Here is a 72,089-nt window from a genome sequence, read left to right on the forward strand (position 1 = left end):
CCTACGCAGATTCCAACTAGGGGCGAGGTCATAACTTGTAAAATTCAAATCCGGACGGTACCCCCTATATAAAATATGAGTGTTAATACAAATCCAATTAAAACATGAAAAAAAAATTGCTAAAATGTAGTAAAATTGAAGTTTACCAGTCGTCTTGTTGATTATATAAAGTGGAAACATTATTTTCTGGCTGCTCATTCGCCTGTGGTGACAAGTTTAAATCAAGGCAAGCTCTTTCATCTCCAATCTGTCCGGCAAACGCTGCTCCAGAATAACCACCCGATGACTGGGGGTTATCCCTGCTATGCACGCCCTCATTACTAGGAACGTCTTCCACCTTGACGTACATTTCCAATAATTTTATTACAATAAATTCCCTGTATTCATCCGGAATCCGCAAAAAATCTCTAAGAGTTTCATCATCCTCGATGTTAAACTCAGAAGCAAACCCCTGCGGAGTCACTGAATAAGGAAATTACCGGTTACTTCAAGGCTAACCGAACGCCTTCGCTCACTCATTTTTTTACGTAGCAACGATACTAATGTATCGTACTCCATATTAAGCGGCAATTTAACATGACACTGTGGAGGTGAGCTATACCTCACAGAGTTATTCTCCACCACAATATCAACCCCCCCCCCCCTAATACAGTGAAACCCTTATTTTTGGCACTTCAGACATTGTAAAAAATTGATTGATAAGGAGAAGAGAGAATAAACGTATGTTTGAAGTTTAAGTGTTGAATGAATTTTTATAAAATTGAAGCGCCTATAAATAAGGCAAGTCCGACCTTGGGGTGTACAATTTTTCAAAGTAATTCGCAGTATTATACTGCGTTTTATGTATTTGAATTATTGTTATGTCAGTTAATTATTGGTGGGGCCTAAAATCAGCCTATTTCGCAGTACTGTACTACGAAATGTCATAAAAAATTATTTTTTTAACATTTTGCAGTTTTATACTGCGAAATGCCTTAACGGCAGAAAATCCGTTAAGCCAATCGCAGTATAAAACTGCGAAATACCCATTATTGTATCTTTTTTTTTTAACATCAAAAATGTATTTTATGTTCAAAAAATTACTAATTAAGTTTTGGACTCTCGTTCGTTCTGAGTGTTATAGCCCCATTTCCCCCATCTATGCTTATTTATGCGTTGTTCATCTATGTTGAGTTGTATTGAGTTGGTAGGTTTGGGTTTGGAGTAGTTTTGGAGTGAAATGAACACTTAGTCTCTTAGTTAGAAAGCTAAGTTAGAAAAGTCAACCGGAAGTTGACTTATGAGTAAACGAATTCAGATTTGGATTCTTATGATTCGATTAGATTCGTTGGGTGATTTTAGACTTAGGAGTGTGTCCAGAATGTAATTTGGAGGTCCGTGGTAGAATTAGGCTTGAATTGGCGATAGCTGGAAGTTTAGAAGTTCTTAGGCTTGAATTCGAGGTTGATTTGGTGTTTTGGTGTTGTTTTGGGTGTTTCGGAGGTTCGACTAAGTTCAGGTAGTGATATATGACGTTGAAATTATTGGTTGAGGTCCTGAGGGCCTCGGGTGAGTTTCGGATGGGTTTGGGTTGTGTTGCGCTCGTTTTTCTTATGTTTCGACACCGTTTCTTCAAGCATAAATGATATCATATTGAACAAATGAGCTCCAATTTTTTATTTTGATTGAAGCATTAGATCCATATCGTAATTACGGACCCGTAGCAAAAAGAATCATCGAATTTGGACATCGTATGAGGATTTTATGGTCATTTTAGTAAGAATTAGGTTGCCAAATTTTTCAGATTAATTACGAAATTGCCACTGACGGCGTATTTAAAAATTTGCACTATTTGCAAATATTAAAACCTGCATATCTCATTCATTATAAGGTCAAATTGAGTGATTTAAAAGCCTAACTTAACTAGAATTTCACAAGAAATTCATTGGAGGCATAAAATACGAGTTTCGGGATCGTTTGGCATGAGAAACGAGGCAGAATAGCTGGCAGAAAAATATATAAAACTAGGGTTTGTTCATTCGGTCATATTTTGAGTTGGGGAGCTCGGATTTGGGAGATTTTAGAGGCGATTTGCACCATAGTGATTGGGATAAGTGCTCTTTACTCAGTTTTGGTTATATTTCATGATTCCATCTTCGTTTTTGGGATTTGATTGATGATTTCAAAGTGAAATTAAAGGATTTAGGGTTAGAGTTTTGGAGAGTTTTAAGTGAGGATTTGAGGGGCCAAACGGAGTCCGATTTTGACAAATTTTATATGGTTAGACTCGGGAGAGGACGAGGATCATTATGATGCTGTTTTTGACTGGTTTCTAGGCGTGAGCTCGGGGGCCAGGTTTTGACCGATTTCGAATTTTTGGCATATTTTGTAATTTTTATTGTGGAATTCGATTCTTTAGCACATGATGATGGTATTAATATGATTATGGTTAGATTTGGAGCTTTTGGAGACCGAGTCCATAGACGAGGGCATCCCAGAGTAGAATTTTACGCTGTTAAGGTAAGTAACAGTTTTAACTCTGGCTTTGAGGGTATAAACCCGGAGAAATTGATATCCTGTGATTGTTTGATGGTGATACCCACGCTAGGTGACGGGCGTGTGGGTGTGCACCGCGAGGGATTGAGACTTGGTCCGTCCCGTGAGGCTGTGAAGCCTAATGGCTATTATCTGTGGTTATGTGTTCACTTGTTGTTGAACTTGTTTGCCTTCATGTTAGAGCTAATGTTTAGGCTATATTCATGCTCACATTATTTGTACTCAGTCATAGAAATTATTGTACATGTTTACCTCAGTCTCTATTATTTGCTAAAATGTTGTGATACTTGATGTGGACTGGGTTCCCTTATTTGTTGATGATGGTGAGGTACATGATTAAGTGAGGCCGGGGGCCTGGTTGTGAGGATATTAATACCATAGCGCGTGAGTTGTCCGCGTAGCACGTGAGTTGACCGTGCGGGTCCAGGTATTGATACCATAGCGCGTGAGTTGTCCGCGTAGCATGTGAGTTGACCGTGCGAATCCAGGTATTGATATGATGGCACGTGAGTTGTCTGTGCGGTACATGATTGAGTGAGGCCGAGGGCGTGGTTGTGAGGATATTAATACCATAGCGCGTGAGTTGTCCGTGTAGCACGTGAGTTGACCGTGCGGGTCCAGGTATTGATACCATAGCGCGTGAGTTGTCCGCGTAGCACGTGAGTTGACCGTACGGTTCCAGGTATTGATATGATGGCACATGAGTTGTCCGTGCTTAGCGCTTGGGCTTTGGGAGCCCCTCCGGAGTCTGTACCCGAAGTGCGCGCAGAGTGTTGAGTGTATTGAGTGTTGAGTGTTGAGTGCTGAGTGCGAATGTTGAGTGATGGAGTGAGACACTGCTATGAGGTTGCATTTACTTTTGCTGTTGTTGCATTTATCTGTTAAATTTCTTTGTGGCAATTAATGAGTTATGGAATTTACTTGTTTATTCCTGTTAGTTTTAAAATTGTGAAATAAATAAATAATTGGACTGTTTTGCTTAGCCCGTCACTACTGCTCACTTCCTTAGTTATTTCTGTTACTACTAAGTCGGTTGTACTCATACTACACCCTGCACTTTATGTGCATATCCAGGTGAGTTAGAGCGTGGCGATCGTTGATTTCAGGCCGGCTATCTGTGGAGATTGCAAGGTAGCTGCTAGCGTCCGCAGGACCTTGTTACTCCTTTTGTCATTTCTTATTTTGGACAGTTAGACAGTTATATTTCTTAGTTCATAGTTTTAGACGCTCATGACTTAGTGACACCCCGATGTTTAGGACTCGTTTCTGTATTTTCTATATTATATTTAGAGTCGGTTTAGTTTATGAGAAATTCAAATATTGGAAATGTTTTGTTAAATTCGTATAATTAATCTAGTAGTAATATTTTGGGAAATAGGCTTGCCTTGTAACACGATAGGCGCCATCACGACCATGGTTAGATTTTGGGTCGTGACAGAGCAGCAATTAGTGCTTGGCCAAGTTTTAAAAACTGTTTCTAAGTGTATTTTTTTCAAAAGTGATTTTCAAAAAAGTACTTTTGGAGAGAAGCTACTTTTTTCTACTTTTTCAAAATTGCTTATGTTTCTCCTCAAAAGCACTTTTTTTCATTCAAAAGCTTGGCAAAATACCTTAATTTTAGAAAAAAAGCATTTAACCAAAAAAAAAAATATACTTTTTCCTCAAAAGAAGCTTAGCCAGACAGGCTATAATTTTTTTTGGGTCAGAAAAATAAGCTATAATTTAAGCTAGCGTTTGGCCATATATCCCAAATTTATTTTGAAAAATCTGATTTGGGTGAAGTTTGATTTGAAAATGAAAATGTGTTTGGACATACGTTTTCAAAACATATTTCCCAACTTTATTTTGAAAAAACATGTATATAATTCCCAAGTTTTGGGATTTTGGCCCAAAATCAGCACTGGGGTGATTTTGGAATTTGGGGTTTGGGATTTGGGATTTTGCCAAAATGTGAACAAAATTTATGGCCAAACATGAGTTTTGAATCCCAAATTTATTTTGACACTCCAAACGGGTCTTAAGTTAACAGCCAAAACAACTTTTTGATAAAAAGAAAAGGTCGGCGGCCAGGTAGACCAACCACCGGCCTAGGATGGCGGTCCTACGTTTGAACAAATAAGATTGACGTGGAAATTAGGAATACCACCTCATATATTCCAGACTGGATGCCGACATTTTTTGGCTGGATTCCATTACTCACCAGACCCCATCTATTTCTTTTCTAGCAAAGAAAAAGTTTTGCTTTCAAACTTTCACTTCTGATTCTTTCTTCTTGTTTTTATATTTTTTATTCAAATTTTAAATTGTAGTTTTCCCTTTTAATTAAAGTTGCTTAGTTGTCAATCTTTTGCGTTGTTGAGAATATTCTAAGATGAACTGGACTAGTTAACATCCACCTCCTTAATTTGAAATATTAACTTTGGCGTCATCATTTTGTTCATGTCTTGTTTATTTACTCCCTGATGAAGAATATTTATTTTGAGAGGTTGCGGTTATTGATTTTATTATTTAATAATGTGGAGTTCACTAACAAGAAAATTTCTGGAGGAAAAAAAAAAACAATAGAATTCCCGCATTTAGATAATCACCTTCAAAACAGTTGGTTTCCATTTTTGAATTCATTCCTAAAATTATTTTCAATATACACAACCCTTAAAGATGCTTTTCTCAGCATAATAATATCCTTTCTAAAATTCATCGACATATGTTTAGTCGTTTACTTAAGATAGTACTTCACTTGTCCCAAACTGAAAATCCACTTTACTCGTTAATGTCTAATTTTAATGTAAATCTTCTAAGCAACACTCGCACAAGAAAAAAGCATCTTTAAGGTATCATCTATGCTTATGAAAATTATATGGTTTTACGATATATTCACTCAACAAATATTACATTATCTGTATTTTTAGGCCATGTCCTAATTTCGTGCAAGGACAAATAAAAAAGCATCCTTCACATAGTCCTATAGTGTGGTCAACAAAATAACAATGTGGTTTCTAGTTTACTAGTGTTGGAACCTGCGGATGCGCGGATAATTTGACGGAATATTAATTTTAATGTAGCGCGTTTGCTTCTCCTATTCTTGATAGATATCCTTGGATCTATCCATTACTTGATATTGTTAAATTGACATTTGGACTATTAATAAATTACCAAATTAGTATAATAACTACTCCTATATATACACTCTCACACACACTCTCTACTACTACTACTACTACCACCGTATTAGGAAGAAATTACTCTCCAATTTGAATTGGTAATTTTTATTTTTTGTTATTTTTGTTTTTTATTATAAAATAATTTTAAAACTCCAACTTAAAACTACTCCCCAATTTGAATGAGTAGAATATTTTGTTGTATTTTCTTTTTTTATTGATAATTATAAGATATCTATATTTATTAATTCAAGTAGTGTAACCAATTAATTCAAAATTTAAAATTAAAAAAAAAATAGTTAGAAAAGTAGTTTATTTTGTCTTAACAATGCCACCTGGCTTTTTGTGATAAAGACACTTGTCTTAATGTAGTGCTTTTGCTTTTCCTACTCTATATAGATAGATAATAAAAATAATGGAATTAAAAAAGTAAAAATATAGCCACTTTCAAAACTAATAACTGGCAAAATTTTATATTAATGTGTAATTTACCCCACCCTCATCTTCTAAAGTAAAAAAGAAAGAAAAAGACACGAGAGATGATAAGATCCTTTTGCCTGGCTTTTAGTGAGCAGCCAAACATGCCACAATTGTTATTTGGAGCACATTTCATTTCGATTTCAATTTCATTTATCAGCCACCCCCCCCTCCCCCCACCCCCCACCACACGTCACACACTATATTCCCATTCTTCATTTTCAACAACACTCCTTAAACCCTTCCTCTTCTCTACTTCTCTTTTCTTAGCTCCACCGTAATCTTTAACTGGTACGTCTCAATTTTCACAATTTTCTTTCTGTTGATTGATTTCTCTGTTCTTCTTTAAGTTATTTATTACTGTTTGATGCGCAAAAAAAAAAAAAAATGCTCTTATCACATGGTCCTTTTTCCATTTCTTGCTTAAAATGACTGTGTATCCGTTTTTGAGATTTTCTTTCGTTTCCTGTGCTTGAGGTATCTACTACTTGTGAGTATTTTGCTTTTTGATGTTAATACCACGCTTACAAGTATAAAGTTAGACAAGATACTATCAATTATCAATTATGCAACTAAGATCAGGATCTGTAAATCAATTGGTGGTAACAAGTAGATAGTTAATGTGTGTCTGTAAGATCTCATGTGGTTAATTTGGGGTTATTTTTACGGTGCTAAACGATCTTGAATGAAAGTTGCTATCTTTTGAATTTCTTGCTCCCTCGGCAGGGTAGTTCTGACTTGATCATGAGATTCCGGAGATCAGCTAAATTGAGAGTCAATTTTGTTTAGATTGAGGTGTAGTTGTCGATTGATTGGTTAATATTATTCCATGAGTATCTATCGATGTGTTCTTCTATTTGTTTATCTTCTTCTTTTTCTACATAGTACTTGCACTGTGTGTCTTCTCCTTGCAACTATATAGAAAATTTAATTATTCTACCCCATACTTTGTTACATCTTGATCGATTACTAGTATAGTACTTTTCTTCTTTTCTTACAGTTCTGCACTAATACCACCTTGTGCCAGGTTTTAAAAGATGGCTGACTCAGAAGATATTCAACCCCTTGTCTGTGATAACGGAACAGGAATGGTTAAGGTTAGTTCTTAAGCTGTTACGCTTTCCCCTTCAGATGATACTTTATTTTGTCGATATAATTCTTTTGGTTTATACCGGAGGCATGTAACTCTTTTGGGCAATTAACTGTAAATTTAGAGTAATATTATCTTATATTAGTAGGAAAAAAGAAACAAGTCTTTTGGTCCCCATTGGTTTGACCCGCCAAAGATATGCACCCTTGTATTTCAAGTTTATAGTCTGGTTCTGATTATCGGGAATAAAATCGTGATATTTCACTTAATTAATGTCTCTTTTGACCTATCCTGCAGGCTGGATTTGCTGGTGATGATGCTCCGAGGGCTGTTTTTCCTAGTATTGTTGGTCGACCTCGACACACTGGTGTTATGGTTGGTATGGGTCAAAAAGATGCATATGTTGGTGACGAAGCTCAGTCCAAAAGGGGTATTCTCACCTTGAAGTATCCCATTGAGCATGGAATAGTAAGCAACTGGGACGATATGGAGAAGATCTGGCATCATACCTTTTACAATGAGTTGCGTGTTGCTCCTGAAGAGCATCCTGTGCTACTTACTGAAGCACCCTTGAATCCAAAGGCCAATAGAGAGAAGATGACACAGATCATGTTTGAGACTTTCAATGTGCCTGCCATGTATGTTGCTATTCAAGCTGTGTTGTCCCTATATGCCAGTGGCCGTACAACAGGTGCGACCTGAGTCTTACCCTAATTTTACAACCAAGTTTTGATTAGTAGATTGATTATTTGACAGGCATATCCATTACGATATTGTTTTAGTTAAAGTTTCAAATGACTCGGACATGGAGAGAAGTCTGGTTGATCTTGACCTCATTCAAGCTTTTAAATTTTATGTATGGTTATCTGATTTGGCATAGCCTGTGATTGTTGCCATATAATGCTATGCTTTGAATCTTCAAGTTTTCCTTTCTAATCATGCTTTTGCCCATCTCAACAGGTATTGTGTTGGATTCTGGCGATGGTGTCTCACATACAGTACCAATTTATGAAGGTTACGCCCTTCCTCATGCAATTCTTCGGTTGGATCTTGCTGGTCGCGATCTTACTGATTGTTTGATGAAAATCTTGACGGAAAGAGGTTATTCATTCACCACTAGTGCTGAACGGGAAATTGTCCGCGATGTTAAAGAGAAACTGGCATATGTTGCACTTGACTATGAGCAAGAGTTGGAGACTGCAAAGAGTAGCTCTTCTGTTGAAAAAAGCTATGAGTTACCAGATGGCCAGGTGATTACCATCGGCTCAGAGAGGTTCAGATGTCCGGAAGTTTTATTCCAGCCATCACTTGTTGGAATGGAAGCTGCTGGAATTCACGAAACAACTTACAATTCTATCATGAAGTGTGATGTAGATATCAGAAAGGATCTTTATGGAAACATCGTCCTTAGTGGTGGAACAACAATGTTTCCTGGTATTGCAGATCGTATGAGCAAGGAAATTACTGCTCTTGCTCCCAGCAGCATGAAGATCAAGGTGGTGGCGCCTCCTGAACGCAAGTACAGTGTCTGGATTGGAGGATCTATCTTAGCTTCTCTGAGCACCTTCCAACAGGTAATGCATAATAATGAATTCTCCTCAAACTCTGATATGGTTTAAGCTGTATTCCGAATTTTGTTTGTTGGGATCCTTGCTGATTTTGTTTCTTGAACTACAGATGTGGATAACAAAAGGTGAATATGATGAATCTGGTCCTTCCATTGTTCACCGGAAATGCTTCTGAGTTGATAAAGGGAGGAGCTCATCTGCTCATTATCTGCTTCAACAGTTTGGTTGGAGTTCTGGTCAGGCTTTGTTAAAGTTGAATGTTTTGAGTTCATAAAGACGAAGATTAAGTAATGTATAATAGGATGTAAGCTTTTAAACTGTACCCTGGTTTTCTTAATGTCATTTGAGTCTTAGTGTTACTATTGTTTTTGGTGTTAGAGGTTATCTTTTTTCTCTCCTCTTTTAATCTTCATGTTATTCTGGATTTGGTTTCCTGTGTATATTCTTATACCGAGTAATGTCAATTCATGGCTGGCTTTGAAATCTTTGGTGTTTGGTGGTCTCTGTTTCTTCTCAAGCTTTATAGACATGTGCTCGTAAAACAGACAATATAGACATAGCAACTCATGCATTACTATTAATTCATGATAAAAGCTTTTTTTAAAATTTAACATGACATAACAAAGAGGAAATTGAACATTATCGTTCATAGTAAATCAGTTCCTACATTACAATCTCTATAATTCGTCAACGCTCTAGTTCCTTTCAAATGTACAAGTCCTCTGGGATTTGAAAGTTGGTAATCTTAAGGTAATATATACTAGGAAGTGTTGACTGTTAATGCAAATTAAATTGACGTAATATAGTACTCCATTAGCTAAAGTTTGAACGTACTTCTATATTTATGACAATGATTTGTGTTTCCCAATATACTTAGAAGAAAACCACTGCTGCCACTTTTACAATCCTCTGTTCCCAGTTGGCAACTTTTCCCTATTTAAAACCCAAAAAAAGAAAGAAAGAAAGAAAGAAAGAAAGAGGGAGCATAGATTTAAATTTGGGCTCCACGCCTCCACCTGCCAAGTTTTTGTAGATTTGTTTTTGCCTCAAACGAGATAGTCCGCAGTCAACTCACATGGGCTTCTCGTCCTTGTAAATAGACCCTGAGATGTTTTTGGGTGTTTTCCACTTCCACCCCAAGATTTTTCACTGATGCGCTAAATCATAAGGCAATGTTTTTGTGGGCAAATTCCAGCGTTCATGGTGGAGGATGAAAAATCTAGTGGTTCCAGTGAAATCTAGTGGAGAGATGAATACGAGTTGGCTTGGTTGCTATGTCACACGGATGTGTTCGAATTTGAGCTGCTTTTGAAAATGTGTATTTTGAAGAATCCATAGTCATTCTTAGAGTTTTGCTGCCACTGTGTGGCATGGGACATGGCACAGCACGGCACGGCAGCAGATAAGATGGCAGAGAAGACGGTGAAACCTCAAAAGTTTCTGTAGCCAGGACCAGTAACCCTCATGACCTTGAAAATTGCTAGACTGGAATGTCAAAAGCAATGCAGCAGATATAGTCATCCGCTAGATAAAGATTCTAATATGCCATGGTTGTCCTAAAAGAGGAAGGAACATGGGGAAGCACTTGAATTTATGGCCCTAGTATCCAGATGAATTCCTTACCTTAAACTAGAGAAAACAGGAAATTGAGTGCATGAATCTTGGAGAATAAGTTCTGACAGAAATAAGATAACAAGATATGGATGCACATTCAAGTGAACTGAGAGTGAGCTTGACTTTTGCCATTCGGATGCCATATGCATGCTTCCTACTTCATCGTCTCACTTTGCTTCGGATATGGACTCCTAGTAGATTATTTTCCACTAGAAGTGAACTAACTCGGCTATGCTGGTCTCATGAGATGCACATCAGATTTGCTGTATTAAGAAATGGTGTACCAAATAGCTGCTGGCATAAACACTTTTTTGGATAGAGCTTCAACAGCATGTGCTTTTCATCAGTATGAATAAAATTTAAGTGCTTAATGCTTTCATGCATGATATAGGATTCATAAAACAAATCATCCATGCTCTTGTTTGTTTATCTGATTGATTTCCAGTTACTTATCAAGTTATTGGTTTGTTAACACATAATGGAGAAGCTGTAAAAGCTACAAGCAAAACTTGGTCTGCTGAAAAAAAAAAAACAGAAAACTTTTAAATGTAATCCTGAGTTTTGGTTTGCTATATTTGAATTACTGTCCATCGTCTTCACTACTGTGACCGAAACTCGCTGCCTGTACCTCTTTCTCTCTGTCCTCCCCTCTGATCGATTTCTTTTTTCTTAAATGCTGATTAATTTCTCTGTTAAGTTCCTCTTTTAGTGCACCAGAAGATTGCATGTTCATTCACTACTGCATACACACTATTCAATGAATCATTAGAGGCACTCCAAGAAATGAAACAGAAAAGATATAAATGGGAAGCAGAACAAGAAAAGAAGTAAAATAATTAAAAGGATCGTGAAGTTCTTGAGGGAAGCTTACTCTATTACACTTGAAGCACATCAATCCCTATGTTGCATCCTGTTGATAAAATTATAATTTTTTATGTAATGACTAAAGCTCCTAGTTGAGATGTCATCACTTGGATGATGATAGTGAACTACAGCAACAGGAAAAAAAATTGAAGCGACACCTTGCCTCCAACCATGAGATTGGGGCTTCAAGTCGCCACACACACACATATTTGATGATAGAATACCTTTTTCTTTCCCTTTACACCTTATATCTCTGACAAAGTTATTCATCATTTATATCTGTATCTATTAGTTCTTCTTTATCATGTTCAGATAAATTTGGGGAATAAAAGTTGAGAAAGGTAAAATTAAGAAATGAAAGAAATGTTTGTAAAGGGTATATACACAAAGAAATTTAAATATATGGGAGATGCAAAAGGAAAGAGGACTAGCTAATAAAGACAACAGCTAGGCTACAGTCAATGAAAGCCAGTAGGCATTACTCGTCGTCTCTACAAAATTTATCAAAGGATGATTGTTCAACGCAAAGCATATAATATGATATATTATTTCTATCCAAGCCTTTTTGTCCGCTAGGTCAAAGAGATCTGTAATAAGTTTGATATTTCACATTCTGTATTTAGCATTCTGCCTTTGTGGTAAAGTAAAGTTGAGAGCAGTTTTATCAACTTGGCTGTGAGTTGATTTAAATGTGTACTTTGCCTGGAACCATTCTCTAGACAATGTTGTTGAGTTTCAAAGTTATTTATTTTATTTTTTTCTTGAAAAAACTAGGGAGAGAATCAGTGGTTGAGGGGCGGGAGGAAATTAAGGCTTATATTTGTCCTTAATCAGCTCTAAAATATTTCCCAGAATGTGTCTGGCATTTATTTTTTCAAAATTAGTATGCTGATTATGCTTCTTGTTTGAACTTGTAATACATAACTCTAACTCATTTATGGATTTAGTGAGCGAAAGTGTGAAAGCATTCTCACTTTAAACCACATGTTACTTCCATCGTCCAGTTGTCAGCAGCAACGGCCCTTGTTTTACAAACCTTGTTTCTATATTAAGTTCCCCTCTTCCCTGGGCGATCAAAACAATGTGTTTCAGGAAGCGCTCTTAGAGTACTCGCTTAATGCATGTGGCTCTTCCTTAGAAGTAAGCAAGAACTTATATTCTAAAGGTTTGAAAGATTTACTCTCTATTTGAGACTGGTTTTATTTATTTTATAGTAAGTTCATCTTTTTTGCTTTGTATCTGCATTGGGATGATGTGTTTGAATAAATTCTTTCCCTTTCTTGTTAGTTCTTCATAACTATGAGCGTCTTTTTTGTAGTTGATTGTTTCCATTTAAATAGCCTTGTTTTTTGTAAGTTAAACATAGCAGGAACGTCTTATGTACTGTGTGTTATACGTCTACTAGCCTTAGTACTCCTCTTTTCTAGTTGCAGATCTAGTAAAATCCAGAATCCACTTTTTTGCATCTTTTTGTATGCATGAACTTAATCCCGAGAACTTATCTGTTTATTCTCTGATGAATGAGCAAAATCGTATATGATCTGAATTTTTTTTGACTTACTTTATCAATGGATAGTGATGATTCATATAGCCGATTCCAACTTGCTCGGGGTTGAGATGTAGTTGTTTACTTTATTAATGTTGCTGCTCTACTACTGTGAACATAAATTCATCACCTTGCTTTTTATGGCTCCAGTTTAGTAAGTGGACAGCTGGAGTTGTTCAGGTCAATGCAAGTCAATCACCAACTAACTGATCACCCTAACCAGGGTCCCGTGGTTCTTGGGCAGCATGCTCCAGAAGTGATGTCCTTTGGTGTAAGCAACATGGAAGACATTGACCAAGAAATGCAGTTGCTTGATTCTATCAAATTCAATAGCGTCGAGATGCCTGAAGCGTATCATGAGGGTATGAATGATGTGACAGAAGTCTCCGGACATGCTGAAGAGAAGCAGCCAGTATATCATCGTATGAAATGGACAGATGAGATGGTTAAGCTTTTGATTACTGCTGTTTCTTACATCGGAGAAGATGTTTTGTCCAATAGGCTTTTCATCAAGAAGGGTAAATGGAGGGCCATTTCCTGTGTTATGGCTGAAAGAGGTCATCACGTCTCTCCTCAGCAATGTGAGGATAAGTTTAATGATCTGAACAAAAAGTTCAAGAGACTGAATGATGTACTTGGGAGAGGCACTGCATGTCATGTCGTGGAGAACTCAGCGCTTCTAGAAATGATGGACTTATCTGACGATTTGAAAGAGGAAATAAAGAAGCTTTTAGGTAGCAAACAGTTGTTCTACCAAGAACTGTGCTCATACAACAATCAGAATAGATTATTCCTTCCCCATGATCAGGAAGTTCAGAAATCTGTGCTGTTGGCTGTAAAGGGTAAAGACAAGTGTGAAACCGAAAACGTGTTGCAGGATTTTCCTTTGAAGAGGAAGACAGGTGGAGAAGAAAGAGTTTCAAACATGACTTGTGGGTCTCTGAATTGTACCACTACAGCAAATCCTAATTTGGTGCATGATATGCCTGCGAAGAGGAAAGTTGGAGGAGAAGAAAGAGAATTGAATATGGCCCATTCATCTCTGAATGGTACCACAACATTAGATCCAAATGTGCTTCATCCTTATAACAATGAGATTCACGCTTCTATGAACAATGAGGAGAGAGAAATACAGGACGAGCATGTTCCCCCTCGCTTACTACAGTTGGAAGAACAAAAGCTACAAATTCAGGCTCAAATTCTGGAATTGGAGAAGAAGAGGTTCAAGCACATGAGATTCTGCAGTAAAGAAGACAAGGAGCTACAAAAGATGATGCTGGATAATGAGGCTATCAAGCTTGAGAATCAGCGTTTGGTGCTTGAACTCAAACGCAGTGGAATGCGGCCTTTTGACTGAATTATGTACCAGTGCTGCAGTATATGTGGTCTGTACTTGTTCTTGAAGCACCCTCTGTTAAACTTGGAACATGTATTTTCTCCTCTTGTTTTTGTTTGCTTTTTTTCAATGTAGGAAGTGCAAACTTTTAATCCCTTCTTGTTCAGCCTTTGGACTGAAGCATAACCTTGTTAGCACTTAATTGGACTAGTTTATTTATAATGTGTTTGGTAACTTTCAGTTTGTTTCTTGCTTTTACCTATATAAATGCTTTAATTGGCAACTCCTTCCCCCTGTGAAGTTGTAAAAGGCTTGTTGATTCGTCACAGCCATTATCACGATGCACCTATGTTGGATCTAGCTTAATCTCAATTGTAACCTTTGGTATACTTGGCTGGTGCTAGCATCTAAACTAGTGATTATTCTTCTGATGTGTTTAATTTTTTAAATCTTACAACATGGTGCTTATTCATTCTCATATGCTGAGTGATGCTTGCTTTGAACTTTGCATTTCTGTCCTAGAAAATTACTGGTCATGATGTAGCCAGAACTCTGTGACCTTATCAATGTAACCGGTGCATTAAGCTCCCGCTATGCGTGGGACCCGAGGAAAGGCTGGACCATAGGGGTCTATTGTATGCAGCCTTATCCTGTATTTCTGCAAGAGGCTGTTTTCACGGCTCAAACATATGACCTCTTGGTCACATGTAGGCAACTTTACCAGATATGCCAAGCTCCCTTCAAACTTGTCAATGTAACCACTTTTCTTAAATTTGCTTTCTAGAAATTGGGAAGGCCCGGTAGTATCTAAGTCGTTATTTCATAATAGGGAATTAGGCTCTCACTTGTTGTTTAAAGCCTAGGTGGTTATTGACTGAGAAGGATCCCATGAGAAATGAAAGGAGTAAATCAACGAGTTTTGTGTTTAAGAAAATCTTCTATAAAACCGTACTGAGAATTGAACACACACCTATTGTGCAAGGATTCGGTCGACGGCAGGATGTGTGAATATTGATGAACAAACAATATCAAAAGAATTTAAAAGAAAGGTTAAGGGAACTCCAATAACATGAAACACCCAAGTACATGTAACTATAGATACTTCAAAAACAATATCCACCATATTAGAACCCATGCAAGTCCATATATGTTCCAATCCCCATATATTTTGCTACACAATTTTTCCTTGACCCTCAAGTAACCAACAAAAAAGCATATGCATTTATCATTGTAGCTCTCTTGAGACCAATGATGTTGATTTCTTTTCAGCCTCTTCTGCAGCAGCTGGTTGTTGAGCATCAGTTTCTTTGTTGGCATCTGATGCTACAAGTTCTCCCACTTTTGCTTCTTCTGGTTTTTTGTCTGTGGTTTCTGAGCTCTTCTCATCTTTAACTGACTCCTTTTCTACTTCGGTCTGTGCCATTCATTTTCAAAGCATTCAAAACCGTAAACATTTTCTATCTTTGATTGTCAAAAAAAATGACTTAGCCATATCATTTTTAAAAAAAGAAAATGACTTCTATCATACTAAATACGTAGCCATTACCTCGAGAAAATTGGGTTGTATTCGAAAATTAATATCATAAAAAAGAAAAATAATAATATACCTCATTGAGCAACGTCCCAAGAGAATTGGATTTGTTAATATCCCCGGCCACCTTCTCATCCTCCTTTGGCTTAGCAACATCACCATCTTCCACCTTCTTTTGTTCATCTTCTCCGTTCACCTCCTTGTCAACCGCCGTCACCTCCGGGGCCACGGTGGTGGTGGTGGCGGTCTCCTCCTCCTTTGGTTGCTCCGGCAGAGGGGCTGCCTTGGCCTCAGCCTTCAAGTCCTTTGGGGCACTAGCACAAGCTCCCATATTTTTGTTTTTAATTTTTTTTTAACTCTTTTTGGAGTTGAAAGGAACTCTTTATATATGTTCCTCTCACAAACTCAAATATAATGCGGAATCGTTGGAGAAAGAAAGGTGGAAAATATATTGAATGCAATTGATGAATATTTTCTTGCTCCAAATTTGAATAATATATATGGGAAATGAAATATGTATTTGAGGTAATTCCGATTTTCTATCTCAGTCAAAGAAAGTTTTAAGGAAAGTAAATGTCAATTTATGGAATGTTATCAATCACAATCACAATCACAAATAAAGGCTCTCATTTCCGTGTTTGGAATAGGGAAATCCGTGTATATATAACAAAAAAGAGAATTGTGGTTTGAATAACCTGTATAATACAAAATCTTTTTTTGACGATTGCCGTTGTAATCACCGGTTTACAAAATGAAAATAGACTTGCAAGCCGTTGGCATTTATAAATGAAATGACAAACGATTAATATCTTTAATCTTTCAAATATAACATAAGGCAGAGTGCATGTGTGGGCTTTTTTTTTTTTGGTTAAAAGCAAAATTTTATTTAACCAAATATAATATTTACATCCCCGTAGCTCGTTTGGACTTTAGAGCTAGCTCCTATACATCATTTTCTATAAGCTGTAAACAAAACAGAAGAGAAAACACTTAATCTATCAATACCTAGCTTGCTAATTACAGACTAACTAGCTAGGATAACTGTTGAGTTTTTCTAATTCTTTCTTCCAGTTTACTACACACTGTCCTCTTATGTGTAACATTTGAACAATCTCTTTGATTCTCTTGCTGCATAATATCTCCTTTCCTTGGAATCTTCTGTTGTTCCTTTCATTCCATACATGATAAACCACTGCTGTAAATAAGAAAATTAAGATTTCACCCTTGCTTCTGTTTACAGCTACTTTTGCTATCCATGCGATCTCCTCTTCCCAGTTCCCTATTTGATGATTAACCTCTGCCCATCTCAGCATTGTAGCCCACATTGTCTTGGAGTATTCACATTCAAATAGCAAGTGATCAAATGTTTCCTCCACATTTCTTTTGCACAGTACACAGTATTTACTTACCACTATTCCCCATTTTTGTAGTCTCTCGACTGTGGCCAATCTCCTATGTAGTGCCAACCAGAGGATAAACTTGTGCCTAGGAATTGCTTTTGAGGCCATAGTTAGTCTCTTCCAGTTGCACTTCTGATATTGTGGTCTTGTTGCATTGTATAGCTTCTTAATATTAAACTTTCCCTTCTTACAAAAGTTATTCAGAGTGTCAGTGGGATTATTCTGCCTAAACCACTCCCTTACATCAAAGATCTTCTTCACTATCCAGCTTGCCTGCTTTGGAGTATTCATATTTTCAACATTTCTGTTTTTGATGTAGAAGCTATGCACCCATTGGATCCACAAAGCCTCCTTTCTTTCAGTTATAGCCCATAGTAACTTGCATAGAGCAGCCTTGTTCCATCCAGCACATTAAGTCCACCTGCACACTTTGGCTTGCATATAGCTTCCCTGCTTTCCTAGAGGGTTCATTGCTTCCAGTCCATAGGAAAGTTCTACATACTGTAGTTATCAGCTTGATAATCTTCTTTGGCAGTAGAAAAACCTGTGCCCAGTACGTTTGCATCTCAAATATCACACTCTTAAGTAACTGCAGTCTCCCACTGTATGACAAGAATTTTGCTGTCCAACAGTTAATTCTTGCTATGATCTTCTCAACCAGAGGCAGCCATTGTTGAATAGACAACTTCTTTGAAGATAGTGGTACACCTAAGTACTTGAATGGAAGGTCTCCTAGAGTGAATTGCAGTTCTTCTAGGATCTGTGCCTTGAACTCATTAGATACCCCTGCAATATACAGTGCACTTTTCTCCATATTAGCTTGTAGCCCTGAGACCTCAGAGAAATGGTTGAGTCTCCCTAGTAATAGTTGTATTGAAATCCTATCTGCTCTGCTACATAGTATCAGATCATCTGCAAAGCAGATGTGTGTTATGTGATTCCTGGAGCATTTTGGGTGATAGTTAAAATCTAGTATGTGATTCAGCTTCTTCAATGATGTGTGTTATGTGGGCTTTTGTTAATGATAAAAATACTTCAAAAAGGAAAATACAAGTAAGAATGGTCAAACCTTAAGTAACTAATCCTAGTGAGAGAGCAACCCTTTTCCCTAAAAAAGTACGTATCTTCCACGTATATATACTAAAAAATAGAGTAGGTATATATACTAACAAGCTATGTGATAAGCCACGTATCTTCCAGAAGAAGCAAAGAAATTTAGGAGAAGATAACTCCTGGAGCTTTCAGTTATTAGAAGTTATCTGTTTAGCAGTTTTATTATGGTTATTAGAAGTCATTTATCTTATCCTAACAGGTTATGCAGTAGTTATGGTCAACCTATTATATAATTAATAGATCCCGTAACGTGTAGGTATCATTATCAGAATCAAAACTACTTTATTTTGGAGCATTGTCCTCTCAATACGGACAACTTTATTGGTGTAGTTGTGTTTAAGATTCTTGCACAAACTAATGCCAATAATATTAACTTCTTTGTTCTATTTATTCTGTTATCTACTTCTGGTTCCTATCATCGGTATCAGAGCAGTAAGATCTGCCATGGTGAACACACGGACCAACACTTCCCACAGTGAATCCACCATTCCTACTCTTGACCCAATTTCCCAACAATTGATGACTATAGCAGCGAAATTGGAAGCCATAGATGTGTTAGCCGCTGATGTGGCTGCATTAAAAGCACAACACAGTGGAGATCACAACAGTAAAGGGAAAGCTAAAGCCACACCAGAAGAGGGTGAGGTTAACAATACTTGGCATTGAGAAACTTTCCGGCGCTCACAAACAAAGATGGAATTTCCAAAGTATGAGGGAGGAGATCCTAGAGGCTGGATTTTAAAAGCAGAGAAGTATTTCCAGTACTATCAAACTTCTGAGGAACGCAAGGTTGATTTGGCTTCGATGTACTTGGAAGGAGATGCACTGGATCTTTTCGCTTGGATTAACAGTGAGCGAACCGGTTACTATTGGGACGAATTGCTGAAAGTAATGCAAGAAAATTACGGGCCTGCTGAGTTTCAAAACCCTGATGAACATCTCTGTGATATCCAACAAACTGGAACAGTGTTTGAGTATAGGCAAGAATTTGTAAAACGTGCAGCGCGTGTGCAAAATTGGCCAGAACACCGTTTGCTTGGAGTTTTCCTCGGTGGGTTGAAAGAAGACTGATAACATAACATTCCACAACTCAGAATCTTCTGCCAAGATGAAGTCATGCATTCTTGTCTTCCACCACCCATAGTATTGCCTATTGAACCTGGGTGGTCTATACGTAGACTGACCTTCTTCAAAATTTGGTGGAGCAGCCATGAGGATCCTTCCTAGGTGTTAACCTAATAGAAAGAACCCGCTCTAATACCAATTGATAGAATATATGAGTCCACCAAACTATATAGAGACCAGGTCCTATATGAGTTTCCACTGAGAATGCTAATATAACAGTAAGTAAAAAGAACAGGGAGTTTTTACGCGGAAAAATCCTTGCTCAAGGGGATAAAAAACCACGACCTACACTGGTAGGATTTCAACTTCACTATGAGCAACTTTAGATTACAACCTATGCAATCTAGGAATTAAACTCTTAATCCCTCACTAACTTATAATACACCTATTACAAGCCACTTTGCAATACACCTATTAAAAACACTTCAACTCATGACTAACTTTAGTCACGACACAAACACTAAAGGTTTATGGTTTACAAGGAGTTCCTAAATCACGCTTCTAGATAAGTAAAGTAGGAACTACAATGAAGAACAATTACAAAGTTACAACTCAACTAAGGACATACAAAATACTTGCTGTAGGAACTGGTCCGTAGTAGTGTTGTTCTTTGTTCTTGATGCACTTGAGAATTGAATGCTTGGCAGGAAAAATGGTTGGAGTGCTTGAATGAATTCTCAAGTGTTCAAGTGATGTTTTGTTGTAATGTTTAATGTTAATACAACTTGGATGACTTCGCTTGAATGATGTAATCACTTGGTAGGTCAAATGAGAAGTGACTGCAGAACTGTGCTGCACTGTTTCTGTGCACAGTGCAGGCAATCACTTTCCAGCTGTAGACAGTTGACTTCGTACTGCTGTCAGGGAAACACAGAGGTATCAGGTCCCTGTGTTGATTCTCTATCTTCTGAAGTTATAGCAACTCTCATAAGCTGAAGTCCGTTGATTTTAGTTGTGAACCAAATGTGTCAGGTTCCTTATCTGGTTCTTGGACAGTAAGTTTGTTAGATCATCAAAACATAAAGCTAAGGTACTGTAACCCCATCAATTCCCCCTTTTTAATGATGACAAACTTATTGATAACACATGTTTAGAGCAAAATAAACCAGATTAAGTAACAGGAACTTCACAAGTTCCCCCTGACTTTATGCTTCCTCCTTAATCAGATCCCTGTTTCAATTATACTTCCCCCTTTTGACATCATTAAAAATACACAAGCAAGAAATCAACATAAAGAAGTCTAGACGAGCTAACTCATGCCACATATGTGCACACAACATGATAGAAAAGAGAAGTAGAGAAACATAAGCAATAAACAGCAAAAGAGGATAGTTTTATAAAACATAAGCCTTTGCCAGTGCAGAAAAGGCAGAAATTAGACTGTTATCAGCGGGAGCAGTACAGGTACATCCCATCCACACCACAAAAAAAAATTGCCAAAGTCATCAAAAGAACAAAAGAGATAACCCAGAAACAGGTCACTGAGAGGTTTGCCTAAGGGAAACTAGGAGGAGAGGGCTTGGAGGTTGCAGTAAGGGTGTTGAGAACGGGATCTATTCGGGCATTTGCTGACATTTGCTCGGTGAACAGTTTCTCCTTCAGGTTCTCCACTTGTTGCCGGAGATCAGCATTTTCTTTGGTCAGACAAGCTATCTCGTCATTTGACCTTGGTGCCCCTTGGGCCTGCTGACTCTCCAATATGGCATTCCTTGCCTTCAACTTTCGAATATCCTCAGTAGCACTATTTTGAGCATTCATGAGCTGAGAGATTGTCGAAGTGCTTCCTACCCCTCCATTCTTTACAACACATTCGCATTCCTCCAAAGTAGTTTGAGAGAAGGTCTGCTTCTTGGTCCCTATCTTAGGCTGTCCCAAAGGCACTTTGAAAATCTTGAAGACGTGCGTGAGAAGAAATCCATATGGAAGACTGTGGTTTCCATCCTTGAAAGTTGCCACCTTTTGCATGTTCTCAACCATGATGACTGGCAAGTTTACAGCTTTAAACCCATCCAGTGCTTCCATCAGATACAAGTCAGACTTGGAAGTAATGGACCTTCTCTCAGCACGGGGTAGAAGAACCTTGTTCACCAACCCAAACAATAACTGATAAACAGGAAGCAGAGCTTTCTTGTGGACCCGTTCCCCCCGCTGGACTGCACCTTCCTTCACAATAGCATTTCTGAAATTTGACCCACACACATTCTTCACAGAAGACAGGGACCTTAAGAATGTCCCCAAGCAGAGCAGCATCCAACACAATATCAACTCCATTAACCAAAGCACAGATATGATCAGTTTCGACAGGAAAGAGGTCTGTATAGAAACTTTGGACCATCCTCATAGACTTTGGGCACATCCACCTTGAACAGTTGTCCCCACTGTTGAAACTCGACCATGTCAATTATTTGTCTCATCCCGGCCATTTCAGAGATTTCAGGGTCAAAAGTGCGACCCCACAGAACCTTCTGGTACCTCAGTCGTTCCTTAGCAGACATACTCTCATGCTTCACTCTCTTTGTAGAATCAGATTCCCTCACAGTTTCCACCTTCCTTTTTCCAGACTTCACACTCGATTTTCCCTTTTCACTCGACTTTACTAGCACATCCTCATCAGACAAGGACTTTTCACTCATAACTTGTTTCAACTTTCCACCACTTTTCACTGATTTTGAACTTGGTGTAGCAACACCTTCCTCTCGCTTATTTTTCTGAGACCTTTTCGCCAAGGAACTTGGTTCCTCTACTGCTTCCTCATCTACTTCCACCACAGGAATGTTTTTGTCACCCACAACCTCCCCATTTTTCACCAGCCTCTTTTTTTTCTTCTTGTTACTCCTTTTACTGTTTTGCAGGGCTGACTCAAAGGCCTCCTTTGCTTGCAACCTAGTAGTAGATCTCTTATGAGAAGGCTCAGGAGTGGTTACTGCTCTCCTCTTGGCAATGAATGTATCTAGAGCAACGTCATCTTGATCTTCTTCATCACTAGACCTCATACAAGGAGCCAAAATTTCCAAGGGCTCAACATCAAAGTGTGGAGAAGGAGCAGGGTCAAGACTGACCTGGGAAGAGGATCCTTGACCTGTTTCCTCAAGAAAAGGGTCAGGTCCTTCAAGAGGGGTCCCAGTAGTCTCTGTTGGTGAAGAATTTTCAAAGAACACCATAACTCCTTCTTCCTCTGACAACTGTGTCTCTTTCCTCTGAGACTTAGGACAGAAGAGATCACCCCATACACTATTCCGTCATCAGATATGGCCAATATGTTTTCTGCGGCCTCTTCCTCTTGAAACTCCATGGGTGCCACAAACTCAGAAGCGAGAAAAATTATAGACTGATCAACACTAACCTTTGAGACCTCTACTACCTGCAGAACTTTACTCTGTTCTCCACCCTTGCTTTGGTCAGTGAGAATCTTAGGCGATAGAGATGAAAGGTTATCAAATTTTGGGGTTTCTGAGTTCTCAACATTTGGAGTTAGAGAGAGGTCTGAGAGAGTCATATGAGAACTAGAGGGTGTAGGAAAATAAGGTTTGGGAGTGTCCTCTACAGTGGTGGTTGAGAAAGGGATGGTGAGAGGTGGTTCACTAGAGGCGGAAGAATCAAGGGTTTTCTCTGGGGTTTTCTCAACTAAGGAGGGGATTATTGGTTGATCTTCAGTTATGGCAGAGGTGAAGTTTGAAAGTTCTGGAGAAGGAGTGAAGAGGAGATATTATCGTTCAAAGAAATAAGAGGGTTTCAATGGGAGAAGAAATAATGATGAGGGAGAGAGAAACTGGTTCTGAAATGGCGGTACATTTGTGGGGAATTGCAAAGTTTTAGAGGGAGATAGAGGGATTTGAAATGAAAAGATGTGACATACAAGGTCTGAAAAAGTTGATGACATGGCACTTAATTTTTGCATTCCTTTGAGATATGTATAAAAAAGCACAAGACTACTAATGTTACCTGCAACGGTACGTGAGTTAGACTTGGCCGGAAAACACTTTAGCTAATGTTACCTGAAAGTGATTTTCATAGCCAATTGATGGGAATCAGGTACTCAATTAGGACTTAATAGCCCCAGCTTCATCCTATTTCTCTCAAAATATTTTATGCTCAGTGCTTTGGTGAAGATATCTGCAATTTGGTCTTTTGTACTGCAGAACTTCATACAGATAAGCCCTTTCTCCACATTGTCTCTGAGAAAATGATGTCTCACATCAATGTGCTCGGTTATTTTATGTTGAACCGGGTTCTTGGCCATGTTGAGTGCACTGGTGTTGTCACATAGAAGAGGCACACATTCAGTGTACACGCCAAAATCTTCCAACTGCTGCTTGATCCATAGGAGCGAGCACAGTAGGAAGGTGCAACAACATATTCTGCTTCAACTGTTGAAAGAGCAACTGAGTTCTGCTTCCTTGTGCCCCATGAGATGAGACATGATCCTAGAAAATGAGCCATTCCAGAAGTACTTTTCATGTTCATAAGATAACCTGCAAAGTCAGCATCAACATACCCAATAAGATTAAAATTATCACCTGAAGGGTAGTACAGGACCAGGTCCTATGTTCCCTTAAGATATCTCAAAATTCTCTTGACAGCCTTCAGATGAGATTCCTTGAGATTTGACTGAAACCTTGCACATAGCCCCACACTAAAGACAATATCAGGTCTGCTGGCAGTGAGGTAGAGAAAAGACCCAATAATGCCTCTATACATGGTTTGATTTACAGGAGAACCAGATTCATCTATGTCCAGTCGAGTAGCATATCACTTTTGATGCTTCCATATCAAACCTCTTCAGGAGCTCCTTGATGTATTTCTGTTGACTGATGAATGTACCCTTTGTGGACTGCTTTACTTGAAGACCCAAGAAGAAGTTTAACTCAACCATCATGCTCATCTCAAACTCACTTCCCATGAGTTTGGCAAATTCTTCACACAGTGAATCAGCTGTTGCCCCAAAAATGATATCATTAACATATACCTGAACGATGAGCAGGTTCCTCCATCGTTTCTTCATAAACAAAGTGTTGTCAATTCTTCCTCTTGTGAAACCATTTTCTAAGAGAAGCTTTGACAATCTTTCATACCAAGCTCGAGGAGCCTGCTTCAACCCATACAATGCCTTGTCCAATTTAAACACATATTCAGGGTGTTCATGACATTCAAAACCTGGAGGTTGCTTTACATAGACTTCTTCCTTAAGGAATCTGTTCAGAAATGCACTTTTGACATCCATTTGGAACAGAGTGAATTCCATATGTGATGCAAATGAAATGAGGATTTTGATAGCTTCCATGCGAGCAACCAGAGCAAAAGTCTCATCGTAATCAATTCCTTCCTCCCGATTGTAACCCTGAACCACTAGCCTAGCCTTGTTCCTTGTAGTGTTTCCATGTTCATCAAGCTTATTCCTGAATACCCACCTGGTTCCTATGATTGTTCTATCTGAGGGTCTAGGTACCAGGTGCCATACATTGTTCCTTTCGAACTGATGCAACTCATCTTGCATGGTAGTGATCCAGTCTGCATCCTTTAAGGCTTCCTTGATGTTTGGGTTCTATTTGGGAAAGAAAGGCTGAGAAGGCAAGTGCATTTCTGGCTTTTGATCTGGTCTGTACTCCTGAATCTAGAGGAGTAAGTATATTGTCAAGAGGATGGGAGCTTTTGTGTTTCCAGTTGGGAATTTGAGCTTAATTTGTAGAGGAGTTGGGTAAGTCTGACTGGTTCCCTAACATTCTTTTCTCAGCAACCTGTGGAGTACCTTGCACTGCATCAACCACTCTTTCTTCAGCTTCAGTAGTTGTAATTGTGGTGCCTTTCCGTTTGCCATATCAACGACTTCACCTAGAACTTACAAAGGCTTTCCATCTTGATCACCCTTGTTGCTTTTATCACAAGAAAGATAGGACTCATCAAAGATTACGTGTACACTTTCTTCAACACACTGAGTCCTCTTGTTGTATATTTTGTAGGCTTTACTTTGAGAAGAGTACCCCAAAAAGATTCCTTCATCACTCTTGGCATCAAATTTTCCAAGCTGATCCTTTCCATTGTTGAGAACATAACATTTGCACCCATATATTCTTAAGTGAGTCAGCTTGGGTTCTTCCATTCAGCAACTCATAGGGAGTTTTGTTCAAGAGAGACCTGATCATGCACCTGTTCACCAAGTAGCAGGCAGTGTTGACAGCTTCAGCCCAGAAGTTCTTTGCAATCCCACTATCGATCAACATTGTCCTTGCCATTTCTTCAAGAGTTCTATTTTTTCTTTCCACAACTCCATTTTGCTGTGGAGTTCTGGGGGCTGAGAAGTTATGAGTGATCCATTCTCGTTGCCAAAATTATCAAACTTGGCATTGTCAAATTCTGTCCCATGATCTGATCTTGTGCAGGCTACTTTTGAGTCCATCTTCACTTGAATTTTCTTCACAAAAGCTACAAACACTTCAAAGGTCTCATCTTTTGACCTAAGAAAAAGATCCAAGTGAATCTGGAATAATCGTCCACTATCACAATATGTATCTTTTTCCTCCTTTGCTTTGCACTCCCATAGGACCACAGAGATCCATATGAAGGAGATCAAGTGGTTTTGAGGTGCTGACATCCTTCTTTGGCTTAAATGAGGATTTCACATGCTTCCCTCTGGCGCAAGCATCACAAGCTTTGTGCTCCGCAAACTTTGACTTGGGCAGACCACGCACCAGGTCCTTCTGAACTAGTTTGTTCAGCAGAGAAAAACTTGCGTGTCCCAGTCTTTTGTGCCACAGCTCAGCATCATCATCAACTGCTTTCAAGCAACTCAGATCACCACTTTGTAGAGACTCAAAGTCGGCAACATAGATTTTCTTGTGTCTTTTGGCCAGCAGCATCACTTCGCCTGTTACTAGATTAGTAACTGTGCATATTTTTTACAAGAACTCCACCTTGTTTCCTTTATCACATATTTGAGAGACACTCAAAAGACTGTACTTGAGCCCATTGACATAGTACACATTCTCAATTGAGTGAGTGAGTGATTTGCCAATCTTTCCAACTCCAAGAATGTATCCTTTTTTCCCATTTTCAAAGGATACACTCCCTCTTTGCAGGGCTTTTAGTGAAAGGAAGTCCATAGTATTCCCAGTCATGTGCTTTGAGCATCCACTATCCATGAACCATTATTGACTGCTTCCTTTCAATTTTCCTTGCACAAGGAAATCATCAAGGGTTAGATTTAGGAACCCAAGCAAGTTTGGGTCCCTTGTAATAAGCAAGAGGATGAATAAGTGCTCTTTTTGGTCCATGCAGGTAACATGCGATTTTTATAAGTGGCACCTGGTCCCCTTTTAGCAGATACTCTTTCAGTAAAAACTTTGTTTTTCTAAAGAGATAGAGCTTTGGCTTGGCAATCTTCTTTGAAATGCCCATTGTTCCCATAGTGGGTACATAACCAATTATCGGGTACAGTAACATACTTGCTATGAGGGTTGTAGGGAGTTCTCTCCCTTTGAAACCCTATTCCCTGCCTGTTTCCACCATTGTGAACACACGTGGTAGTAATAACATCCGAGGACCAGGTCCACTTAAGAGACTTTTCAAGATCATTTTTTACTCTATCCAATTCTGCTTGTAGTTGTCTAGTTTTTTCAAGTTCAGCACATAAACTGATTTTTACAGCATTTAATTCATTTTCTAGCCTGATATGTGCTTCACTAGCAACTCCTTTTCCTTTATCAGTCCTCCCAGACCCACACTCTACTTTGAGTTCCTCTATTGTTTCCCTCAAATCTATGATCACAACTAGGAGGTCATCTCTTTCTTTCTCTAGGGCATCGATTTTTTCCACCAAGTCATTCTTTTCTTTACTTAGATTTTCAATGGTTTCTTTTAGGTCAACAACTACTACCATCAAGTCATCTCTTTCATGTTCTACACTAACAATTTTTTCAGTCAAAAGCACCTTTTCATTCTCCAGATCACTTATTGTTTCGTTTAGATCAACCACACACACTACCAATTCATCTCTAGTTTGTTCAGCATCTCCTAACTCTATGGTCAAGGCATCCTTATCATCTACAAGACTATGATAGGCATCAATTATTACATTATCTAATGACATGAGTTTTTTTAGGAGAGTAGGATTTCAGATTTCTCTGAACGTCCCTGAAGTTTACCTCACCATTGTCATCATCTTCATCATTGTCTGATTGAGCCATCAAAGCAAAATAGCAAATATTGAATCATATTCATTTGCATCACTTTCAACTGCCATCATAGAGCTATCACCTGTATCAGTTTCTTCTTCAGACTCACTGGAGGAATCTCCCCATACTGCAAGAGCTTGCTTTACAACATTGTTAGCGACGTTCTTTCTTTTAAAGCGTTTGTCAGGCACCAGGTTCCTCTTTGCTGCTTTGTTAGGGTTTTACTTGAAATGTTGTTGCTTCAAGAGAGGGCAATCCTTGATAAAAGGCCCTGACTTTCCACATTTATGACAAAGGTCATAATTCTTTGGTCTGTTGGAATAGCCTCTTTTTGGTATCCCTCTGTTTCTTCTGACCATCTTTTGAAACACTACTACAAATAAGACCTTTAGCGGCAATACAAATTGGCTTTAGGGGCAATAATAATAGCCGCTATATCTTTTATCGGCCATTGGTGTTTAGCCGCTGATGTTGGGGTCGCTAAAGCCTTTAGCGGCTATTGTCATAAAAGCTGGTAAAAGGTATTGTTTATTGCCGCTAAAGATTATTATCTTTAACGGCAATTATTTGCGGCAATTATAATGGCTGCTAAATCTAATCCATAACGGCTAATTATACTGCTTTAGCAACCATTTTTTATAGCTGCTAAATTCAAAATAATTACCGCTAAAAGTTCATATCATTAACGACAATTGTTATGGCTACTAAATCCAATCCATAATGGCTAATTATTCTCCTTTAGCATCCATTTTTATAGCCGTTAAATTCAAAATAATTGCCGCTAAATGTTCGCATCTTTAGCGGCAATTATTTTGTGGCAATTAAAATGGCCATAGTATCTCTTCTGAAAACATATTAGTTTGCCATTTTAGTGGCTAATATGTTTAACTAAATTGCCGCTAAAAGTCAATATTTTGAACGGCAATTGTTTTACAACAATTATAACAGTTGCAATATCCCTTGTAAAATATCTTAATTTGCCCATTTATCGACCATTTATATAGCTAGTATATCAACTAAATTAGCGCTAAAAGTCACAAGCGCTAATAGCAATATTGTAGCCACCATTAATAATAGTTACTACATTTATCCAAAATATGACCCAAATAAGAAAATATATTAATATTAATTTAAAAAAAACATAATATATCTCATTAAATCTTAACAAATTAAAGGAAGCACCAATCAAAAATATTGATGTCACAATAACTAAACTTATATTGTTTGAACTAAATAGCTAATGTCATTATATAACTAATCCAGACGAATGATGGTCTTCAAATGATTTTCGCAACTTTTCATCATTATGAAATCTTCCACCCGCTAAATTATCGAGCATCAAACTGTATGACCTGAAATTATAAAATAATTGTATCAGAAGATAAAATACAATGCGGAAAAAACATCTTCAAAATTTCATCACTGTCACGATTCTTAAACAGAAAAAACATTTGTATTAACAGAACAACCATCAAGCAGAATAACCACAAAATGCAGAAAATTTCAGCTGAAAACAGTCACCAAAAACTGCAGAAATTGCTGAAACAGTGCAGATATCAGTAACAGGTTTAATATAGATTTTATTTGCTCTAATGCTAGTCCAAAGCTTCAGGTTTCAGCAGCTCACAGATGTAGAAACAATGCTGAATTCACAGTCCAAAATGTGCAGGTTTTGCTGCTCAAATTTTGCTACCATTGAGAAATTTTCAAAGTTCATCAGTCAACCTAGACTCTCTTCACTGGCTATACAAGAATGACAGGCTTTTCACTATGGCTGAAGCATCTTCTGGGAATAGAAAGTGGCTTCAGTCAATCCCAATGTTTTTTTTTAAAATTCGAATAAACTTATTTGAGTTATAGAAAGTGGCTTGCATATCTGGCCATTTATGCCCGTAGGCACTATTGGTTCGAAACCTGATCCTATTATGGCTGGATCAAGCAGGTTTACTGCAGTAGTGCAAGGGAAAGGCGGCCATGCAGCAACACCACATAAAACTAGGGATCCAATGTTGGCTGCTTCTATGGCAGTTCTTGCACTCCAACAACTCATTTCTCGAGAAACTTATCCTCTAGAGCCTAGGGTATTTATCGCTCTGTTTCCATTTAGTTACAATATAGTCTGCTTTTTGTTTAGAATCCTAAATTCCAAGTAGAATGGTCTAAAGATCCCTGTTGATTTGCAATTATATGCAGGTTGTCTCTGTTACCTTTGTAGATGGTGGTCAAGCTGGAAATGTAATCCCTGCAAGTGTAAGGTTTGGTGGAACCTTCCGGTTCATGACATTAGAAGGATATTCCTATCTTAAGCAGAGGATCAAAGAGGTATGCATAAGGGTTTTGCGAGGGGACCAAGTCCCTCCGCAACTTCTAGAGAACTTTCCGATCTTATGAGCTTCTATAATCTATATGAACTGTAGCCTTGCTAACTTCACCTATATCAGTCAATAGAAGGGTCAAACGATAAATCTACAACTTGTGCTTTACGCTTTTCAGATAAATTCAATATCTAGCCGGTCTATAATTCAGAAGAAACGAAACTAGTATTAGATAAAATGACTCTTTGAGTTCTTAAAAGAAGCAAACTATTTTTCTGAATTGATGTGAATTGTTTTCCAGTTTAGGACTACTAAATAGAGACAGAACAGTAAATTTCGTAGGTCTTTCATTTTAAGGGCAGCAAAGACATCAAATTTATTTCCTAATAATTTTCCAAAAGGTTAGAGAATCTAAAATGGGGCCTCTACAATACAGAGCCTCTATGCTCTAGAGAATTTTAATGCTTCTAATGCATATATATTTATTTAAAGGACTAACTACTAACTAGAAGTAGAATCAATAAATTATAAGGAGACGAGTCAAAACATGTATAGGAAAAAAAATCAAAGAAGAAGTACCTTAAATGAAAAGGGGGAAAATTCCGCTTTCATCTAGCATATAGAAATTTTATTCACATGTTAAAACAAATTTGAGAATTCATGTTCCATTCAATACGTAATATTGCTTTCTTCTTAATGCCTCGTATTACACTTAAAATATGAACAGAATATCAACTTTCAGATTTTCAAGACATGTAATTGATGTTAATCAATACAAAAATTACAGAATTAAAATAACACAATAACCATGCACATCAATATGATCTTTAATTAACGACTTGATCAGAGGCGGATGTAGGATGCAGTGTATGACCTACAAGTTCAACTAAACCCATAACTTTCGACGTGAAGTAAAAAATTATATGTAAAAAGTCATTAAAATTGCAAAAATAGTATATATGAGCCCATAACTTTAAAAATATAATGGGTTCAATACTAAAAACCTAAAAATTGAACCCATAGGATTTAAATCCTGGATCCGCCTCTAGACTTGATAGAAAGAGTAGGTCAAGATACTCCTAACCTTTACTTTCACAGTGAAGTCTTCAAGATTTATGTTATTAAATCTTGACAATGAACACCAGTGATATCCTGAAGAAGCAACTTTATCATCTTTAGCTCTTGCACCTAACATAAAGAATGAGGGCATTTGGAGACAGTTTTAGATTAATCTGTCAAGAAGCAAAAATATATTGCGGAAAATATTTTTTTCACTAGTTCTATCCAATAAATGTTATGATATTAGAAATTTACGCTCAATTTTTTAAATAACAAGTTTCAGCGGCATTCCTGACAATTATATGGAGAGCCATTCTTTCACAGTTCTTAGTGTAACACAAACTATTACTATCATAAAACTCATGTAAAGTAATGATGACATTCGCTTAGAGAACTTGTGACATTAAATATTCTTCAAAAAAAAAGAAGAAGATGAGTACTATATGTAATCCGCATTCCACATTATTGTAGGTACGCACCATGGAATTGAATATTAATCAAAGGGAGCCACCACTTAACTTGGAGGTCATTAAATAAATGTGGCAAAGCAATATAGTTTCATGTGATCTTATGGATCTCTAGATCTAGCACAAGAAAATTCTGATTAATAAACGTATGTATGAATGGGCAATATAAATCAAACTACTTACACCTAAGATTATCCAATGAACAAGAAAATCCATCTCAATCTTTACCAGTTATATCCATAATTTCAGTTTTATAATTTGCAATAGTTAGGATTCAGGAACTAGTTGAGTTTAACTTGCAATGCTTGGGAAGTAACTTGACAATAAAAAGGTTTGAAATTAATAGGAGATAGAAATGTCCACCAAAGTAGCTTTGTGCGCTAAACATACAATTTTCACAACACACAGGTCATAAAAGTACCTCTATATTGGGGTTGACAGCATAATATCTAACTAAAGCTTCAGTACCATTTTTGCCATGAGTAATCTCAATTACAACTACTATCGTCAATTAGAATTTTGTATTGTTAGTGTAATGATCGATATACGCTGACAAGACACATATCATTTGCATTCGGAACAACATAAGATAATAGAAAAGCTTTTGTTATATCTTATAGTTTTAGTGTCGTCATTTGCCACATCTAGAAGTTGTCATTGCTAATGCCCTGGTGCAGCATACCATAGCATGAAATTTATGTAAGGGAGGGGGGCATCGGCACTTTGCACATGAATTAAGAAATAAAGAAGCCAGAGAAGAAGTATTTGAATCCAAAAAAAGGAATAAGATATCTAACATCTACCAACACATTTCTTGCACCCAATCTTTTTATTCTTTTGCAATAAAAATATTGGTCATAGACTAACCAAGCAAAAATAAATTAGAAAAGTTGCAAAAAGGAAAACTACAACATCAGAAATTCGAACTAATACTGCTCACCTATTATGTTCTAGCTATGTCTAGATTTAAATTTAACTATTACTTGTGATCCTCTAGTTTTTTTCCCTCGACTTTTAAGACAAACTGAAGTATCTTTTCTTTTTAGCAGTAGTTACATACATACAAATTCTCTCAGTAGTAAATCATAATGAGCACTAAAAATTCAGCAAATTTGTGATAGAAGTAAAGAAAATAGTATCAAAACTAACATAACCATAAGAATAATTATTCTCGTCAATAACCATCAGTCGAACTAAAAATAGTCTTAATATTAAGCAAAAAGTTGTAAGTTCATACCTTAATCCCAATCGAAACATACTTTGCTAGTGTAAGACGCTCGATAAAAGGCTAAGCAACCAAACCAGAGAAAAATGGGCTTTGAATCACTTCAAATACAAGTTATAAGGCAGGAAAGAAGAAAAACATAACAAATTGAGGTGCAATTTAAAGAAAAAATCAAGAGAAGATAAACATTCGTTTAAACCAACACCTCTAGAGAAAAAATGTTTCCAATTAAATTTTGGTAAAATTGAAGTATGGCAATCCATTTGAATTTAGGGATTTGAAATTTGAATATTTCAAAAAACAGATCTAATGCTTTAAATGTTCATCAAACAATAACACAAAAGTTCTAAGTTCTAAACGTAGCCGAGCTTACCTCGAAAGTGCGGACGATTGTGCGAGCGGGAAGGGGGGGACTGACGGAACTGTGACAACAGATATTGATTGTTTCAAATCAGGTCTAGCGAGAGAGGATAGCAAGATTAGAGAGAGAAATAAGTTGGGCCTTGTGGATGATTAGGGTTCTTCCTTGAAATTGAGTTTTTGTATTTGCTTTATTAACCACACACTTTTTTACGGAAAAAGACAGTGGAAGGAAAATGAATTAACAAAATTTGCTTCCCCGTAAGTTGTATAATCTTTACTGGCTGTTTCTTTTAAATTGCCGGTAAAGAGTAACTTATCCTGGCTATTCTACATCTGCCGCGAATATTTGATTTCCGAAAACTAATTTGCGGCAATTATCTCATTGCCATTAAATAATTATCGCTAAAAGCCATTTATGTTGTAGTGAAACCTTTTGGTTAAATAAGCCATGTCATTGTCCTCCTCACTTGAGTCATTGCTTTCAGCTTTGAGTACCAGGTTCTTTTTCTTCTTTGGTTCTCTTCTATCAATGTCCTTCTTCTTCTTCATTTCGTAGGTTTTCAGATTTCTGACTAGCTCATCTATGGTCAGCTCTTGCAAATCCTTTGCTTCAGTAATGGCATTCACCGTACTTTCCCATGAGCTGCGCAGGACACTGAGAATTTTCCTCACGAGCTTGTTCCTAGGAATAATTTCACCAAGCGAGTGTAACTCATTTATGATGGAAGTGAATCTTGTGTGCATGTCTTGAATGGATTCATCGTCCTTCATTCTGAAGAGTTCATACTCAGTGGTGAGCATGTCAATCTTAGATTGCTTTACTTGAGTGGTTCCCTCGTGAGTTGTTTGCAAAGCTTCCCATATATCCTTGGCAGATTGACAGGCTGCGATCCTATTGTATTCATCAGGTCCTATGCCACACAACAAAATTTTCTTAGCACGAAATTTTTTCTCAACAGCTTTCCTATCTGCGTCATTGTATTCTTTCCTGGTTTTAGGCATCGTCTTAGGAGGGTCTCCAACCTTCTTCGTTGGGACATAAGGACCATCACAAATAACATCCCACAGCTCAGAATCTTCTGCCATGATGAAGTCATGCATTCTTGTCTTCCACCACCCATAGTATTGCCCAATGAACATGGGTGGTCTATACGTAGACTGACCTTCTTCAAAATTTGGTGGAGGAGCCATGAGGATCCTTCCTAGGTGTTAACCTGGTAGAAAGAACCCGCTCTGATACCAATTGATAGAATATATAAGTCCACCAAACTATATAGAGACCATGTCCTATATGAGTTTCCACTGAGAATGCTAATATAACAGTAAGTAAAAAGAACAGGGAGTTTTTACGTGGAAAATTCCCTGCTCAAGGGGATAAAAAACCATGACCTACACTGGTAGGATTTCAACTTCACTATGAGAAACTTTAGATTACAACCTATGCAATCTAGAAATTAAACTCTTAATCCTTCACTAACTTGTAATACACCTATTACAAGCCACTTTGCAATACACCTATTACAAAGACTTCAACTCATGACTAACTCTAGTCACGACACAAACACTAAAGGTTTATGGTTTACAAGGGGTTCCTAAATCACGCTTCTAGATAAGCAAAGAAGGAATTACAATGAAAAACAATTACAAAGTTACAACTCAACTAAGGACATACAAAATACTTGCTGTAGGAACTGGTCCGTAGTGGTGTTGTTCTTTGTTCTTGATGCACTTGAGAATTGAATGCTTGGCAGGCAAAACGGTTGGAGTGCTTGAATGAATTCTCAAGTGTTCAAGTGATGTTTTGTTGTAATGTTTAATGTTAATACAACATGGATGACATCAGTTGAATGATGTAATCACTTGGTAGGTCAAATGAGAAGTGGCTGCAGAACTGTGCTGCACTGTTTCTGTGCACAATGCAGGCAGTCACTTTCCAGCTGTAGATAGTTGACTTCGTACTGCTGTCAGGGAAACACAAGGGTATCAGGTCCCTGTGTTGATTCTCTATCTTCTGAAGTCATAGCAACTCTCATAAGCTGAAGTCCGTTGATTTTAGTTGTGAACCAAGTGTGTTAGGTTCCTTATCTAGTTCTTGGATAGTAAGTTTGTTAGATCATCAAAACATAAAGCTAAGGTACTGTAACCCCATCAAAGACCTTCGTGTGGACATTAGGATTCACAAACATTGATCTGTGTACAAGGCAATGAGCCTGGCTTTAGAAGATGAAGGAATACAGGGACCTAATCGGTCCAGTAAGGCACCCACTTTGCCTTTTGTATCACGACTCCTTCGGTTGGGACATCATCTCCAGTCACTCGAGAATCTTTCGATTTTCTGTCATCCCGCCATCCAGTTACACGTCCTTTTCAACCACCATCACTTCCAAACCGTTGACTCCTGAACATCAAATTCGACGAGACAAAGGCCTTTGCTATCGTTGTGGAGAAAAGTTTAGCCCTGGTCATTGCTGCAAACCTGGGACTTTTGCTCATCTGGAGTTGATGCAAGAAAAGAACGACACACAAATTGTGAATGATAACAACAAAAATGACATGTTTCCTACTGATGTGGGCACAATTTCTCGAACTTCGCCTTGAGGTCAAGTCGTCTTTCCAGGAGGGGTGTACTGATAAGCCACGTATCTTCCAGAAGAAGCAAAGAAATTTAGGAGAAGATAATTCCTGGAGCTTTCAGTTATTAGAAGTTTATTGGAAGTTATCTGTTTTGCAGTTTTATTATGGTTATTAGAAGTTATTTATCTTTATCCTAATTGGTTATGCAGTAGTTACGGTCAGTCTATTATATAAGTAATAGATCCTGTAATGTGTAGGTATCATTATCAGAATCAAAACTACTTTATTCTGGAGCATTGTCCTCTCCATACGGACAACTTTATTGGTGTAGTTGTGTTTAATATTCTTGCACAAACTATTGCTAATAATATTAACTTTTTTGTTCTATTTATTTTGTTATCTACTTGTGGTTCCTATTATTAAGTTCCTTGTACACGTGATAGATAATACAGAAAATATGAAATGGACATTAGCAAGTAATGTTTGATTTAACTTGTATTTCTTCAATTTAGTAAAAATCACTTAAAGTCAATTTTAGTTTGAAAGTCATTGTCATAATGAATAAATTTGAGGAATAATCAATACTTAAAATTTATGTTAAAAATAAAATTTAAGGGACACATTCATTTTTGTTAAATTGAAAAAGAGGGGCCTGTGGACTGGCATCGACTTGTTTACTTACCTGGTTTCTACCTTTTCTACCTGTGTCTTTGCTCATTCAATCAGGTTACAATTATTAACACTATAAATATGACAGTTAGGAAAATAGCTAGCTTTTTGTACATATATCTAGATAAGTATTCATCATCTCCATACATGTGTATGCTTTTTTCTCGCTTCTTTTGCCCCAAGTCGCGTGATTTTCTACAACAAATTTTTACCAAGTACTACTACTCACCATTTTCTCTCACCCCCCAAAAGCCAAAAATCTCTTCTAAACATTTTCCCTATACAAAATCTTTGAATCTTTGATTTTCATCATCCCCTCTAGCCTCTATCTCTGCATGCAAAACAAGAACGTAAGAAGAAGAGAAGGATTATAAAATTAAGCCCTTCTTTTACTTTCTTGCTATCTTGTTTTGTCTATTCCTCTTCAAGAAATTAAACATTATCATCTTTTTTTGGAAAAGGGAAAGAGCAGAAAAGATTAATAATGGCTAGCATGGAAAATATATGCAACGTGGTGCATGAGATGAGGCCTCTTTTGCTTATGATTTTAGGGCAGATAATACTTGCTGGAATGAATATTGTGTTCAAACTTGCCACCAGCGATGGGATGAATTTTAGCATTTTGATCTTCTATCGTTGTCTCTTCGCCTCTGTATTCATGGTCCCTCTTGCATTCTTTATTGAAAGGTCCAATCTTTAATTCTCAAGTTTGTCAGTGAATTTAATTTTTTTCAATAATAAATAAAGGAAAACAGAACTGGGAAATCCTGATTTTTGTGGGATTTATCTTTGTATTTTAGCCAGGTAGAGTTTTTCTAATGTCTAATATAGATTCTTGAAGACATGAAATTTATGCTTGCTTTCTTGAGCTTTGAGTTTCTTACAAATGGTTCTCATTTCTATTTTCAGGGGAAAAAGAGCCAAGTTAACAAAGATGGTTATATTTCAAGGATTTCTTTGTGGTCTACTTGGGCAAGTTGTTCTATCTTTACTACTGATTTCTTCGCCATGCTCTTTTTACACTATTTTCTTTACTATATAACTTGACACCCCTATTTCTTCAAAGTCCAGTTGAAGTATGAAACAGTGCTTTCTCATAGATTTCTTGATTTTTTATTCTTGACTGAAAATTATGTAGTGTAAATGAATTTTTTGCCAAAATTTTGGCAATTTGATAAGAGATTGTAGTGAAGAGGTTTCTGTTGCAGGGGTTCATTAGGACAAAACATGTACCTACAAAGCTTGGTCTACACATCAGCAACTTTTGTCTCAGCCATGTTCAATCTCATTCCTGCCATAACATTTGTTGTTGCCATCATATTGAGGTATTTTTGTGAGTTTAGTTTCATAAATTTCCAAAAACAAATGAGGTAGTATACACATTCTGTATTGCTCCAGGTTAGAAAAGTTGGGCTTGAAAACACCAGCAGGTAAAGCAAAGGTATTGGGGACACTCGTTTGCATCAGTGGAGCAATGCTCCTAACACTATACAAAGGGCCAGAGATAAATATAGGGAAAACAAACATTAACCTGTTGCATTCCACACATCATAAGGGAGAAAGTAAACCTTTAGCAGGGGCTCTTCTTGCCCTAGCTGGTTGTACTTGCTATGCACTGTTGTTGATTGTTCAGGTGAGTTACTGATAAACAATGATGCTTGGAACTGTCATTTATATTACTGTCTCGTTTCGTATGTAATACGTAGTTTTTTAAGACAAAATCATTTTGTAATGTTTTAAAGTTATAGTTCATTTACGCGATAAGTCTGTGTTGGTGGGAGGTAGCTGGTGGAATAGTCGAGACGCACATTAAGCTGGCCGAAACACCGCCTTTAGTAAAAAAGTTTTGTTATAAGTTAACCATTGTCAAAAATGTGTTCACAATAATATAGGAGGGATGTAGTAATTCAATAAATACCAAAAATTCGAATTTTAATCAATTCAAGGTACCTGTAATTCTATTTAGTTAAAGATGAAGCTTCTAAAACAATAGTTTGTATTTCTGTATATACAGGCTAAGGCAGCTCAGCGATATCCATGTCCTTACTCATTCACTGCTCTACTGAATGTAATGGCAGCAGTTCAATGTTTTGTTGTTGCAGTAGTTGTGGAAAGAGATTGGAAGGAATGGAAATTAGGGTGGAACGTTCGACTTCTTGCTTCAGCATATACAGTATGTACTAATGAGAATAAATCATTTCTTTTCTTTGTAAATTGAAGCAGAAATGATTTTCTCACACTGTTGAAGTTGTGTTTCAGGGGATTTTTTGTTCTGGAGTACTTTTTACCATCATCGCATGGGTAGTCCGTATGAAAGGTCCAGTATATGTATCCGTTTTTAACCCTTTGATGCTTGTGATGGTGGCAATTTCTGGATACTTGTTCTTGGAAGAAAAGTTGTACCTCGGAAGGTATATGCTTTTTCCGCTTTCCTACTCCTTTATCGGCCACTTCTTCGCAATGCTTAGTTATTGAGTGTTCATATAATCGATAACAAAGTCTAACTAGTTGAGTTGTAATGTTGTATATTGTAGTGTGCTTGGATCAATTGTGATAGTGTGTGGACTATATGTTGTCTTGTGGGGGAAAGATAAAGAAATCAAGAAACTGAGCCAGTTGGTGCCGGATAAAGAAGAGACTGACATAAAATCTTCATCAGTTAAAGACAGTAGCCATGGTGGAAGCAGCAAAAGGGAGGTAAAAGAAGATGAAGGAGAAGAGAATAAGAGGGATTCTCAGGCTGGTTCTGAAATTTTAGGAGGTACTTATCACTAAAAGATGAAGGATTATTATCATCAAAAAGTGATAAAACAAGAAAAGACAATTTATTCTTTATGATGGCCGATAGAGGCAGTTTATGAAGCTGCATTTTGCAACACTAGCACAAACTAGCTAAAGTTTTGCAGTGACTATATGACATGCTAGAACTAGCAATGAAGTAGCCATTTTTGATCATCTTGTTCAATCATTATTTCTCAAGTCTTTTTCTTCTTTTTGGCCAGAAATGATATAAAATGTATAGAAAGGAAATGAACAACATTTAATTGAAATGATATCATTCTCCTTCAGTTTTGATTTTCATTTTAACACGGCCGAGAAAAAGTAGATGTATTTATACCAATTGCAATGTGTAGAAGAGATCTTCTGGAGGCTTGAGAAAGAGGAAATGGTCAGTGGTTTTTGGAAGAAAAAACCTATAACTAAGAATTGTTTCATAATAAATTGTTTTATATTATGAATCAATTGCTAGTTATAGGTTTCTTCCAAAATTCGGACAAAAATCATTTGCTGAGTTTTGTAAGTTTTGATTTGAAGAAAGACGAAGAAAGCTATAAGTAAGAATTGTTTCTTCATACTTCAAATGGACTTTGCAGAATTAAGTGTGTCAATTTATAGACCAGATATAGAGACATTTTAGCCTTTTTGAGAAAAACTCGTGATCAACCTAATCTTTACTTTCTATCAAAGATTATTCATTTATACTAACAGAGTGAGCAACCTAATCCGTTTCCAGTTACAGTTTTAATGGGCATTGACAAAGAGAACTTTTGTTGTTTTAAGAAAAAATATAACTCCAGTATTTCTACTAATAGCTACTACTAGTTAGCTGGTAAAAATAGCCAGATTTTGAATTTCTCCAGTTAGGACTGCTGTGAATCTAAATTTTAAAAATAGCCAGATTTACAACTGGTCGTTCAAAAATAGCCCAATTTTAAAAGTAATCGAAATTTAGCCACTTTTTATATAAAGATAAATCTGAGCGAAATCACTGTTCAAAACCCGGAAAATACTCCAGTATATTATGCTGGAGTTCCAGCATAAGTATAGTTGAACTCCAGCATATTATACTGGAGTTCCAGAATAAGTATGCTCGAACTCCAGCATAATATGATGGAGTTCCAGCATAAGTACACTAGAACTCCAACATAATATACTGGAGTTCCAGCAAGTATATTGATCCAGTATAATATACTGGAGTTTGGAGCACGGGTGCTCCAGTCTCCAGTATATTATACTAGAGCTAGCAAAGTATACCGGTCCAGCATAATATGCTGGAGTTCATACACAAGTGCACCGAACTCCAGTATATTATGCTGTACCGGTCTTTATTGCAGCAAAATAGTGGTTATTTTTCATTGACTTGGTAAACGCTGGCTATTTTTGATTGACCAGTCCGAAAACTGGCTATACCGTGCTATTGACCAGGCCCATACCTACGGAGGCCCAAAGGTTAGCTTGATATCGGCCCAAATACACTGCCCAGCAGGGAGAAATTCAAAAATAGCCAGATTTACCACTGGTCGTTGAAAAATAGCCAAGTTTCAAAAGTCATCGAAATTTAGCCACTTTAAATCTGAGTGAAAACTGTTCAAAATCCGGAAAAATACGCCCGCAAATTTTACGGGAGTTCCAGCATAAGTATGCTTGAACTCCCGTAAATTTTACGGGAGTTATAGGATAACTATGCTGGAACTCCCGCAAATTTTATGGGAGTTCCAGCAAGTATAATTGTCCAGTATAATATACTGGAGTTTGGAGCACTGGTGCTCCAGTCTCCCGCAAATTTTACAGGAGTTAGCAAAGTATACCGGTCCAGCATAATATGCTGGAGTTCGTACACAAATGCACCAGAACTCCCGTATATTATACTGGACCAGTCCCTGTTGCAGCAAAATAGTGGCTATTTTTCATTGACTATAAACGCTGGCTATTTTTCATGAGGTTTTTTACATGCTTGATCCTTTTTTAACTATTATTTATAAAAATAGCACCATTTATTGTTTATTCCATAAAGAGCACTTTTTTTTCATTAATGGCACATTATAAAAATTAAGCTCAACATCTAATAAGTTAACTCACTCACTAATCACGGGAAGTACTTTTTTTTTGTCCATCTTCATTTTCCCTTTACAGCATTCATCTTCTTCACTCCATATATTCATCTTCTTCACTCCATATTTTGAAAAGTTGCTGCATATCTCAATGCCACCTAAATCAAGATGTATTGATCATCTTTTATACTCTGTATATCAGGTATCACTTTAATTCAAAATGTATATTTATGTATATATTTTTTGTATATTTATTTGTGAAGTGCTATCTTATTTTAAGCGGTATTTTTAATGTATATTATATTTTATATGTCAAGTGTCATTATATATATATATATATATATATAAATTTTTTGTATATTTATATACCATCTTAATTAAATTTAAGATATATATTTTTATGTATATTTCACATGTCTAAGTGTCATCTTAATTGAAGATGTATTTTTTATGTATTTGTTTTGTATATTTTATATGTGTTAATTCAAAGTATATTTTTATATATATGTATTGTATATATTAACGTATATTATTATCGAAATAAGAGCTTTATATTAAGAAAGGAAGAAAGAAGTAAGAGAAAAACTTAAGAAAGATAACTAAAAATAAAATGAATGGAACAAATTTAAAAAATATATTGGCTTCGGTAGAAAACAAAACTAAGAAGATGAAGAAAAAGAAGGAAAGCTAATAGATAAAGAGAGAGAAAAAGACATGATTTTTGTACAAATAATTATTAACTTTCCATTCAAATTTCTTATGTTTAGGGATTAATAGTTAATATTTCTATTTTAATGGAACTGTGTGCTACAAATATAAATATTTTTCTGCCATATCTGTAATATTGAATTTAATGCTAAAAATTTGTTATATTTCTTTTAAACTGTGACAGTTATGTAAAATCCCCATTTTTCATTGACCAGTGTGAAAACTGTCTATACCATGATATTTTAACTGCCCAACATGCTACTCCTTTTAATCTCAACATGTAGACATCTATCTTCTTCCCTCTTTCTCCTTGCTTGTCTTTTTCTTTTTCTTATTTTTTCCTAAAGTGAGTTTCTTGGACATTTCCCTCTGACTAGGGCATGACAAGAAATCGTATTGTTTTAGAAAATATCTTTTCTTACCTAAAATTATTTTACAGTTTAATTACCTTGAATCGATGAACTTGCTTTTCTAAAGACAAATATACTTATACTAAATGGCTCACTACAAGAAAGTAGAGATACGACAACATTAAATAAATGTTATATAATGCTGCGTAAATGTCGTAAAATTGATTTATCGATATTTAATTTACATTTGTATCAAATGTCATAAATTTTGGGGTTGGGAATTTTCCGACATTTAGATAAATGTCGGTACAAAATTTACGACATTTATTTATGACATTTTTTGAAAGATCACATAAATTGCTGACATTTAAAATAATGTTGGTAAATAAATTGTGACATTTATTCAATGTTTTTAAAAAATGTCGCATTATAATTTGTGACATTTTAGTAAATGTCAATAAGAATTTTATGACATTTAAGTGAATGTCAAGTAATTTAGTGACATTTTTTTAAAATCTTGTGAAATATCACATTAAAATTTCCATATCAAATTTTCTAATATAGGAATAATAATCTTTTATTTAACTTTTTCGTCATGACTCAAATATATTTAATTTGTATATTCATAAATATCAACCTTTGAACACAATGTAACAAATATGAAATAGGAAATGTCTTTAGACGTTATATTCAAAGAACATAGTACTGAGATAATAGAGGTTCTCCTTACAAGTTAGACGTTCAAATCAAATGACCTGTTATATCTCAAATAAAATTTAACTCTAACTAAATCATAAAAGATAAAGTAATTTTAACTTCTAGAATAAATTCTGCAACAAGGCTTTATGGATCCATCTTTCCACTAGCCAAGTATTCCTTTCCAATAATTGATCTTATATTCTTCAGAAGCTCTAAAAGAATCACATAAAATAGAATTACAACTATGTAAAAAAACTAAAAAAAATGAAGTGGCTTGCATGTTTTCCAAACTTACCCACTTCTTTTTTTGGGTCCCAAGTTCATTAGTTTCGGTCTTCTTAATTTTGTCAACCCGAGAAAGAATATTAAAAAGGTTACTTTGATAGTTTATAGAATTCAAAACTGAGTGTAGTGTACAAGATATAATCAACAAGACAAAGCTTATGTATCCCCGAAATGTAGCAACTTCTACAAAAACAACATAAGAACTTTGAATTACAAGCAAAAGTCTAGAGGCAACACTGGAAACATATGATAGCACTTTTATACTAAATTTCCTTCTTTGACAGCATTGTAAAAGTTCTTTAAAATTGTAAGCTCTATTATTCACAAATCACAAAGATATCATCCAGCACAGACCCATCAATTCTAAAATACTAACAGACAAGTGAATATCAATTAAAATAAAGTAGCTATGATTAAGCAACTTCAACCATATAGTGACAGAATTTTCACCAAGCCAAACCAGAGCAGAAGAGGCAAAATTCAGAAAGAAATAAGCCATCCAAAATTATCCTACTTATAACTCTCATATTTGTAAGCTAGGCCAAAAATTATCCTACTTATATCTGAAAAAATATAAGGTCACCATCATATGCTCTGCCAATAGACTTTCTGGCTCCTATTTTCATCACTTTGATCAAGACACTCCCACATATTTTGCTCAAAAAACGAGATCATAACACCTGGACAATTAACTCACAACTTTGATCTAAAACTCACTTTATTTTTGTGAACAATTGAAACCGGTGATAATGATTGTTGGCGATCTTCAAGTGAGTTATCAGAAACCTATCACAAAGAGGGAGATTATTATAATTAAAAGAAAAATATATAGCAATACTAACTTTAAGTGAAAATTTTTTGTGAATGAGCGTATAGCTATTTACCTGCTCATTACTGATTGATTTACTATTTGAGCCAATTGTAATACCCATACTCTCTAGATATGCTCGGACTCCTGCCTTCACTTTATCATCTATTGTTGCTTTCATTTCTTCCTTTGCTTTTGCCAACTTTTTCTCCATATCAGCTTGGATAGCCGTGGTAGCTTTTTGAACTTCTATCTCAACCCTTGCATCAAAATCTCTTTGCTCAGCTTTGGATCGTTTATATACTGGGCCATAAACAAAACTTGGAGCTGCTCCTTTCCCTAGAGTTCGAACAATCCCATGAGTGTCTGATCCCATAATTTGTGCATACACATCATTAGGAGCACTTCTAGGGACATTTCACTCAGGATACACCTTAGAAAGTTCATCCATTTCTTTCTTTTTGAAAGAACGGAAAGCAAAAACAAGTTAACAAAATCTTGTAAGCAAATGACAGTACCTTTTTATTTATAAAGAATGAGAATTTACCATAACTTCTCCAGCTTTCTCATTTACTGGTTGATCATTCTTTCTTGAATGTGTTTCTTTAAACACCTCAATACGAGTTGGTTTTATGCCATTCTTCTCTGTCATCTGTATTAAATAGTAAAAAATTATAGTAAAGTATTCAAGAAAATAAAAACTAGTACATAATTGAAGATAGTAGAGAACGATTATGTCATACATGATCTATAATTTGAAAATGACTTTTTCTTCCTGATGTGTGTGGCATAGTCAACTTCTTTCGGCTTTTTGTTCTTCTTGCTCTTTTCCTACAAAAGATAATTACAATATTATATTAGAGGATAGACACGATTCATCGCAAAAAAATAATAAAAAATAAAAAAAAAAAGTTCAAAAGATCCAGTGACAAGAATGCTATAGGCCTAAGGTGCAACAGAAGAAAATGCTTGATATCCTGGAATACCTTTGCAGCATTTGAGCTCCAATAATGAACTAATGAACGCCACTGATATTCTTCAACCCTATTTGGACGATGAGCTAGCGCTCAATATCAGTACCATACGGTTCACAGCCACAACTTTTTGCTTCATGCTTCCATTCTTTCCATTTAGATCCAACTGATATCATCAACATGCGTCTCATATCATCAGTTGCATCAGTATTTCCCTACACACATATTTAGCATAACTTATTTATATAGAATAATATAAAAATAAAAATCTTTTAGTATGTAATTTTTGATTTAGTACTAAGCACCTTAATATGAGCCCATATTATATCCTTGAACATCTTTGGCACAAGCCTCCAATCTTTATAATTCAATGGCGCTAGGATACCATTTCGTGCTATGACACCAAGTTTAGAACTCAATCTAGATGCTTCTGGTCCAATTGGTTGGCCATGTTCATTCAACTCAACATGTAAACTGCCACCATCATTTCCCCATCCTGAGTGCATCATAGTGGGACTCCTTAGTCGTTTAGATTGTTCTTTACTCTCATTGAAACCTGTAAATAATCAAAGATAAAAGGGAGGTGCATTCATACTAGTAAAAATCAGCAATTTTGGATTATGGCATGATAAATTTGGAGTCAGATTAATAATTTGAGATGGTATAACCCATCGTTTCTGTATTTTGTGTCTTATGTGTAGTGTATTAAATTTAGTTCAAAGAAATGCAAACAAAATGACAAAGGAGGAGGAGGGAGGGGTTAGGTTTGTAGTCTTTGGCACTCCTTCCCTAACCAATTCAATATCTTCTTCACTTTCAAATGTAGTATCATCTAGTTGTTGCTCAGGCCACAATTCCATATGACCGTCCATATTCCTAGTTGCTTGTGTGTTTTCACCTAAATCGTAAAAACCTCTTGGCTTAAGTTTAACAACAATTTGCCACTCCTCTGCCATTGGATGATGGACATAAAACACCTGTCGAACTTGAGAAGCAAAGATGAAAGGTTCATTTTATAATTGATGCCTCGTGTAAAGCACATGATTAAAATTCACAAGAGTAAATCCATAATCATCTTTCTCGATAAGCCCCTTGTTATTGTCCGCCCATTGACAGCTAAACAACACAAATTTGAACTTCTTGGAATAATAAAACTCAATTATGCTTGTCAGGACCCCATAAAAAGAGATTTCTGCCAATATGGATTTTTCTCTCTTGCGCTTGCATAACTTTGAGTTGTAGCCTTTACCATAATTCCACTATTTTGAGTTTTACGCTGGGCATCACGAGACTTTGTTAAGTATCTAATCCTGTTACTTATATATCCAGTCATCCTTTTTGCTTGTTTTGATGGACCAATAGCTAAATATTGAATTTTTTCAGATATTTGCTCACCGGCCATATGTATCTTCTCAACCTGTCAATTAAAATTAAAGATATGATTGAAAAGAGATATCATTACAACTCCAATAATATTTTTGGAATAAATTACTTGGTTCATAATTACGTGTTTTCTAAACCATATGTGAAATTTTTCATTGTGAATCCGATCCACTTGATGTCTGGATAGACGAGGATTGCTCTTCTTGATTTCTTTTATATGCTCACTGCCATAAGTAGAACACGTAGAACTTAAAAAAAAAATTACAAATATTATTACGTATTAAATTAATTATAAAATGTAAATAATTATTTGGAAGAAAAAACCTATAACTGAGGATTGTTTCATAATAAATTGTTTTATTATGAATCAATTGTTAGTTATAGGTTTCTTCCAAAATTCGGACAAAAATCATTTGCTGAGTTTTGTAAGTTGTGATTTGAAGTGCAGGATCAATATATAGAAAGACGAAGAAAGCTACAAGTAAGAAGTGTTTCTTCATACTTTAAAGTAGCGGAATAAATCATTCGCGCTAATGTATTCATGAATACAGAAACGGAATTCGCCTAAAAAATAAAGGAGTCCAGCTGTTTAATAACGGAAAGAGATCAATTAGCGTGTATCACTCCTAATTTAACTCAACAAAATCAATTCTACATAAATTTCGCTGCTATTGTATTGTATCCCATGTATTCACTGGACTGTATTTATAAATACAGTGAGGTAAAAAACAGGGATTACATCTGTTTAATTATGTATTCCATCTATTCGCACGATTGTATTCATAAATAAAGTGAGGTAATCCGCCTAAAAAATAGTGATTACGAGTGTTTAAGAAAGCGTAATATTGAGTTGTATTCAATTTCACTATATTAGAATTCAATTGTATTCAAACAACAAAAATAAGAAAATAGGGTGTATACTGTTCTATTCAATTCGACTGTATACATTGTATTCAATTCACATATATTCATTATTTAGTATTATACATTGTATCAATTCACCGTATTCAATTCGATTGTATTCAAACAATAAAAAATCACAAAACACAGTGATATTCGGCTGTATTAATAAAATACAGATCTTCAGAATACATAAATACAGGCGAAAAAATAATGTATTTATAAGAAAATACAATGTATTTGAGTGTATTTGTACAGAATACAATATTTTTTTATCATTGAATGTGACTAAATAGCAAAAAAAAGAAAAAAGTTCGCCGAAGACGGCTTTCTCCGGCCAAGCAAAATACTGGAAAGTGGAATAGGAGGAGGAATAAGAGAATCGTCATTCTCCTGCAAGTTCAAATACAGAACGAGATGTAAGAAATGTAATCCTAAAATAATGTTCAAAATGAAGCAAGAAAATGAATAAAACTACCAAGTTGACTTAGAAAGGCAAAAGAAAAAAGGAAAGCAAATCCATAAATACATGTCCGTACCTCTGTATCGAGTTCGTGAATGGCTATCAATCTAGGGTAGACCAGAGGAATTGCCGATGGAGTAGAGAGTGGGGAAACATAATTAATCCAAAAGGACCTACTATCGATCTGTCCATCAGTTCTAAATCCAGAAGGACCTACAATCGATCTTGTTCCTTTTTGCTCAAAGAGAGAGAAGGAAGAGAGAGAAAGAACATAATTAGTGTATTTTATGCATCAATGCTAGGTATAAATAAATATTTATTTTATTATAAAATAAAAAAGGTAGCTATAAATAATAATATTTTGAAATTATTTGGTTTATAATAAATAAGGTGTAATAGTTTATTTGTCACGACCCGTATTTCCCACCCTCGGGGGTCGTGATGACGCCAACTAATGTGAGCTAGGCAAGCCAATTCTTTAAAACTAATTACTTCATTATCCATTTATTCCTTTTTATCAAACACAAAGCGATAACGTATAAACAGCGAAAAGTTAAATTAAGCGGAAGAAAATAATGAAATATCTAGAATCTATGTCTATTACAATTATTCAAGCCTTAACCATCCAAAACCTGGTGTCACAGTGTCACAAACAGTCTAAGATTCACTACACACAAAGTCTGAAGAAATAACAGTACACTGTTTCTGAAATAAAGAAAATGAAACAGGGAATAGAAGATAGAGGAGACGCTAGGGCCTGCGGACGCCTGCAGGTCTACCTTGGATCTCCACGTGGACTGAAGGTAGCCACCTGATCTACTGTTCGAAATCTACAGCACTGGGATCTGCACAAAAGTGTGCAGAGTGTAGTATGAGCACAACCGACTCCATGTGCTGGTAAGTGCCTAGCCTAACCTCGGCGAAGTAGTGACGAGGCTAGGACCAGACTACCAAATAAACCTTTGCAGTTCAAATATATATAGCGGAAGAGAAATACGAAAATAAACAAGTAAAGATGGGAGGGGGAAACATGCTTCGGGGAAAAACAGGTAAAAACAGGATATCAATAGAATATAAAGGAATCAAAATCCAACCACTAACAAGAATAAAGAAAAACAAAGGCAGATTTCACTTTCTCTTCACATCTTGTTGCAGGCGTGCAACCCGATCTCATTTCTCATATCTTGTGGCAGGCGTGCCACCCGCTCCCATTTCATGTATCTCGTGGCAGGCGCGCCACCTGCTCTCATTTCATGTATCTTGTGGCAGGCGTGCCACCCGCTCCCATTTCATGTATCTTGTGGTACGCGTACCAACCGCTCCCATTTCATTATGTCTTGTGGTAGGCGTACCACCCGCTCCCATTTCATTATATCTTGTGGTAGGCGTACCACCTGCTCCCATATACAAGCCAAGAAAAATCACAAGGAATCCCGGCAAGGGAATAATAATATCAAACAAACATCCCGGCAAGGGAACAATGATATCTCAACAAACATCCCGGCAAGGGAACAATGATGATAATAACATGTGAGGCACAACAAAACCACAACGGAGTCATAACAATTTATAACACAAGACTCACGGGCATGCTTGACACCAACGTATAGATACTCGTCACCATGCCTATACGTCGTACTCCACAATTAACACGTAGCAAATAGACACAACTCGTAATCCCTCAAGCTATGGTTAGACCAAATACTTACATCGATGCCACGAACACAATTCACGATTCAATTATAGCTTTACCCCTTGGTTCCACCACCAATTCGCTCGTATCTAGTCATAAGTTACTTAATTACATCAATAAACGCTAAATGAATCAACCCCAATGCATGAAAATGAGTTTTCCAAAGTTTTACCCAAAAAAGTCAAAAATTGCCCCCGGGCCCACATGGTCAAACCCCGAGGTTCGAACCAAAACCCGATCACCCATTCCCCCACGAACTCAAATATATAATTGTTTTGAAATCGGACCTCAAATCGAGGTCCAAATCCCTAATTTTTTAAAAAACTAGGTTCTACCAAAACACCCAATTTTCCCCAAGAAAATCATTGATTTGAAGTTGAAATCATGTTAAAAGATGTTAAGAATTGAAGGAAGTTAGTTAAAATCGACTTATAATTGATTTGGAGAAGAAGAAATCCTTGAAGAATCGCCTAAGTGTACTTATGTTTTGAGAGAATGTGAAAAATGGGTTTAAAATCGTCTAAGTATAAAAGTTGCAGGTCTCAGATGTGGGAACTGCGAACCCCGACCTCTGCTGGCTTGGGAATTGCGAAGGGAGGCTGGGAAATGCGAACTTGGGAATTGCGAAGGGAGGTTGGGAAATGCGAACTTGGGAATTGCGAAGGGAGGTTGGGAAATGCGAACTTGGGAATTGCGAAGGGAGGTTGGGAAATGCGAAGCCTGCAGGCTTGCAATTCCTTAAGTCCAAAATTTTACCCCGTGGCCTATCCAAAACTCACCCGAGCCCTCGGGGCTCCAAACCAAATATACACATAACCTCGAAAACATCCTACGTACTTATTCGTGTACTCAAATCACCAAAATAACATCATGAACATCGAATTAAACCTCAAGATCAATGAAATTTCTCAGAACTTCTTTAAACATCAAATTTGCATTTGAGGTCCGAATCACGTCAAATGGATTCTGTTTCTTACCAAACTTCACAGAATTATCTTAAATTATATATAAGACCTGTACAGGGCGCCAGAACCAAAATATGGGCCCGATACCAACATGTTCTAATCAAATTTCATTTCCAAATCCTTTAAACAATTTCAGAAAACAATTTTCTTCAAAAACTCATTTCTCGGGCTTGGGACCTCGGAATTCGATTCCGGGCATACGCCCAAGTCCCATATTTTCCTACGGACCCTCCGGGACCGTCAAATCATGTGTCCGGGTCCGTTTACCCAAAACGTTGACCGAAGTTAAATTAATTCATTTTATAGTCAAAATTTATCATTTTCACAGATCTTCACATATAAACTTTCCGGCTACGCGCTCGGACTGCGCACGCAATTTGAGGTGAAGCTAAAAGAGGTTTTTAAGGCCTCGGAATGCAGAATTCATTTAAAACAAGTGATGACCTTTTGGGTCATCACATTCTCCACCTATAAAACAACCGTTCGTCCTCGAACGGACAGAAGAAGGAAGTACCTGAGTCGGGGAAAAGATGGGGATAACGGCTCTGCATATCGGACTCGGACTCCTAGGTCGATGCCTCAGGAGGTGATAACTAGGGATTTTGACGCATTTTATACCCCTTTGTGCTTATGCTTTGATTATAAATTCATACAAAATAGTCCCAAAAGGCTCATAAGTTGTGCTTGATTGCAGGTTTGATCAACAAAGTGACAAGATGTCAAAGATCGGCTCAAAAGGAGTGAAACCTGCACAAGTACCAAAGACAAGACAAAACTCAGGAGAAACAGGCCTAGTGCGGCCGCACTACACTTTGTGCGGTCCGCACTAGGGAGATTCAGAGAGTTAGATTTTCAGGCATCAAGGCAGTGCGGCCGCGGAAGGTTTTGTGCGTTCCACACTGAGGCACCGCGGCCGCACGACCATTCTGTGCGGTCCGCAGAACCAAATTCAGAGAGATGCCACATTCAGAAGATGAAGCTTGTGCGGTCCGCAGTCCATTCTGCGCGGACCGCATTGAAAGCCTCCGCGGCCGCAGTCCATTCTGCCAGACCGCATTGAAAGCCTCCACGGCCGTAGTCCATTCTGTGCGGTTCGCGGAGCCTGGGTTCAGAGAGTCGAAATTTCAAGTTCAAGAGCCTAGTGCGGCCGCACACCATTTTGTGCGGTCCGCACTAACCCCGCAGGGGCAATTTTGTCCAGTTTTTCCAGCTTAGTATAAATAGATTCTCTTTCCATTTTTAGGGTATCTGACGTTGTAATACAGTAGCTGCGCTCGTGAGAAGACTTTTCTTAGCCATTTTGGGCACTCTTACTTAGTTTTAATCGTAGAGACTTTGTATTTACATTAGTAATTAATTAATATGTCTTTCTCTTCATCTATTTCTTGCTTTTCTTCTTCTAATATGAGTAGCTAGACCGCATAGCTAGGTTATGGCTCAACCCTAGTGTGGGCAATTGATGGGTCTTGTAATTTAAGGTTAAATTGACTATGAGTGTTTGTTATTTGGGCCAATTTCATGGTTAATTTCTGAATTAGTGGTTGCAAACACTAGTTTGTGTTGAGTTGACTTGAGCTCTTCTTGAGAAAGAGAGCCTAAGTCTCCGAAATGGGTCCAACAACGAATTGGGGCGTACTCAAGAGATTGATAGCCCCAATTAAAGGGTTAAACCTCGAGAGAGTAATACCCGAATTGAACCCTAAGTTGCTTGTGCAAATTGGCATACCCAATTGGTCTTGAGAAAGCCAATTCGGGCAAAATCACTCGAACCACCGAGAGGTATAGAGTGGGTAAAGTAGTGCAACGGTTATTTCACACTCCCAATCATGTCAATTATGCCTTAGTTTCAAGTACCCGTCATTTGCCCGCCTAGGCGGATGTCACTACCCTAGTGCCTTTTTAAGCCATTAGATACAACTTGTAGCAATTTACTCTTAGCCTAATCTAGTTGCATTTTCAATTAGTAGTTTGATAAAAATAGAATCATAAAGAAAATCCAAAAATGAATAGAAGACCAATTAAGAGCACATACGCAATCCTAAACTAGATAAATACTCGATTCCAATCCTAGCTCTCTGTGGATTTGATCCCGACCCAAAATCGGGTAAAAGCTATTGCGACCCTCTCTTGCTACTTATTAGTAGTGCGGAGTTGGCTGCGATCACTTTTTTGGCGCCAATGCCGGGGAGCTAACAGTTTTGGCTATCTATTTAGTTAGTTTTGTGTGTTGTTCTTCTTTCCTTCTTTGTTATTAAATTGTGTGTGTCAATACTACAGGTACCAAAATGGCTTTAAATGCTAATGACCCTCTTGGAAACGTGCTTGCGGGGGAGGAGGTAGATGACATTGGAGAAGACGAGGTGCCTCTTGTACCTCCCGGACCACGCCGAGGCCGCCAGGCTAATGCTAATAAAAACGTTCCAGACCCTCCTCCGCCACCTCCAAGAGCGGTTCCTCGGGTGCTACCAAACCAAGGCTATGCAAGTGCCATTGTCCCACCCAGAATCCGGGCGGGCAACATTCAAATAACCAATGTGATGTTGACCTTACTTGAGCAGCGTGGGTATTTCACGGGCGCTGTGGATCAAAATGCCTACAAACATCTCAAAGGGTTCGTGGATACATGTTGGGGGAGCAAGCAGACGAATGTGTCCGAGGATGCTCTTAGGTTGAGGCTTTTCCTATTCTCACTTCGGGGAAAGCATTGGATTAGCTAGAGAGACTCCCCAACCATTCCATCACAACTTGGGATGAGTTGGCGGACAAGTTTATTGCTAAATTTTTCTCACCCGGGCACATGGCGGCACTTCGAGATGAGATATTGGACTTCAAGCAAGAGCCCACGAAACCTTTGCATGAGATTTGGGAGCGGTATAGAATGATGGTGAAGGAATGCCCCAATAATGACATGACGGAGAATATGTTGCAACAAACTTTCTACCGGGGCATCAACACTACAAATCAATGTATAGTGAATCAACTTGCTGGGGATAATTTTATGAAATTGACGTATGATGAAGCTTGTGCCGTTCTTGATGAGATGGCGGATACATCCTCTGCATGGCAAAGTAGGGCCAATGTTCCTCAAGGTGCCCCTACGGTTATTCATTTGCATAAGGAATTACATGACCATGGGCAGGCTATAGCGGAGCTGACAACTACTATGAACCAATTGGCTAAGGCACAGTTGCAACAAGTCCAAAATCCTCGCCAAGTGAATGCCATGGAGGGTGTGAATATGCTTGTCAACAAGAGAAGGCAACGAAGGCAACAAAACCAAGGAAATTCTGAGCAATTTGATGATGATTGTTATAGGTTTCAAAATGATGGCTATGATGAGCAAAATGAAGAGGTACAATATGTGAACAATTTTCAAGGCCAACGGGGCAACTCTTCCAACCAACAACAGTGGTGACCCCAGGGCAATTGGGGTAATCAACAACAAAACAATGGTAATTGGGGGAATAATAATCAAAACAAAAACTGGGGCAATCAGAACAACAATCAAGGCAACCAAGGGAATTGGAATGGTAATAACAACAATTGGGGAAACAATAACAATCAAGGTGGATGGAACAATGGGAACCAAGGAAATCGGGGGCAAGGCTTTCAAAGGCCCCCAATGTACCAACAACCGAACAATCCACCTCCTTTCCCTTCTCAAGGTGCTAGTTCTTCCAACAATGATATGGGTAGAATTGAAATGATGTTCGAACAAATGATGAAGAAGAATGCGGATTCGGATGCACAGTTGGCTTCCCACAATACCTCTATCAGAAGCTTGGAGGTGCAAATAGGCCAAATCTCTCAATCTGAATACTCGCCCGAAGGGTGCTCTACCAAGTGATACGGTAGTGAACCCAAAGGGTGGGAACAACCATGTTGTGGCGGTTACAACAAGAAGAGGAAGAGGCGGTGATGTGAATGCCTCGAAACAAAAGCAAGTTGTTAAAGATGATGTTGAGTTGCAAGAAGATGCGGGTCCTTTGGTAGTTGAAGATGTGGTTGAAGACAATGTGAACAATGAAGTGAGGATTGACATTAATGAAACCGAGGTGGAAACTCAAGAGGCCGTGAACCCGTCTAGGGAGCACGTAGTTGACATGCCGGAGCCGGTTGTGCCAAAAGCCAAGGCACCTTTGCCTAGGCCACCTTCCCCCTATCCTCAGAGGCTAGCCAAGCAGAAAAGTGAGAATCAATTCAAAAGGTTCATTGACATGAAGAGCTTATCCATCAACGTGCCTTTGGTGGAGGCTTTGGAGCAAATGCCTGGTTATGCTAAATTCATGAAGGATTTGGTTACAAAGAAAAGATCAATGGACTGTGAAACTATCAAGATAACCCACCAAGTTAGTGCTATAGTACATTCAATGGCCCCAAAATTAGAGGATCCTGGTGCTTTCACTATCCCCTGCACTATTGGCAGTGCAGACTTTGCCAAAGCTTTATGTGATCTTGGGGCAGGCATCAACTTAATGCCCTTCTCAATTTTCAGGACTTTGAGTATTGGGCCTCCGAGGCCAACTTCCATGCGATTGCAAATGGCAGACCGATCTATGAAGAGACCATTGGGTATTGTTGATGATGTGCTCGTCCGGGTGGACAAATTCATCTTGCCAGCTGATTTTGTTATATTGGATTGTGAGGTAGATTATGAGGTCCCGATCATATTAGGGAGACCTTTCCTTGCTACGGGGAAGGCTCTAGTTGATGTGGAAGCAGGGGAACTCACTTTCAGGGTAGGTGATGAAAAGGTAGTATTTCATGTGTGCAAGTCAATGAAGCAGCCCAATTGTACCGAAGTGTGCTCATTTGTGGATTTAGTCACGGCTGTGATAATTGATGATACCAGTGCAATGATCAATGTTGAGGACCCTTTGGAGGCCGTATTGTTGAATTTGGATGTCAATGATGATGCGGGCCGAGTGGAGTGCGTTGCTTTACATGAGCTCTTATCTATGAGCCTAGCAATTGAGGAACCCCCAGTGTTGGAGTTGAAGCCATTACCTCCATACCTCAGGTATGAATTCTTGGGCTCTAATTCAACTTTACCAGTTATTCTTTCTTCTTGCCTTACTAACATGCAGGTTGAGGCCACTTTGGAGGTGCTTCAAAAAGCAGAAAAAGGCAATTGGATGGACTCTAGCTGACATTTGGGGAATAAGCCCCGCATTCTGTATGCATAAGATTATCTGGAAGATGATGCAAAACCCTCCTTGGAACATCAAAGGAGGCTCAATGAGGCGATGCAAGAAGTGGTGAAGAAAGAAGTGATCAAGTGGTTAGATGCCGGCGTGGTGTATCCTATCTCTGACAGCTCATGGACTTCTCCGGTGCAATGTGTGCCGAAGAAGGGTGGTATGACCGTGGTGACCAATGTTAACAATGAACTTATTCCAACCCGGACAGTGACCGGATGGAGGGTGTGCATGGACTACCGGAAACTGAACATGGTGACCCGCAAGGATCATTTCCCTTTGCCATTCCTTGACCAAATGCTTGATCGCCTTGCGGGGCGTGCCTTTTATTGCTTTTTGGATGGATACTCGGGGTATAATAAAATCTTAATCGCTCCGGAGGACCAAGAGAAGACCACCTTTACTTTTCCATATGGCACCTTTGCTTTCTCTCGGATGCCGTTCGGGTTGTCCAATGCTCCGACAACATTCCAACGATGCATGATGGCTATTTTCACCGATATGGTGGAAGACATTTTGGAGGTCTTTATGGACGACTTCAGTGTGGTTGGTGATTCCTTTGAAGAGTGTTTGGGAAATTTGGATAGAGTTTTGGCCCCGTGTGAAGACACCAACCTTGTGCTAAATTGGGAAAAATGCCACTTCATGGTTGAAGAGGGCATAGTGTTGGGCCATAAAATTTCAAAGCATGGGATTGAATTAGACAAAGCCAAGATAGAGGTAATTTCAAGGCTTCCTCCCCCCACTTCTGTCAAGGGGGTGAGGAGTTTTCTTGGGTATGGGGGGTTCTACCGGCGGTTTATCAAGGACTTTTCGAAGGTAGTGAATCCTCTTTGCAAGTTGCTAGAAAAGGATACCAAGTTTGTGTTCAATGAGAGATGTATGGAAGCATTTGAGCTTCTCAAGCTTAAGTTGACCACTACCCCGATCATTACCTCACCCAATTGGAGCTTGCCTTTCGAGCTCATGTGCGACGCGAGTGATGTTGCGGTTGGGGCAGTTTTGGGTCAAAGAGTGAACAAAATGTTTCATCCAGTGTACTATGCGAGCAAGACTATGAATGAGGCTCAAAGGAACTACACTGTGACTGAGAAGGAATTATTGGCTATTGTGTTCGCCATGGAAAAATTTCGACCATATCTTATGGGAGCTAAAGTCATTGTGCACACCGATCATGCAGCTCTTAGATATTTGATGACAAAGAAAGACTCCAAATCTAGACTGATGCGATGGGTCTTATTACTTCAAGAGTTTGATTTGGAGATAGTGGACCGGAAAGGTAGTGAAAACCAAGTGGCGGATCATTTGTCCTGCTTGGAGGAGGAAGGTAGGCCGTGTGATGGCCTAGAGATCAATGATACATTTCTCGATGAGCAACTACTTTCTGTGTCGATGTGTGATATGCCATGGTTTGCGGACATTGCTAATTTTCTTGTGACTGGCATCATCCCGTGTGAGCTCTCTTCTAACCAAAGGAATAAGCTCAAACGGGATAGTTTGGACTTCTATTGGGACGAGCCATACTTGTTCAAGATTTGCACCGACGGAGTCATCCGGAGGTGTGTACCTGAGGAGGAGCAATTTAGCATTCTAGAGGCTTGTCATTCCTCCCCCTATGGTGGTCATCATGGAGGGGCGAGGACGGCTTCAAAAATTCTGAGTTGTGGTTTCTATTGGCCAACCTTGTTCAAAGATGCAAGTGATCTACTAAAAAGATGTGATCAATGTCAACGAGCGGGCGGGATTTCCAAGAAAGATGAGATGCCTCTAAACACCATTCTTGAAGTTGATGTCTTTGATGTATGGGGTATCGATTTTATGGACCCTTTTGTAAGCTCGTGTGGAAACACTTACATTCTTGTAGCGGTTGATTATGTGTCAAAATGGGTTGAGGCCGTGGCCTTGCCCAATAATGAAGCTAGGAGTGTGGTGGCATTTCTGAAGAAGAGCATTTTCACAAGGTTTGGTACACCTCGGGCAATTATTAGTGATGGAGGATCGCATTTTTGTAATTGAGCTTTTGATACCTTGCTTTCCAAGTATGGTGTCAACCACAAAGTGTCTACGCCTTATCATCCTCAAGCAAGTGGCCAGGTTGAAGTGTCTAACAGGGAGATCAAGAGCATTTTGTCCAAGACCGTCAATGCCAATAGGACCGATTGGTCTAAAAAGTTAGACGATGCTCTATGGGCTTACGGACCGNTTTAGGGCATCAGATATTGTAATACGTAAGCTGCACTCGTGAGGCGACTTTTCTTAGCCATTTTGGGCATTTCTTCTTACTTTCCATCATTGAATCTTTGTATTTAGCTTAGCAAATAATTAATATGTGTTCATCTTCTTCTATTTCTTGTTTTTCTTCCTTGAATATGAGTAGCTAGACCTCATAGCTAGGGTTGTGGCTCAACCCTAGTGTGGGTAATTGATGGGTCTTGTATTTTAGGGCTAATTTGACTATGGGTGTTTGTTATTTGGGCCATTTTCATTGTTAATTTCTGAATTAGTGGTTGCAAACACTAGTTTGTGTTGAGTTGACTTAAGCTCTTCTTGAGAAAGAGAGCCTAAGTCTCCGAAATTGGTCCAACAATGAATTGGGGCGTATTCAAGAGATTGATAGCCCCAATTAAAGGATTAAACCTCGAGAGAGTAATACCCGAATTGAACCCTAAGTTGCTTGTGCAAAATTGCATACCCAATTGGTCTTGAGAAAGCCAATTTATCACTTGAACCACCGAGAGGTGTAGAGTGGGTAAATTCGTGCAACGGTTATAACATACTCCCCAAATATGTCAAATGAATCTTAGATTCAAGTACCCCTCAATTGACCACCTAGGCGGTAGTCACCACCCTAGTGCCCTTTACACTATTTGAACAATTCATAGCATTTAACCCTTAGCTTAATTTATAATTTGTAGTTTGTTAAAAGTAGAATTATTAAGAAAAACCCAAAAATGAATAGAAGTGTAATTATGAACACATATGCAACTCTAGACTAGATACATACTCGATTCCAATTCTAGCTCTCCGAGGATTCGATCCCGACCCAAAAATCGGGTAAAAGCTATTGCGACCCTCTCTTGCTACTTATTAGTAGTGCGGAGTTGGCAGCGATCACGGCCCAAGCGCAATAACAAGCCATTTTGTGGCATCATAAACAGGTCCTCGACCTCATATCAATATCAAGCCACCTCGTGGCGTACAATCTCAGGCCCTCGGCCTCATAATCAAATCAGTGTATCACCGCTGCGGCGTGCAGCCCGATCCCAAAGATATCCTCACAACACAAGCCCTCGGCCTTACTCAGTCAAAAATCACATAAGCCTCTCGGGCAACAGTAAAACAGTATTTCTCAGCCCAAAATATCATTTGAGTATTAAAACAGAGTAAACATGGCTGAGTTTTGAAAACAGTAGAAATAACATGACTGAGTTCAAGTATAAAGTCAAAACAGTGAGGAAACATCAACAACAATCCCCGAAGGGTTCAAATAATTGGCACAGAGCCCAAATATGGTATTCAGCCCAAATAATGATGATAGCAAATAGATTTCAATCAAATACGCGGTAAAATCATCAATCGGGACGGACCAAGTCACAATCCCCAATAGTGCACGACCCCACGCTCGTCATTAAGCGTGTGCCTCACCTCAATATAGCACTACGATGTGCAAATCCATGGTTTCAAACCCTCAGAACATCATTTACAACCATTACTCACCTCGAACTGGCTAAATCCCTAGCTCGCGACGCCTTTGCCCTTTGAATTGGCCTCCACGTGCGTCGAATCTATCCAAAATCAGAACGAGAACGTCACAATATGCTAAGGGAACAAAACCCAAGCGAAAACAATCAAAAAATACCAAAAATTCCGAAATTAGCAAAACACGAGCCCCGGGCCCACTTCTCGAAACTCAGAATTTTTTTACACCAATAGGTTCCTTATCTCTCCACGAGTTCATACATACCAAAAACATCAAAATCCGTCCACAAATGACCCTTCAAATCCCAAATCAAAATCCAAAATTCCAAGCCCTAGTTCTTCCATTTTTAGCTTAAGTTTCCATGATTTTCTAGGTGGAATTGACAAAAGAATCGAGTTTTAAGTCCAAAAATCTTACCTCAAGTCGTTCCCCCTTGAATCCCTCTTTAATCTCCTTCAAAAAGCTCTCAAAATGATCAACTATGGGTGAAAATAGACCCAAAATCACGGACAAGACGACTTAAAAACATTCTGCCCAGGTCTAACTTCCCTTCTTCGCGAACGCGGTCAGACCCTCGCGTTCGCGAAGCACAAACTCGCGTTGACCACATTTTTCCTCTACGCGAACGCGTGACACCCATCGCGAACGCGGTGCTTCCTCCACCCAAACCTTCGCGAACGCGAATACTTATTTCCTCACCTTCCTAAATCCTTCTACGCGATCGCGATACACCCTAAGCGATCGCAAAGGCCAATTTTTTTGCAACACTGAACCTGCAATTTCTGCAACTTTCAAACTCCAAATATGATCCGAATGACTACCCGAAACTCACCCGAGGCCCCCGGGACCTCAACCAAAAGCACCAACACGTCCTAAAACCTTATTCAAACTTGCTCCAATCATCAAAACACCTCAATCAACATCAAATTACCCAAAACACATCGGATTCAAGCCTAAGTTTCTAAAAACCTTCCGAAATACGCTTTCGATCAAAAACCCAACCAAAACACGTCCGAATGATCTGAAATTTTGCACACACATTCCAAATGACACAACGAAGCTACTGCAACTCTCGGAATTCCATTCCGACCCCTGGATAAAAATCTCGCCTATCAACCGGAAATCGCCAAAATATCAACTTCGCCAATTCAAGCCTAATTCTACTCCGGACCTCCAAAACCCATTCCGATCACACTCCTAAGTCATAAATCACCTAACGGAGCCAACCAAATCATAAAATTTCCGATCCGAGATCATATACAAACAAGTCAAATCTTGGTCAAACCTTTCAAATTTCAAGCTTTAAACTGAGAACTGTTCTTCCAAATTCATTCCGATTACCCTGAAAACCAAAACCAATGGTTTACATAAGTCATAATGTACTACACGGGGCAAGTCATGCCCGAGAACTGGCGAGCAAAGTGCAAAAACTCAAAATGACTGGTCGGGTCGTTACAATTAAACGTTTTTCCATTATCCGTTCAGATTTTCGGTACTGTAACTGAAAATTAACCTCCATCTTCAATTTCCGGTTTATTATTGCATAAATTATCTGTCACGACCCAAATCCACTACGGATCGTGATGGCGCCGGACACCGTTGTCAGGCAAGCCAACTAAATTATCAATTTAAATTCCCTTTTAATAACTTTGAAATCTAAGAGTTTTTCTTCCATTTTTCATATATAAAATAACCTCTATTTCAATTCGAATGAAGAAATAACTAATAATACGCATCTTTCAAAGAAAACCCATCCCAGAACCCGGTGTCACAAGTGCATGAGCAACTACTGATAAGGATATAAAATACAGCACAACATCTGTCCGGAATACAATGGACATAAAGGAAATACAATTCACTAGAAAAGGGCTTTAAAAGCTGCGCGCCGCCTTGCATACTGCAACTCACTTAGTCCCCAGATCATCCGTGCTTCTATCTAATGTAGAATATACCTGTGCAACAAAAATGCACAGAAGTGTAGTATGAGTACGTAATCAACGTGTACTCAGTGAGTATCCCGCCTAATCCCGAAGGGGTAGAGACGAGATGACCAATTCCGACACTCACTAGAGGTTAATTATCAATATTCAATAATGCGAGGATAATCGTGGAGTCATATAGTAGTTCTAGTTCAGGAAGCCAGGAAAAACAAGTAAAACACCTTCAACAATAATCAAGGGCCTCAAGGTTTATTCTTTATTATCTTATCAGTTTATATCAAGCCACGTAGAGCCAATTCCACATTTACAATATTCAAGTAACAGATGAACACGCGCAATTCATGCCGAGGTCGACGACCCGCTCCAACAGAAATGTAAATTGTGCACTGCCGAGGGTCGAGCGGCACGAACCGTAGATGCATCTATTCTCACCGAGGTGTTCGGCCCGTTCCATAAATAAACACATACCCTGCTCGCGAATCATCCATGCGACGCACGCACACATAAAATACATGCTCAATCAGTCAAATAAGAACTTATCGGGGAATATTCATTCAAATAAAACCAATTCTCCTTTAACAATTTAAGAAATGAAGTTTAAACCTATTAGAAATTTACTTACCAATTCGATGTGAGTTAAACAAATCGAGCCACCAATGGGTTCATAACTAATCCACGTGCAACATCTTTTGGGTCTTAACTACCCGGACAATAGCATAATAGTAGCTACGCACGGACTCTCGTCACCTCGTGCGTACGTAGCCCCCAAAAATAGGAGCACATAATCAATTACTTCACCTATGGGGTAAATTCCCCCTCACATGATTAGAAAGGAGACTCACCTCGCTCCGAAGACTCATAACCGGCATTCAACATTCTTCCGAAGGCTTGAACCGACGCACAATGCACCAAAACTAACCAATTAATGACAAACTAATGAGAACATGCTCAAATACTTGTTAGAAATTCAAATCATACAGCTTCCCAACTCTGCTTAGTGAAATGACCAAAATGCCCTCGGGCCTAGGTGCCCGAAATCCAAAATTTCTCGAAGACAAAGGTTACCCATGACCTCAGGAACTCAAATATATATTTTTATCCTAATTCCATACTCAAAATCGTGGCTAAATTCCAAGAATATCATTTTCTAGCTTTCCACCAAAAACCTCCATCTTTACACTAATTTTCATGCTTAAATCCATACATAATTGATGTATTTAACTCAAAAGTGATGGGGATAACTTACCGTTATATAGATGACGAAGTTCCACTCTTTGGAGCTCCCCAAATCGCCCCAAGCCATGAACCAAATGAGAGAAATGACTCCATTCACGATTTAAAACAACCTTACTTCCTCCAGGTGTTCCGCTTCTGCGGATGTCGCTTCTGCGACTATTTAACCGCTTCTGCGGTTTTGGGCATGAGGGAACTGGCCGCTTCTGCGGTCTGGGGGCCGCTTAAGCGGAACCGCTTCTGCGGTCCCTGGGCCGCTTCTGCGGTTTTCCTTGGACCTGGCCCCTTCCGCTTCTGCGAGCTTTTGACCGCATTTGCGGTCCCGCTTTTGCGGTCCAAGAATCGCAGATGCGGTTATGACAGAAGCAGCAAAACTCAAGCCTTCCCAAATACCATTTTCGATCCGTTAACCACCCGGAATCCACCCGAGGCCCCCGGGACCCCAACCAATCATACCAACCAGTCCCAAAACACATTACGGACTTGCTCGAGGCCTCAAATCATAACAAACAACGCTAAAACCATGAATTACACTCCGATTCAAGCTTTATGAACTTTGAACTTTCCAACTTCTATTTTCGATGTTTAAACCTATCAATTCACGTCCGATTGACTTCAAATTTTGCACACAAGTCATATTTGACATTACGGACCTACTCCAACTTTCGGAATTGGATTCCGACCCCGATATCAAAAAGTCAACCTCCGGTCAAACTTCCCAAAAACCTTCAAATTTCTATCTTTAGCCAAATGGCTTCAAAATGACCTACGAACCTCCGAATTCACTTCCGATCGCGCCCCCAACTCCAGAATCACCATACGAAACTACTCCCAGTCTCGGAATTCCAAACGGACATCGATAACTCTGAAATGTACTTGAAACCAAACTTATGAAATTCCTTCTAAAATGCTAACTTCCACAATAGGCGCCAAAACGCTCCCGGGTTATCCAAAACCCGAACCGGGCATACACCCAAGTCCGAAATCATCATACGAACCTGCTGGAACCTTCAGATTCTGATTCCGAGGTCGTTTACTCAAAATTCCAATCTTAGTTCATTCTCCCAACTTTAAGCTTCCGAAATAAGAATTCTCTTCCCAAATCAACTCTGGACTTCCCGAAATTCAATTCCGACCATGCGTACAAGTCATAATACCTTAAATGAAGCTGTTCATGGCCTCCGACTGCTAAACGGAGCGCTAATACTCAAAACGACCGGTCGGGACGTTACATTATCCATTTATATTATGGCATTTATGCTATGGCCGTTTTGTATAAACAGCTATTCTGAAGAGTTGCACTTCTTCAGTTTTCAGCCCAACATTGGCTATAAATACAAGTCTATTCTCTCAGAATTTTCATACGATTTTCTGAGTTCTCCTCCTTTCTTCTGCATACTTTTAACTTCAAAGAAAGCAACAGTAAGTGTGATTTGCTACCGAACTTTGTGTTTGCTGAAACACTGGGGGTTTGAAGTATCACTACACCAATGTGTAATTCGTTCTATCCTGGGAGGAAATAATCCATAACCTTGGGTACTAGGAGGGGATTAAATTCCTTAAGGAAACACTGTGAATTCAGTGGGCTTAAATTAACTTTTTTTTGGTTTACATTTTCTGTTTATATGTTATTCTATCTTTTCAAGAATTAGTTTACAAATACAGTTTACTAACATTAATGTCAATGGGAAGTGAGCATTTAATTAGATTAGTCTTTGTCATGCATGCATGTAGGAGTTGTCAATTCCGAAACTTGTTTTAGGTTGTTTATAATACTCCCTCCGTACTTTTATTTGGCACGTTTTGACTTTTCACGCCCCTTAAGAAATAATAAATGAAGTGCATAATTTACCATGATACCCATATTAATTGATGCATATTTTATTAGATTTGAGAAAATGATTTGAAATGAGTAATAAATACTGTGGGTATAACAGGAAAAAAAAATTGTCTTCTCTTAATATGCGTAAAGTGACAAGTAAAAATGAAAATCTATTTTTGGTATACATGCCAAGTAAAAGTGAACAGAGGGAGTAGTATATTAAAATGCTATGTTAAAGGAGGTTCCTCATCCCAAAATGTGGAAAAACCCAATGTAAAATTTCTACAAAAAAATATCCACAAATTCTTTTGGAGAATTAGAGGTAGAATGTACTTAAATTCCAAATAAATTTCAATATGCACATACATTATTTCTCGTTTGACCGAATAGACCCACAAAATATGTTCCTTCCACTCATCCTCGTTTATATAATCCAGAAAACTCGAGGCAACAAACGAATTAGCCTTTCTTCGCAATTTATCCTTTAATATAAGATTTTCTATACAAATCCTATTTTAAACAGCTTTTAATGAACACTAGGTAGGAAACTAAAAAAAACCTCCGGCTTCCTTCGGTTATTAAATAGCGAGAAACTTGCCAAAACCCTTCGCTTTCACCTTCTTTGTCCAGTAACTCCTTATGGACCTCAAAACCAAAATAAATTGGCAAGCTGAGTACTTTTCAAAAGTAATACTGTACTCCCTTTGTATTAATTTATGTGGTACAGTTTGAAGAATCAATTTTTATTTTTTATTTTTAGACATTAAATTTTTAATAAAATTAACATATTTAGAAACTATGTAAAGAGTACTACTCCCTCTATTTCAATTTAGGTGTCGTACTTTCCTTTTTAGTTTGTTTCAAAAAAAAATACTTCTTTCTATATTTAGTAACTCTTTAACTCCACATTTCCACATGATATATTTAAGACTACAAAATTCAAGATCATTTTGATACATTAACACATTTGTAGCTTAACACCACAAGATTTAAAAGTCTTTTTTACTTTTTAAAACTTCGTGTCCAATCAAACTAAGACACATAAATTAAAATGGATAAAATAATAATTAATAATCTAAACTATTTAAGAGATATATGCAAAATTATGGTAAGAAAACTCTTAATAATCTAAACTATTTAAGAGATATATGCAAAATTATGGTAAAAAAACTCGTCTGACTCCCGAAATTCAAACACCACCGTTTAAATTAAATTAGAATGAAGGGAGCTAGGAAGAAGGGAAGAAAGTGCAAGCCGCTTTTGCTAGTATTCTGGAAGTACTTGTGATACTTCATTTTCATGCTAAATTTGATAGCGAGCTTCTTCGATAAATTATTTATCATAAGTAGAGGAATCATGTTTCTAAAATATTGTTCTTAATTAATTCAAATTACCCTCTACTTGTTGTTTCTCACTACTAGAAAACTGTCAAAATCCGTTCACAGAATACCGATCAAAATCGGTTGAAAAAAAACCCGACCAAAATCGGTCGGAAATTAAGTAAATTGGTCACAAAAGTCAAAGAAAATATTTCTGACAACGAAAATAATGGTCCCGCAGCAAATATATAAAAATTCTGACCGATTTCGATCGAAAATTGGTCAATATTTGACCAAGACCTGGTCATACTTGTATATTATCTACAAATATAATTTTTAATTAATGAAATTAAAATAAATTTAAAATATAGTTTTAGAATAATTAAAACATAAATTTAATAAAATTACCGACCGAAGTCGGTCGATTTTTGTCAACCTTTATATAAATAGCTTTTAAATAAATAATATTTAATACTTAATATATATATATATATATATATATATATATATATATATATATATTCATCTTATATATAGTTCTTATTGTAATGACCCAATAGGTCATCTCATGTTTTGAAATTCAATTCTGTGATCCGAAGCCTTAAAAATTAGGCCTTCCTGGATTCGCGTGCGCAGTCTGGGCGTCTTTCCGGAAAGCTTTTATGTTAAAAAAACTGTTAAAAATAAGAAATTTTGCCTAAAACTTCATTTGAGTTAACTTCGGTCAATATTTTTAGTAAACGGATGCGGATTCATATTTTAACGGTCCGGTGGTCCGTATCGTGATTTGGGACTTGGGCGTATGCCCGGAATCAAAATTGGAGGTCCCTAGTCTGAGATATCGGACTTTGTCGAAATTTGAAAGTTAATGGCTTAATGAATTTAAAATGTTTGACCAAGTTTGACTTTTTGGATAAGGGGTTCGTATTTTGGTTCCGGAACCCGGTATAGGTCCAATACCACATTTATGACTTGTCTGTGAAATTTGGTGAGAAACGGAGTTGGTTTGATATGATTCGGACGTCCGGTCGTGAAATTAGAAGTTTCAAAGTTTTCTTGAAAATTTCATTTGATTTGGTGTTCAATTCGTAGTTCTAGGTGTTATTTTGGCGATTTGATCGCGCGAGCAAGTTCGTATGATGTTTTTAGACTAGTGTAAACTTTTGGTTTAGAGCCTCGAGGGCTCGGTGAGTTTTGGATAGGCTACAGACTGAAATTTGACTTGGAAAGGTTGCTGGTGTTTCTGATCTTATTGCAGGCCTCTGATCTCGCATTTGCAAGATCAAGCATCGTATTTGTGACCTATGAGGGGTTCGCATTTGCGAGCTTCTAATCGCAAATGCGAAGAGAAGCTGGGCCACACAGGTTTCACATTCGAAGTAAGTCTGGGGAAGGATTCTTCGCATTTGCGAAGACATGGGTCGCATTTGCGATCCTCAGATTCCGCATTTGCGAACATTGTGTTCGCATTTGCGAAGACAGCGGAAATGTGGGAGTTTCGCATTTGCGAAGCTTTTCTCGCATTTGCGAAGCCCAGGTCGCATTTGCGACATCTGCAGCTGGGTAAAAATGACTTAGATGGAATTTTTCTCTCAGTCTTCAAATTTTCAAAACCTAAAACCTTAGAGGCGATGTTTTCAAGACTTCTTCTTTCCCAAATTGGTGGTAAGTGATTCTAACCTATCTCCTTTAAATCTTTCACTACATTTCAACAGATTTCAACCTATAATCTAAGATTTTCATGGTGGGATTGGGGGATTTTTGGGTAGAAATTGAGGATTTGATAAATTGGGGATTTAGACCTCAAATTGAGGTCGGATTCCAAAACCAATTATATAATCGAGCTCAGGGGTGAATGGGTAATCGGGTTTTGGTCCGAATTTCGAGTTTGGAGCAAGCGGGCCCGGGTGTTGACTTTTTCAATAATGGCCTAAATTGAATTCTTGCAATCGTGGGTAGTCCCTAAGGCTCAATTTGAATTGTTTGATTGGAAATTTGCTAGATTCTATTGGTTTGGAGGCTTGTTTGAGAGGGAAAGTCGTGGTTGAGCTTTGAGTTTGGCCGTTGGAGCGAGGTAAGTGTCGTAGTTAACCTTGGCTTGAGGGATTAGGAATTAGTTGCCTGCTTGCTACGTGTTTGAATGTTGGGTACAACGTATAGGTGAGGTGTCGAGTACCTATGCGTTTTTTGTCGGGTTATAGCATGCGGGTGGGTTTTATTATTGTAATTGTTGCTTTCATTGATCATATTATCCATGCTTAGACTAGTTAACCGTTATGTTGGTCGTTCTTATCATGCTTACTGACTTTTGGTTATAATTGAGTATTGATTCAAAGTTGAGGTTGGTATTGTGGAACCAAAGGTGGAAGTAAGACTTGTTCTTGTTATTTCTATCTCTTTGTCATCATTGTTCATTGTTTTGGTGAGAGAGAATGTTAATGCACGAAGGGTGATGCCGTGCCATATTGTGAGTGTTAATGCACGAAGGGTGATGTCGTGCCATGTTGTGAGTATTAATACACGAAGGGTGATGCCATGCCATGTTATGAGAGAGTTAATGCATGAAGGGTGATGTCGTGCCGTTTCTATTGATTCACATGGTGAGGTTGAGGGTAAAAGCACGAAGGGTGATGCCGTACATTTTTCTTTACTGTGTTTACTTGTTCTTATTTGTTCAGGGCATATCGGTTGATCAATTTCTTAGTACTGCTGTGATTCTTTATCTTGTGATCCCCTCAGCATGTCCTCCTCTTGATATTATTTGTCTGGTTTCTTTCATCGTTGTTATTTGTACATACACTGTTATACTATTTATTTGTTGGTGTCTTGTCATAGCCTCGTCACTACTTCGCCGATGTTAGACTCGACACTTCTCAGTACATAGGGTCGGTTATACTGATACTGCACTCTGCACTTCCTGTGCAGATTTTGGTACTGGCCCGAGATGATCATGGGGTTAGCTGCTGGACTCATCCGATACGAGACCCAAGGTAGATCTGTTGGCATCCGCAGTCCCTGGAGTCCCATTCTAGACACTTCATTTTACTGTTTCTTTCATTTCGAAAACAGTTGTAATTTTTTCAGACATTTACTTGTAGTGAAATCTTAGAAGTTCGTGAATACTCCAGATCCGGTTACTAGTACATATATTGAGGTTGTTATGAATCTCCGCATTCATTTTAACTCATTATTTGTTGTTAATTATTGAAATGAATAAGGTTTGACTTAATAATTTTCTAACATTGGCTTGCCTAGCAAGTGGAAATGTTAGACGCCATTATGGTCCCGACAGTGGGAATTTCGGGTTGTGACAAATTGGTATTAGAGCGCTAGGTTGCCTAGGTCTCACGATTCAAAAATAGGCTTAGTAGAGTCCGGAGGATCGGTACGGCGATGGCTGTACTTATCTTCCAGAGGCTACGGAGTTTAGGAACAATTTCACTTCTATTCTTCGCTGTCGTGCGATTTTGTTCTCTCATTGCTAATTGAACTCTTCTACTCTTGTTCTCTCGCAGATGGTGAGGACACGTACCGCATCCTCAGCTGAGCAGCAGCCAGAGCCCCTAGTGGCAGCTCCTACAAGGAGTAGAGGTCGAGGTCGTGCCAGAGGCCGAGGCAGGGCAGGGCTCATCCTAGAGCTCGAGCAGTAGCGCTAGTGGCGGAGCCTCAAGTGGGGTTTGATGAGGAGGCTCCATCCCAGACTGTTCCAGCAGGACCAGCTCAGGTCCCCAAGGGGTTCATCGCCACCCCAGTGCTTCAGGATGCTTTGGTCTGTTTGGTGGGCCTTATGGAGAATGTATCCCAGACTAGCACTTTTCCCATGACACCAGCCATCTCTCAGGCTGGAGGAGGAGCACAGACTTCTGCTACTCACACCCCAGAGCAGATGGTTCCCCAGTATCTGACTCCAACAGCTCAGTCACTTTGAGTGGTCCAGCCAGTTGTTGCGGCACAAGCCGATGATGGTCATGTTATGACTCCCGAGGGTTTATTAAGATTGGACAAGTTCACCAAGCTCTTTCCAGTTCACTACAACGGTGCACCTTCTGAGGACCCACAGGATTATCTTGACCGCTGTCATGAGGTGCTGCGGAACATGGGGGTAGTGGAGACCAATGGGGTCGATTTTGCTGTGTTTCACATGACTGGTTCCGCCAAGAGATGGTGGAATGACTTTGTATTGACCAGACCAGCTGGGTCGCCTACTTTTACTTGGGACTAGTTCTCTCAGATATTTCTTGAGATGTTCCTTCCTATCACCCTGAGAGAGGACTATCGTAGGTAGTTCGAGCGTCTCCAGCAGGGCAGTATGACCGTCACTCAGTATGAGACACGTTTTGTGGATTTGGCCCGTCATGCTATTCTTCTACTTCCTACCGAGAGAGAGAGAGGGGGTGATGAGGTTTATTGAGGGACTTGCTCAGCCTATCAGATTGCAGATGGCTAAGGAGACAGGGAGTGATATTTCTTTTCAGACGACTGCCAATGTTGCCAGGCGAGTCGAGATGGTTCTAGCTCAGGGGAGTGGTCAGGGGTCTGATAAGAGGCCACGTCACTCCGGTGGATTCAGTGGAGCCTCATCTGGAGGCCGGGATACTTTAGGTAGAGGCCATCCTCCCAGGCCGTTTCATTCAGCACTCCAGGCATCCGATGGTGCTTTAGGTGGTCGTGGCCCTCATATGCATTATTCTAACCAGCTAGCCTACAGTGCACCACCAGCTCCTATTAGTGCACCTCCACTCTAGAGTTTTCAGGGTGGTTACTGGGGTCGACAGGGTCAGTTTTAGGGTCAGCAACCACAACAACCGAGATCATGTTATACTTGTGGTGATCCGAGGCACATTGCTAGATTCTGCCCTCGTGCATCGAGCAGTTCTCAACATCAGGTGTTACATCCCGTACATTTGATATGGTATTTTGAGTGGAATATTTTTGTAAAACAGTTTGAAAAAAAAAGTTATGATTTTTATACAGTTATTAATATTACTACTTTCGAGTATGCTTTAAATTGTACACATAATATGAGAAAGTTTATGAGATTTATCTTTATTGTAAAGATAAAAATTATTTTCTTACAAGAAAATAAGGTTATCTTTTACCATTTTAAGAATTAAGCGTACAAAAAATTTATACTTTTTATATGAGATTAGGAAAATTAAAAATTATGTATTTTACATGGATGTTTTAATGAAATAGTAATGTATGTGTTAATTTATTATGGTACCATGATTTATTAATATTGTAATATTTTAAGTAATTTGAGATAATTCTTAATTATATGATTAATTGGGTAATTATTAATTTTTAGTGGAAGATTAACTAGTTAATTAATTATAATTTGGATAAGTTTAAAGAGGTCTAACGTGGCAGCCCCTCCCTTTCAAAGTAATCACTCTTAAAGTCATATTATTTGTCATGGGCGGCTTTCCAGCCATGCCCCATGACCCCTTGGGCGTGCCCGGTGGCGTCCTAGCAAACCTCCCAATACCTAGCGCCACGGACGGCCCCGTGGTCTTGGCCGCGCCAAGTGACAAGCGCGCAGGTGCCTCTGTCGCCCCACCGATGTCCCTCGCGAGCGCCAAGCCGCAGGCAGAAGCCAACAGCGCCGCGCGCGTAGACCGTGATGCCAAAGACACTGCTGCTGACAACGGACCTGCTACTGCCTTATAGAAAACTAAGTCATTTTCATTGTAAATATAGAGTAGTTTTATTTCATGTACTTCCATTATGTTTCTCTAGCTTAGTCAAGTCTAGTCTTGTAACTTTGGATTATTTTTTTAAGCACTATTTGGGGGGATCAAGCAATCAAAACTTTCTAGCAAGCAAGTAATTCTCTGTACTGGTGTCTCTCCCCCTCGACACCGCGTTGCTTTTCTGTAATAGCTTTCATTAATGCAATCGAGCTTTCTTTCATTCTGAATTCTCATTTCTGTTCTCTCAATTGCTCTTGACATTGGTTTTCCCGTACGGCACTGACAATCTCGTCTAGCGTACGAAGGGGACCTCAGTTGGCGGACAGCAACTGCACTGACATCAGTTGCCTAGCCTTACGTTGCTCTTCCAAGGAATCTCAGGAAGGCGTCGCGTAACAGTTGGTATCAGAGCCTAGGCTCGACATCGGACGAGGGAACGTATTGACATACCACCATTTCTGACCATGGTGAATCATGGGGACCGCATTGCGGCCCTCGAAGGGACGGTTAGGGTATTGCGGCCTATTGTGGATACGGTGCCTGAACTAAGAACCAGCCTACTGCAAAGGTTGGACGACCTGGACCGCAGGGTGCTTCAGGTCGAAGTTGACGTTGAAAACATCAGTCGCGACTCCGAGGGAGACCGGCAGACGGCAGCCACAGAGGCAGCCGAAATCTTTGAGAAATTTGAGGGGCTCCAACAGGAGCGCACCGAGGATTTAGCCCACAGGGCACAAGAGGCAGAAAAGGTGACTGCCATGCAACAACCATTGACAAATTGACAGACCAACTCAATGTTGTCAACGCTGCTTTACAGGGCCTACTCCGAGGAGGTGGAAACCAAATCGGAGGTGCTGTGAACTCCGCTTCCGCGACAAAGAAACTAAAAATTCCTGAGCCAAAGCCATACAGTGGAGCTAGGAATGC

At 38.3% G+C, this 72,089-nt stretch overlaps 4 protein-coding genes, 2 long non-coding RNA genes and 1 pseudogene across 7 annotated transcripts; 3 read left to right on the forward strand and 4 right to left on the reverse strand.

Annotated features, from left to right (window-relative positions):
- The first annotated feature begins 6,356 nt into the window (after positions 1-6,356).
- On the forward strand, positions 6,357-9,311 carry LOC109244936 (actin-101). Of its 2 annotated transcripts, none has more exons than XM_019412101.1 (5): positions 6,357-6,461; positions 7,198-7,267; positions 7,558-7,951; positions 8,221-8,834; positions 8,938-9,311. In XM_019412101.1, exons 2-5 carry the CDS (start codon positions 7,208-7,210, stop codon positions 9,001-9,003), a joined length of 1,134 nt encoding a protein of 377 aa, XP_019267646.1. In that variant the 5' UTR covers positions 6,357-6,461; positions 7,198-7,207; the 3' UTR covers positions 9,004-9,311. The 2 variants fall into 2 exon arrangements, with proteins under 2 accessions (XP_019267646.1, XP_019267647.1); XM_019412102.1 differs by lacking the exon at positions 6,357-6,461 and adding an exon at positions 6,516-6,660.
- Positions 9,312-12,883: 3,572 nt separating this feature from the next.
- Positions 12,884-14,411, forward strand: LOC109244931. Its single transcript, XM_019412097.1, has one exon. The coding sequence runs from the start codon at positions 13,037-13,039 to the stop codon at positions 14,207-14,209; it is 1,173 nt and encodes a 390-aa protein (XP_019267642.1). The 5' UTR covers positions 12,884-13,036; the 3' UTR covers positions 14,210-14,411.
- Positions 14,412-15,216: 805 nt separating this feature from the next.
- On the reverse strand, positions 15,217-16,185 carry LOC109244932. Its single transcript, XM_019412098.1, has 2 exons — positions 15,796-16,185; positions 15,217-15,602 (listed from the first exon to the last, which is right to left on the reverse strand). Exons 1-2 carry the CDS (start codon positions 16,048-16,050, stop codon positions 15,414-15,416), a joined length of 444 nt encoding a protein of 147 aa, XP_019267643.1. The 5' UTR covers positions 16,051-16,185; the 3' UTR covers positions 15,217-15,413.
- Positions 16,186-28,623: 12,438 nt separating this feature from the next.
- Positions 28,624-33,294, reverse strand: LOC109244937. The gene is made up of 3 exons (XR_002070756.1): positions 32,965-33,294; positions 30,925-31,028; positions 28,624-28,877 (listed from the first exon to the last, which is right to left on the reverse strand). It is a non-coding gene; the product is annotated as an uncharacterized LOC109244937 (long non-coding RNA).
- Positions 33,295-36,426: 3,132 nt separating this feature from the next.
- On the forward strand, positions 36,427-39,272 carry LOC109244938 (WAT1-related protein At1g68170-like). The gene is made up of 7 exons (XM_019412104.1): positions 36,427-36,884; positions 37,107-37,169; positions 37,406-37,522; positions 37,596-37,830; positions 38,212-38,370; positions 38,457-38,608; positions 38,732-39,272. Exons 1-7 carry the CDS (start codon positions 36,682-36,684, stop codon positions 38,970-38,972), a joined length of 1,170 nt encoding a protein of 389 aa, XP_019267649.1. The 5' UTR covers positions 36,427-36,681; the 3' UTR covers positions 38,973-39,272.
- Positions 39,273-43,199: 3,927 nt separating this feature from the next.
- LOC109244930 lies at positions 43,200-46,255 on the reverse strand (annotated as a pseudogene).
- Positions 46,256-47,273: 1,018 nt separating this feature from the next.
- Positions 47,274-47,864, reverse strand: LOC109244933. The gene is made up of 2 exons (XR_002070755.1): positions 47,676-47,864; positions 47,274-47,529 (listed from the first exon to the last, which is right to left on the reverse strand). It is a non-coding gene; the product is annotated as an uncharacterized LOC109244933 (long non-coding RNA).
- Between the last annotated feature and the right edge of the window lie 24,225 nt (positions 47,865-72,089).

This window comes from Nicotiana attenuata, unplaced genomic scaffold, assembly GCF_001879085.1.
Source record: "Nicotiana attenuata strain UT unplaced genomic scaffold, NIATTr2, whole genome shotgun sequence".
Taxonomy (NCBI): domain Eukaryota; kingdom Viridiplantae; phylum Streptophyta; class Magnoliopsida; order Solanales; family Solanaceae; genus Nicotiana; species Nicotiana attenuata.

Bases quoted from the DNA above. Each gene is read 5' to 3' on its own strand.
- LOC109244936 (XM_019412101.1), top strand. From the start codon at position 7,208: ATGGCTGACTCAGAAGATATTCAACCCCTTGTCTGTGATAACGGAACA. The intron at 7,268-7,557 runs GTTAGTTCTTAA...CCTATCCTGCAG, and splicing joins ACGGAACAGGAATGGTTAAG to GCTGGATTTGCTGGTGATGA. The intron at 7,952-8,220 runs GTGCGACCTGAG...CCATCTCAACAG, and splicing joins TGCCAGTGGCCGTACAACAG to GTATTGTGTTGGATTCTGGC.
- LOC109244931 (XM_019412097.1), top strand. From the start codon at position 13,037: ATGCAAGTCAATCACCAACTAACTGATCACCCTAACCAGGGTCCCGTG.
- LOC109244932 (XM_019412098.1), bottom strand. From the start codon at position 16,050: ATGGGAGCTTGTGCTAGTGCCCCAAAGGACTTGAAGGCTGAGGCCAAG. The intron at 15,603-15,795 runs GTATATTATTAT...TGAATGGCACAG, and splicing joins TTGGGACGTTGCTCAATGAG to ACCGAAGTAGAAAAGGAGTC.
- LOC109244938 (XM_019412104.1), top strand. From the start codon at position 36,682: ATGGCTAGCATGGAAAATATATGCAACGTGGTGCATGAGATGAGGCCT. The intron at 37,523-37,595 runs GTATTTTTGTGA...GTATTGCTCCAG, and splicing joins GTTGTTGCCATCATATTGAG to GTTAGAAAAGTTGGGCTTGA. The intron at 38,371-38,456 runs GTATGTACTAAT...GTTGTGTTTCAG, and splicing joins TTCTTGCTTCAGCATATACA to GGGATTTTTTGTTCTGGAGT.